General features: G+C 41.9%; 1 protein-coding gene across 1 annotated transcript; it reads right to left on the reverse strand.

Moving 5' to 3' along the window:
- Positions 1-2,253: 2,253 nt before the first annotated feature.
- Positions 2,254-46,044, reverse strand: LOC125166393 (phosphatase and actin regulator 1-like). The gene is made up of 3 exons (XM_047860330.1): positions 45,942-46,044; positions 10,642-10,788; positions 2,254-2,378 (listed from the first exon to the last, which is right to left on the reverse strand). Exons 1-3 carry the CDS (start codon positions 46,042-46,044, stop codon positions 2,254-2,256), a joined length of 375 nt encoding a protein of 124 aa, XP_047716286.1.
- Between the last annotated feature and the right edge of the window lie 26,045 nt (positions 46,045-72,089).

The raw sequence follows: 72,089 nt of genomic DNA on the forward strand, positions 1-72,089 counted from the left end.
AGGACTCCATCCCATCCTTGACGGTGAGATCATGACCTGAGCCGAAATAAGAGTCAGATGCTTAACCGACTGAGCCACCGAGGAGCCCCTAAGTTTTTCACCTTTCATAAAATGATCTGCTCTTCAAAAAAAAAACTCTCCAAGGTGGTCACCATTATTAATTCCATTTTATAGGTGAGAAACTTAAGAGGTTCAATGTCTTGCTCAAGGTCACACGGCTAGTAAATGACAGAGTGGGGATGTGAACCCAGGAAGTCTAGCTCCAGATATACTCACATAACCACTATCACTACCCTGGAAAAGAGAGGATTCTTCCCCACGGCTCTTCTTCCCACTCTGCAGGGCTGCATTATGACTTCCATGGGTCCCAGTCACTTCTGTCTTCGAAAGCCCCTTTCACCACAAAAAATATTAAAAACTATGTATCTATTATTATGTTGGTAGAGAGACAAATATAAACCAGGCTGGATTATACTCATTTTTTCTTCTGACCTTAAAAGAAATGAAAACATTTTCTTGTGAGCCTCAAAAGGTATTGTGAGCCTACTCTACCTAAGAGCGAAGTTGGCCTTGACTCTGGAGCTTTTCTCTTTCATCTTGATTCATGCATGTTGTGAAGAGAATGAATTTACCACATTCTTTGGGGGAATCAAAAAAGATGGGGATTTCCTTGCAAATATTTTTTCTGAGTTCAGAAATAGTGCCTAGAAAGCAATGAGTTAAGTAATGTTTTTAATTTTTTAACTTATTTTTTTTTAAGTTTACTTATTTATCTTGAGAGAGAGAGAGAGTGTGTGTGTGCATGCCTGTGAGTGGGGGAGGGGCAGAGACAGAAGGAGAGAGAATCTCAAGAAGGCTCCGCACTGTCAGCCCAGAGACTGACCTGGGGCTCAAACTCACAAACCACAAAATTATGGCCTGAGCCAAAACCAAGAGTCGGACGCTTAAGCGACTGAGCTGTCCAGATGCCCTGAATTAAGTAATGTTTTTTAAACTGTGGGTTGTAAAATCACTTAGATGGGTCATAACCAGCATTTTTATAATTAGACTATGTTCGAAGGGAATGGATGGGAAGGGAAGGAATAGGGTAATGTAGAAAACATCAGAGTTTATTTGCACATATTAAGGGCATTTTGAGGAATATTTTATTCCAATCATAAATATGCATGTGTCTATGTGACGTTAAAGTGCATTTCTTAATGAGTCCTAGCCAAATATATATATATATTTAATACTGGGCTAGGATCCATTCCTGATTCTCTCTTTTTTTCCCTTAGCCATGATAAGCTTAAAATGTGACTTTATAGCAAAGTTGACTGTATCAGCTTGCTCTCTTGTAAGAAATCGTGGCCATTTAGAATATGGATTTGAGTCATATAAAAGATGATCCAAATTCCATTTCTTCATCTTATTAGCTACATTACCACTGCTAAGTTATTTAACCCCTTTGTGACTTAGTTGCCACATGAATGAAATAAGGATAGTAATAATCACGTAAATCTCATAAGGTCATTATGAGAAATAGATAACCAAGAGTTTACAAAGCCCACGGTACAGTAGATGTTAGCAAACACCCTCTATATGCTGACAACTTAAATATACTTTTTAATGTTTTATTTTATTTTTGAGAGAGAGAGAGCCTGAGTGGAGGAGGGACAAAGAGAGAAGGGGGCAGACGATCTGAAGCAGGCTCCACACTGAGAGCAGCAAGCCCGATGTGGGGTTCAAACTCATGAACTGTGAGATCATGACCTGAGCTGACGTCAGATGCTCAACTCACAGAGCCACCCAGGTGCCCCTTCAACAAATATTTCTGCACCAGACCTCATTTTTAACCTTAGGCATATCTAACTGCTCATCTGATACCTCCACTGGGATGTCTAGTAGGCATCTCACGTTTGACATGTCTGCATTTGAATTTCTGACCACTCCCCCATGCCCCCCAAAGGCCCTTTTATCCTTGTGGTCGCTCAGGCCAAACCTTGGAGGGACTCCTTGCTCCTTTCCTTCTCTTAATAACTCACACTGAACCCATCATGAAAGCTTGTTGGCTATCCTTTCAAATACAAACAGAATCTGACCTCTTCTCACTGCCGCTTCTCTGCCTCGCTGCTTAGCCACCACCATTTTTCTGGGTTACTGAAATCTTCCAAATCAGCTTCCCTGCCTCCTCATGTCCCGCTACCGTCTGCTCATGCCCAGCAGCCCCAGCAATCCTCTTAAAATCTATCTCAGATCGGGTTATTCCTATGCTTAAATCCCTGCATCGTCCCACACTCCACTAAGAGTGTCAAAGTCCACAGTAGCCCCCAGATCCTGTATACTCTGGTCCCTATTCCCTACAAGTTTCTCCAGCCACACTAGGCTCCTCTCCAGGTCTTGAACACACGAGGAACACTCCAGTTAAAGGGCCTTTGCCCTTGCTGTCCTCCACCCATATTGGTAGTGCTCATTCTCTAACCTACTTTGGAGAACATTGTTCACATCCCCTCTTCTCAATGTTGCCTATCCTGCAGCCCATCCCTTTCTTTGCCTCTACATGTCTTGTACGCTTAGCTTGCTTCATTTTTGCCTTAACGTCTAAAATATTCTACGGTGTGTATAAATATTAGCTTGTTTATTGTCCATAACCCACTTTACGAAGTTAAAATTCACAAGGGTTAGATGGGGTTTTTTTTGTTGTGTTTTTGTTTTTGTTTTTTAAGTAGGCTCCACGACGCAGGGCTTGAACTCACGGCCCTGAGATCAAGACCTGAGCTAAGATCAAGAGTCAAATGCTTCACCAACTGAACCAACTGAGTTTGTTTTGATTACTAATATTTCCCAAGTGTCTAAAACATGGCCTAATACATATTTAAGTTCCCAATTAACATTTGTTGAATGAATAAATATTATGACTTCTTACCTTCTTCTACCTCCCCCCTCCCAAAACACAGGGCCCAGATGGAATAAGGAAAATCAAGCATAACACAGCTCTTTCTACACTCTTGATTAAACCATGATTGAGTATTAAACCAACTTGTTATTTGTGTGGTAGAGATCCAGAAATAATGGGCTGTCTATGTCTATAAATGGCAAATAATCACATTGATAAAGTTCAGTATAGTTTCAAAACCAAGATATACATTGAATCCTCATGACTACAATTACAGCCCAAGTATTTACTATTCAAAGATTCTGCTCCTGAATTGTTAGTTTAGGGTACACAAATGAGGCAGAAAGGATCAATAGGAAAACTACAAGCTTTTATACAACACTTGCTTTTATAAATGTTAAATAACTAGTAGTGTGATTATTTCTGTTGTCTTTCGATAGCCTGCGTAGGAAGTCATGCCAATCCATCATCCTTCAATAAGGTCATAAAATTGATTTTGTCTTTTATTTAACTATCCTACGTTATATAAAAGACTTGTAAATTAAAGCAATTAAGATGTCAACATGGCCCACTTTTTTCCCTCCTGAAATCACATCCACTCTATTACCTACTACCAAAGAGGGTGGGGACAGGGATGAAACAAAGGGGGAAAATGCTACAATTCTTCTTGTATCATACGATGAGGAACATGTTGTATCTATTAATAGTTCTTTCAGGGCCTCTTCTGGGTTTTTTTTGACATGATACACTGACTATATGTCTCATTTTTCAACTTATCAAGTCAAGGAGAAAACTAGCTCTATATATTATCTTCAGTTTTCAGTTGTGTTCTAACTCTTGCTTGTACAATAAACAATCATGAATTGAAGTTGCATACGTCAAGGAGTAACTCCATATGTGGTATGAAAATATTTTTGCTTCGCATTAAAATACATGATGGGGTGCCTGGGTGGTTCAGTCAGTTAAGTGCCCAACTTCAGCTCAGGTCATGATCTCGTGGTTTGTGAGTTCAAGCTCCACGACGGGCTCTGTGCTGACAGCTCAGAGCCTGGAGCCTGCTTCGGATTCTGTGTCTCTCTCTTTCTCTACCCCTCCCCCTTCTCAAAAATAAATAAACATTGGGGCGCCTGGGTGGTTCAGTCGGTTAAGCATCCGACTTCAGCTCAGGTCATGATCTCTTGGTCCGTGAGTTCAAGCCCCGTGTCAGGCTCTGTGCTGACTGCTCAGAGCCTGAAGCCTGTTTCAGATTCTGTGTCTCCCGCTCTCTGACCCTCCCCCATTCATGCTCTGTCTCAAAAATAAATAAACATTAAAAAAAATGTTTTAAATAAATAAACATTAAACAAATTAAAAATAAAATAAAAGAACTGTATAAAAATATATTGTTTTGCACCTATTTTAACCAACAGTTTATTTGTTCCTATCAGCACATATGCCTCTGAAGAAGGAAAAAAGTTCTCTGTAGGCCATGGCCAGGTTTTACAGTTAGAACCTAGAAGATAGGATTATTCTATCTGTGAATTCCAAAGGCATGTATTTACCTTCTCCGGTAATTTAAAAGGATAAAGGGAAAATATAGATCTTATAACCTATTCATTTTAATTACAAAAGAGAACAGGAAACACTTAAAATGCCAATTAGAAGACTAGATTAATATTTAGTTTTCTCACTTTCCATTTATTGCTCAGATTTCGCCAATACCTTTTTCAATCATACAACAAACATTTACAAAGCATCAACTGTGTTAAAGACTCTAATCTCTGAATATTCAAATTTAAAACATTCTAATAAAGACGGTGTATGTAAATGTACCTCCTAGCACATTATTAACTATTAAGAAGTAATTATTATGATTAATATTAATTCTTTTACTTAAGCTTATTTTCATAACTTTGCTGTGATCAAATATTTAAATCACTGCTATAATTACGTTATTCTACTATATGTTTTATACCATAAATAAGACTGCATATAAAAATCGGTGAATACCCAGTAGTACAGCTAGAGTTGGAAGAACCAGTTATTCACAGGTTTTTAGATTAATGACTTCCTTTTATTTTTTTAATTTTTAAATATTTTATTTTTTCTTTCTTTCTTTATTTTTTTAAAAACGTTTATTTATTTTGGGGACAGAGAGAGACAGAGCATGAACGGGGGAGGGGCAGAGAGAGAGGGAGACACAGAATCGGAAACAGGCTCCAGGCTCTGAGCCATCAGCCCAGAGCCTGACGCCGGGCTCAAACTCACGGACCGCGAGATCGTGACCTGAGCTGAAGTCGGACGCTTAACCGACTGCGCCACCAGGCGCCCCGATTTTTTCTTTATTTTTAATGTTTATTTGTTTATTTTGAGAGAGAGAGATTGAGAGAGAGAGAGAGAGAGAGAGAGAGAATGCACATGTGAGTGGGGAAGGGGCAGAGAGAAAGAGAGAATCCTAAGCTGGCTCTACACTGTCAGCACAGAGCCCAACGTAGGGCTGAAACCCACAAACCCTGAGATCACGACCTGAGCTGAGATCAAGAGTTGGACACTTAACTGACTGAGCCACGCAGGCACCCTGAGACTTCCTAGATTTTAAAATCGAAATCCGTCATCTAAGGGCCGAGTGAACGAAGCCTAGAAAAATTAAATGTCTTGTGCCTGGTCTTAGAGGCAGAGATGCATTAAAATCAAGTTTTTCTGATATTTTTCATATAAAACACACTTTCATGGTCTTCCATGAAATCTCTCTCTCTTTCTCTAAATACATATACATGTATGTGTATATATATATATATATATATATATATATATAATTACAGACAAACTAAATAAGTAACATATCAGTTAGTGATAAGAGAATAGTAATGTAATCCTTAGATGTTAAAAAGAATTTAATAATGTCCAGACCAGAGATCCCAAGAAAATTTAACCATGTAACACAGATTTAGTGTTCAAGGTGTCTCAGAAACGTATGGATTGTTGTTGAAACAAAAATATTGTAAGCAGTCAAGTTAAATATTAACACCAAAGGGCTTCCTACTTCTTCATATTGTTAATTATTTACTTTCCCTTACTTTGTTTATATTATTTATATTATTTGGAGTGGTCTTCATCGGTACCATCTGAATGCATTACATAATGAGATTACCAGGTTGGTTAGCTTTAAGAACAGCAAAGGAGGAGGGCAGACCCTCAGAGGGCCCCGTAATAGAGGCTTCTGGTCAACTACACGGCCTTCCAGTTGGATTGTGGCTACTGAATGTGAGAAGCCATCAGTACTTTCAAGGAGATTTGGGGCTTATAAAATAAAAGCCAGACCCATGTGATCTACGTTCACTTTGAAATCAGTAACAAAAAAACATTGTGAGGGAGACACTGGCATTCTTCAGGGAAAGAGTGAAGGAAGATGCTTACCAAGACCTTCGCATTGGTTGAACAATCTCGGTTCAGTGTGACAGTATTCCCGATTTTGCCTAGGGACAGTTCTCATTGCTAAGTGATGATCTCGCATTCTGGGCAGTCACTTCTCAGTATCATAGATTTTCATACTGTAACTAAGAGATAAAGATCTTCCTCCTCAAGAAAGTTAAGAAAGAGATCCCCTGAGACCAAGGTTATACCCTAATCTGGCTGACCCATCCATTCTTACAGGTGGCCAAAACAAGCCAATTGTGACTGCCATTACCCTCTGTGCCTGGAAGAGTGGAGAAGACCAACGGAAATCAGAAATAGCTCTCCTTGGTTTACATCAGAAACAAAAACTAATCTTGAAGTCCCAAGGACGACGGGCATTCTGAAGCTGACCATGCCATTAGCTTAAAATCTACTCCATGCCAAAAACAATTCCGAAATGTCAACAAAGGTTAAATGTCCTTATGATTAGAGAAGTACTTATTTTTTCTCAAGAGTGGCCCAATACTGGTTTTGGGATTTAAACAATCCTAAATCATCAGCGTGACTAGCTTTCCCGCTTTTGACACGCCTTTAAGAAATTTTAGATGGGCTTAACTTTTTATTTACCACAACATTTCCATTCATTTCAGCGTGTAACTGCCGAGAACTTTTCAGTTTCAGCACCCTCTAGGTAGCAAATACCCTTCTACATACTGTCAATATAAAGATAAATAAAACACACTAGCCTATAGGAAAACATCCTCCAGACAGGCTGCAACTCTTCAGGGCACCCACTTCAATGCAGTGAATGCATGACCTCATAAGGCAGGGTAAGTTCTCACAAGCTAAATGTCAATGATGTTCATTACTAAGTGAGAACACAATTAGAAACACTTGCTACTAATAGTGTGAACATACTCTTCTGTTACACGATGTCCTTATAACACATTTTAATTTCTCAGGGAAAAAAAAAAAACCTCTTTCAATGTTTTAAATGAGGTCTGATGTGTCTGTGTAAGTTTCAGCAAATACATTGGCTTAATTTTCTCTACCGTCAGCAAATAACCATTATCACAGTTAGCATAATATACTAAGTGCTGAATAGAAGTTAAAAACCAACAAAAGGGTCTCTTTGAGAAGAATGGAAGTCACGGTTCGGAAAATCCCGATTCTATACTCCGTCAGTTTATGCTGAAACTTGGAGTTTGCATCTTCATAAAGTGATGAAAGACCCACATTTTGGTGCTATTCTTTGACTGACTTGGGACTGGTAGGTGAAGGAGTATAGCCTTCACTCAAGCTGTGGAGTTATTTCTGAAATGATATTATTAAGTGCCCTCAGGGACAGGATATAGTTGAAAGGATGCATAAGTATTTAATTAGTATTCAAAATGCCCAGTACACGTTATTTGGCAACTATACAGGTTAGCTGAAGGGAGTTGGTGCCCAAAATGATTTCGTGATATCCAAATAAAATGAACATATGTATATTTATTCCATGAAGCATTACTAAACCTCTAAAATATTAAACATGTACTTCTATATAATGAGTGGGTGTGAGAAAGCAAATATTAAACATAAATGGTTTAAACCAAGAAAGGATTTCTCTGGAAAGAATAAACACTAAGTGACTGGGGGGTAGAAGAAGAGTGGGAATAAAGGGCAAACGAAATCTTCCTTGCTTAATTGTTTATAAATTGTTACGAGACAAAGTTCTCTCTATGCCCAAATTATGTAATTTACCCGAAGTGTGCAGGCTCCTCTGTTCAGCAACGCTGATAACGACACTAATAGTTTAATTACAACTTGCTGCTCAAGGAGATAAACAAGGCTGTTTGCTTTTTAAACCAGGGGTTACAATTACTTTTAAACGCGGGGGAAAGGCACATCTGTGAGTAGATCTTACTATGTCAGGAAAGCAACCAGAAACCAGCTGGAAAATAAACAAAGCGCCAGGAGTGAACAGCCTGTGCAAAATTAGAGCAGAACTGCCTGATTTGAGCAGTGGAGCAGTAGGCGTGAGGCGTAGTAAACAGGCGGCAAATGTAGGTGGGCAGGGATAGAAAAGTTTTTGGTGACTAGATCTCCTGAGTTTTCCCTGGGATTCCATCACTGGGAGGGACTGGGCACCCCTCCCTCCCCTGTCTTGTTTATAGTCACATCTCTGTCACACAGTCCTTCGTTTCAGCACCACCGAGGAAGGACAGCTCCCCTATCTGCAGAACACCGTCCACTGCCACTGCTCTCCCTTCTCTACCAACATCCTCTGGATACACTTTCTCTTTCTTGCTGGTGTCTCTCTTGATTTTGCTTTTAGGGAGATGCTAAGGGGCATATAGAAGAGACTGGGACCTTGTTGGGCTTGTTTATTTCCAGAGAAAAGACAGACAAGTCTTGTCTGAAAAGTCCAATCTTTTAACTGGCCTCCAGAGAAATTTAACCAGAATAAAAGACGGCAAGTCACTGGGTTTAATCTGGTGGCGAAATGGCTCAACTCTCTCAGTAGTAGCTGAAACTTGAAGCCTTCTTTTAGTGTTTTATTTTATCGTTTGGTTGTTAAAAGTAAAACAAGGTAAATAACCTTTACTAACTGCCGCTCTAGCCCTTTCCTCTCCTGTGCTGAGACAAAGACACTCAGGGAATGTACCAGAGTTTGGTAGCAAAGGGGTCAGTGGTACAATTTCTGAAATCACTCAGCAAGAAAACAATCTCAGTCATAAAAGAAACTCTTCTCTGTCCTTCTGAAGACCCCTCACAACCATATCCTGAATCCTGAATCAAGGATTAACAGTTCCAAAGTGAGACCACAGGCTACACAGCATGCCACAAAAATTGCCAAAGCTTCTCCCAATAAAGTCCTCATTTCCCCAGCACTAAATCCAGAGGAAAACATTTTAGGAGTGACAAGAAAACATATGATTAAAAACCCAAATCACCAAGACAGGAAAATGTAACACTCCAACCAAGTTGGCTGCTCTGATCCTTTCAGTTACCCTTCTAGTCATGACGATATGGTTCCTTAGCCAACACATCTTGTTTCTCTATTCAGAGTTTTTTCTCTTTTGTCCAAACTTCTCAATAGTGTATAAAATACTCATCATGTGAAGGTTCTCTTTGCTCCAACACATGCACACAACATACTTTCATTCAGTTCCATTTTCAAGGAGTTAGTTTCCTAAAGAAAAAGGTATTATCTGGTTTTTAAACTTATTTCGAGGGATAGTGTTCAGGAAAATTCCCTCACTCTTTTTGCAACGGATTTGCTAGAACACTGAGGGACTCTAAAAACGAAGAGACACAGCTGGGGTGGTGGCTTAGGAGTCATTCAGAAAAGGCAGCACTATGAAGTTATTGTTGAACAACTTCTTCTTCCCGATGATGGTGACCATCTGCTACTAACAGGGGTGATGTCTGCCTATGAATCCGGAGAAGCAGCAGCAGTGGGGACAGCTGACACTGGGCGCTTCTCATCAAGTAAGCCTGAGAGGTCTCTCAACTGAAGCATGTTGACTCTCTGGATCCCTCAGTCCTCTCTATTGCCCCTTCCTTTCTTCTTCCCTCCCTCCCTTCCTCTCCCTCTTTCTTCTTTTCCCCCTCCCTCCCATGACCCCTTCCTCCCTCCCTGTTTACCCTCCTCCCTCCCTCCTCTCTCCCTCCTTTACCTCAGTTGCCCTTTTCACTTAATTCCATCTGGGCCACTTTGAGCACCAGTACCAGTGACAGAATCAGATCACCTAACATGTATCCAACAGACAATGTTATTATTATTATTATTATCATCCTTCGGGTTGCTCTCCAACTGCTAGGTGGGAAGATAAGGTCCCGGTTGGTAGCTGTCAACCCCACACCCTCTCACCCCTCCAACACCGCAGCAGTGGCATCAGCCCAGCAAAATCACCAGCCCGAATGTCACCAACAAGTTCCACCCTGTAGGAGCCCTGCCAGCACACCTCCCTGGCAGAGCCTTGCCAGACCCTCCGCCCACAGCCAGTGCACTCGCAGCCCGATCCAGCTCTGGGTTATTCCTATGATCATTGTTATCACTGACAACACTTTCTTCTCCTTATGGAAAGGGGAAGCCCGCGTGTGACTCCAGGGCGGATGTAGAGCTCCACGCACTACCCTCCCCCACCTCTGCAACACACGCGCGCGCGCGCACACACACACACACACACACACACACACACACACACACCCCTCCGCACACCGGCGACACAAAGAGCGAGTGAGCGAGCCCGGCGTCCGGCTGGGTAGGGAGGGGAGCGGGAGGGAGGACCCCGCCGGGAGGGGGACACCCCAGGAGGGGCAGGGGGCTGAGCCAGCCGGCGTGGAGGGAAGGGAGGCGAGGAAGCGGGGTGGGGGAGAGAGCGAGGCGAGAGGGTCGTCCCTACCTGCCCCTAGGTTGAAGGAGATCCTGGCTTCGGCGAGGTACGGCGTGTCGCTCTTGGAGCGGACTCTTCTGATGGGCCGCCGGTCTATATCATCCTCCGAAGATGCCGCCATTAATGTGGGAGGCAGGAGCAGGGTCGCCCGGCGAGCTGAGAGGGAGAAGGAGACGGAGAGAGAGAGGGAGAGAGAGGCGGAAAAGGGGAGGAGGGGAAAGGAAGAGGCTCACGCACGGGGAGGGGGAGGGGAGAGGGGGAGGGGAGAGGAAGGGAACGGGACGGGGAGGGAGGGGGGAAAGAGGGGAAAGAGGAAAAAAAAAGAGGGAGAGAGAAAGAAAGAGAGCAAAGGAGAGAAAAGGGTGAAGGGAGACAAAGAAAATCCGTTAAGGATTCGTGGACTGGAGCAGAGATCAGGCTGTCTATCCCTGGCTTGCGCCCAGGGCTCCCCTAACTCCTCTTGCAGCCACAGGGCCAATGGGTCAGTGTTCCCGGACTGACACCCCGCCTCTGCCCGCAGCCCCGGTTCTCAGCTGTTGGCACAGATAGGCCAATGCGAAAGGGAAGGCTCCAAAGCAAAGATGCCCAGTCAGCACTGTGCCCTCTCCCGCCAAACGCACTTACTCTGCTCTTCAAGTGCACGCTAGGGTCTCCTTAACCCACAGCGTTCTCTAGACTGAGGATGCCTGGCCAGACACACCAACTTCGGCTTTCCTTGTGTGGATGGAATTACTACCGTTGGGGTGCAAGCCTGGGGGGGGGGGTCATGGAGGAGGGCACTGCCCCCAGGGCACCCCTCTGCTCCCCTTTCCCAACCCAGAGCTCAAATAAAGATGCAACCTGGTCTGCAATCCTCAGAAGCTTTCTCACCAGCCCCATTGAACCCTAGATGTGGAGGGAAACGAAAAGTCTGTACAAGTTTGGGAGCACTTTGGCAGTAAAGTTTCCAGAGTTGGGACTTTGAATGTAGACCAGGCATACCCACCCAGAATTGAGGGACCCTCTTTGACAGCCACTAACTTCTAGGACGTGCTTGTGTCCACGTAAGTACCTATTCATTTTAACCTTCAACACTCTCTTCATGTGGTGACTTAGAGGACAAAGAGTCACAGTCTCTGTAACCCAGTGCCATTGTTTTTGAAGGAGAGGTAAAGATCAAGGACAGGCTACATTTCTTTGAAAGTTTGCACTGCAAACTTCCCACGTTACCCAGCACGGAAGGAAGTAGAAAGGTTTCTGGAGTGTGACTGAAAATGGTCTGATGCTCCTGCTGAATCTATTGATGGGCTATACCCTTTGATGTCTGCCTTTCTACAGCCTCGGTCACTTGGTCTTTTTTGTGGCCCGATGTTGCCACTCATCTTTCTAGCAAGAGCTCACCTGGAGTACACAGATAAATGCTGCCTTGATTCTCTCCTGGCTACAAAGGAAATCTCAATGTCAAGTCATACCCTTCAATCTCAGAGGAGGAAACGCTGCCCCATCTCTGCAAGACTTCCCTCTGCACTTCAGGGGTCAGTGGGAACTCTCATGAACTCTCATCTCCTGCTCTTACGCTCTAGAATCTTCAGTCTCTCCGCACGGGTTTTTGACTTCCCACATGGAGAATAACTCTTCACCTTGGGAAAAATACATCTGCCCTTGGCCTCACTGCTTCCTGAATCCCCACCACACTATTTCCTTCCCCTTCTGCTTCACCCTCCCACTGAACTTTTGCCCCACAGCAAAAGCCCCACAGGCTCCATTTCTTCACCCTCAACCCCCTCTGTCATCCCCACTGCTGGTTCCTATCCCCCCTCCCACACAAGCAATGCTATTTTAAAGGTCATCGTGTCCTTCTAACAGTTAAATCCATTTCTGTCTTGCCTTCTCTGAAGCGTGTAGTAAACTATTCTTTTGAACCAGTCTCCTCCATTGGCTTTCAGTACCAGGCTTCCTCCTGAATCGCTCAATTTCTGATTGTTCGCCAAGTATCTGCAGTGTTAATTTGAAATTGCTTATCCCGGCATTCAAGGCCGTTCACAACCTGACTCTAATATGTTTTTCCAAACTTGTCTCCCATTGTTCATTCCAGTCTGCCCAGATTTCTCCCAGCGAGTCTGGCTCATTTCTGCATTTGTGTCTTGGCTTGGGCCACACACCACAAATTTCTTCCCTGTAAACTTCGCATGTTCTCCCTCAGGAATGTCAGATAACTGGCCCACTAGCCTTTGGCATAGGACATAGTAAATGCTAAATAGATTTTTTTTTAATAAAAGAAAGGAGGAGAGGAAGAAAGGGAGAGAGGAAGGAGAGAAGAGAAACAAGGAGTCGTTACATGAGTGATGAGTAGCTGAATTTGGGAATCAAATCCTTGTCTGTCCGATTTTTAAATCCTGTGCCCTTAACCAGTATATCGATTTGCTAAGTACATACATTTGGTTGACTGGCCACATTTAAAATTCACTTTTCTATGACATTTGCCTAATTATTATGGCCCGCTTATCTCTGTTAAACATAGATTCAAAATGGATACTTCCTCTCTCAGGAGACACAACCAGGGTATTTGGCTCATCAGATGAACCATGAAGGTGAGTGCTTTTCAATGGCTAGACAGGCTGCAAACCAATATTATGATTGTGACATTTAGGTTCAGGCTCTTAAGGAAGTGGAAACATAAGGAAATAAATGCCAACAATTCTGAACACTGTGTAAACTCTACCTCTCTTGAATGAAGGCAGTGCCACTAATTGTTCAAAATATTTGGGATTCTCCATCCCCTTATATTTTCATTCATCAGCCGTGTCTTTGAAAAAAAAAAAAAACCTGGGGTGCCTGGGTGGCTTAGTCGGTTGAGCGTTGGACTCTTGATTTCGGCTCAAGTCATGATCTCATGGTCGTGAGATCACGCCCTGTGTCGGACTTCATGCCTGGGTATGGAGCCTGCTTGGGATTCTCTCTCTTCCTCTCTCTCTCTCTCTCTCTCTCTCTCTCTCTCACTCTCTCTCTCTGCCCTTTCCCTGCTCTCTCTCTCTCTCTCAAAATAAATAAATAAACATTAAAAAATTATGGGGCGCCTGGGTGGCTCAGTCAGTTGAGCGTCCGACTTCAGCTCAGGTCACGATCTCGCGGTCTGTGAGTTCGAGCCCCGCGCCGGGCTCTGGGCTGATGGCTCAGAGCCTGGAGCCTGCTTCTGATTCTGTGTCTCCCTCTCTCTCTGCCCCTCCCCTGTTCATGCTTTGTCTCTCTCTGTCTCAAAAATAATAAACATTAACAAATTTTTAAAAAATATTAAAAAAAAAACAATAAAGCCATTTGCAGAAATACCTAGCCTTAGCTTTCCCTGTGTTTCTTTGATTTTACATTTAATGTTTCTTAATATAGAAAGTACATCTTTGGATTACTATATCTTCTTCTTTTGACATTTTAGGAGATTAAGAGCTTAACATTGCTACTACTTGAGGTATCCCTTTCTTTAAAGGAGTCTAAGTGTACTTTCATAAGATTTTATTATGGTCATTTTATGATTGAAATAATTCTCGCTAGACCTACTTTTGATAAAAATGACATAAAAATACTACGTCTACCTACCTGTTCTTGAATTATTTTATCATATTTTTAAATTTTTTTAATGTTTATTTATTTTTGAGAGGCAGTGAGAGACAGAGTGTGAGTGGGGGAGGGGCAGAGAGAGGAGACACAGCATCTGAAGCAGGCTCCAGGCTCCCTGCTGTCAGCACAGAGCCCCAGGTGGTCTCACAGAGCCCACAAACAGCGTGATCATGACCTGAGCCAAAGTCAGGCCCTTAACCGACCGAGCCACCCAGACATCCCTTTTAGCATAGTTTTATCTTCCAGTTTTGGACTTCCCCAGTGTACTGTCCCCTCTCTCTCGCCTAGGTTTTCCCATTCTCTGTTCACGTCGCCTCTTTTCGCACCTCTTTCGTGCAATTCGCTTACAAAATCAATTCCATTTCACGGATCTCCCTCTTATCCGGTCTGAGGACTCACTTTCGTGGGTTTGTCCCTTCTTGCTTCTCTGGGATTCCTTTCATAGACATGATCTCTTCTCATAAACTACCTGAGTGACATAAGGGAGGAAGCACTGTGGTGGGGATCCGGGATGCTGGGTTCTGTGCATCTCACCAGACAACACTGGACATCGCTCACTCTACCAAAATGGATCTCAGTCACTTCAGCTTGAAAAATACCAGAGTCAGATAACGTGATCTTAAGGCCCTGCCTGGCTCTAATACTCTAGGATATTTGCAGCTATTTTTGTATCTCCTTTCCATAAATATCCATGGCATATTTTACCTCTGGATCTCAGAAAATACATTGTCCCTTTGATTTGCAACTAATCATATTTAGGAAACCACATGGTATCCATGTTTGTCTCAAGTGATTTCATATGATTCAAGTCTATTTTCTACACCTGTGCATCCTTTAGAATCTGGGTTTTTTCCTCATAGTGTTTCCATCATGTGGCAACACCCATATGACTGATTGCGTGTGCACATGTGGGGGTTTGGGTGTGTATTCAGAAAGAACTGAATTCAACTGTGATCTCAAGAACTTTTGAATATATATATTTTTTTAATTTTTTTTAACGTTTATTTATTTTTGAGACAGAGAGAGACAGAGCATGAACGGGGGAGGGTCAGAGAGAGGGAGACACAGAATCCAAAACAGGCTCCAGGCTCTGAGCTGTCAGCACAGGGCCCGACGCGGGGCTCGAACTCACGGACCGCGAGATCATGACCTGAGCCGAAGTCGGCCACCCAACCGACTGAGCCACCCAGGCACCCCAAGAACTTTTGAATATATTTTTAAAAAGCTTGCTTCTTTTCGAGTAGACTCCTGACCCAGGATGAGGGTCTTTTTCTTTTCTAAAACCAGCCAACATTTTAACACTGAAGACCCTTCCGTGCGTGTGGTATCCACCGTGAGAAACAGAAAAAGAGAAACAATTTGGTGGTCAGAAAAGTAGTATTTTGTGTATCCTTCACTGGCATGGAAGAGGATAAAAGTGGGAAGAGAAGGGAGAACGAAAGAGCAATATTCCATCCTAATCAAGAAAACTCTTTAGGTGAGTGAAGCTTTAAAAATATTACTCAAAGTGTGTTTCTAGGACACCCCTACATCGATATCACCTAGAATACTTGTTACAGTGTAGATTTTCCAGGCCCCCAACCTGGACCTACTGAATTTTGAGGGGATGAGAACTCGTTCCTTAGATTTTCAAAAGGCTCCTAAGTCCATTCTTACCACTTGTATTCACAATAATACCGGAGGTCTTGGTCAATGCAGTGAGTGAAGTCAAAGGAAAGAAATTAAAAAGATATAATGATTGGAAAACAAGAATAAACTGGTGATTAGTTGAATATGTTGGGATTGTGTACACATAGAAACCATAAGAATCCAGGCTCTTAGAAATAATGCCTGCATTTGACAACATTAGTGATACGATGGCAGTATAAAACACCAATTTTGTTTCAACATACTGGCAAAATCAGAAAATGGAATTTAAAAAGAACTATTTACAATAGTGTCAAAACCATCAAATGCTTATGAATAAATCTCACAAAAGATGAGCAGCATCTCTACACGAAAAACTACAAAACATTCCTGGAAGAAATTAATCAGACCCAAATAAATGAGGAATGGTATGACTAAACCATTCTCATGCTCATGAATTACAAGACACGCTATGTAAAAGCATTGGTCTCTTCAAACCGATCTATAGATTCAATGACATTCCAGTTCAAATCCATTTTTTTTTCATTGACAAGCTGATTCTAAAATTTATATGAAAATGCAAAGGGATGAGACTAGTCTTATCATGACAAAGAAAATAGCTGTGGAGGATTTGCCGTAGAAGATATCAAGACTTATTATAAAGATATAGAATTCAAAAACAAAATAAGATAATTAGACAAATGGAAGAGAACAGAGAATTTTAAAATGGACCCAGAGATAAACAGTTGCCTGATTATGACAAGAGCCCCACTGCAGTATTATAGGGTAAAGATGGATTTTTCAATACATAGTGCTTGAACACTTGGATATTCACATGGTGGAAGAAAACAAACTTTGATCCCTATCTCACACCATACAAATTCAATTTCAAGTGGATCATGGACCTAAATGTGAAAGGTAAACAACACAGTTTCTAGAAGAAAATTTTTTCATAGAATATTTTATGACTTCATCAAAGATTTTTAAATAGGACATGAAAAGCACTAACCATAAAAGAACAAACAGGCATGTTGACGCTATTAAAACTAAGAAATTTTGGGGGCGCCTGGGTGGCTCAGTCGGTTAAGCATCCGACTTCAGCTCAGGTCACGATCTCAGGGACCGTGAGTTCGAGCCCCACGTAGGGCTCTGGGCTGATGGCTCAGAGCCTGGAGCCTGCTTCCGGTTCTGTGTCTCCCTCTCTCTCTGCCCCTCCCCCGTTCATGCTCTGTCTCTCTCTGTCTCAAAAATAAATAAACGTTACAAAAAATTTTTAAAAAAATTAAGAAATTTTGTTCATCACAAGATACAATTAAGAATACAGTATACCAAAAGATGTGGGATATGCAGCGAAAACAGTGCTGATGGGGGAATTTAGAGCACTAAATATTTACATTAGAGAAGAGGAAAAGTCTCAAGTCAATAATCCTACCTTAAGAACTTAGAAAAAGAAGAGGAAAGTAAATCTAAAGTGAGTAGAAGAGCTAATAAAGATAAGAGCATAAGTCACTGAAATTGAAAACATGAAAACAACAAAAAAGTAAATGAAACAAAAAGCTAATTCTTCAAAAAAAATTGATTAACTTCTAGCAAGCCTAGCGGTGATAAAAATAGAGAAGATACAAATTACTATTATCAGAAATCAAACTGGGGTAATCATTATAGATCCTATATCTATTAAAAGGATAATAAGAGAATACTACAAACACGTGTATGCACACATATTCAATAGCTTAGCACAAATAAACTACATGCATTCTTCTTAATTAAAGAAAAGACAGAGGTGCCTGGCTGACTCACTCGGTGGAGCATGCAACTCTTGACTTTGGGGTTGTGAGTTCAAACCCTACATTGAGTGTGGAGATTTACCTGAAAAATAAAATCTTTAAAAAAATAAAGAAAAGACATCAGTAGGAGAGTGGAAAGGCAAGCCACAGACTGGGAGAAGATATTTTCAGTTTTATATACAACAAAGGACTAGTAACCAGAATATATAAAGAACTTCTAAAACAAGAATGAAAAGACAGACAATTCAATATCTTTTAAAAAAAATGGACAAGAGACTTGAATAGACCCTTCACCCACAAGAAAATCCAAATGGCCAGTAAGCATAAGAAAAAATGCTCAGAATCATTACTTAGAGGTAAATTCAAATAGAAACCTCAATGAGATATCATTACACATCCACCAATTTGGGTAAAACTTAAAAGTCATCCAATGCCAACTTGGTGAGGATGTGGAAGAATTAGAGCTCTCATGAAAGCTGGTGGGAATGTGAACTTGTAAAACCACTCTGGAAAGCTGTTTACACACACAGTATACATAAACATATACTCAAATATGCACACAAATACTCTATGACCCAAACAAGCAGGTCCATAACAGATGTATTCATAATGGCCCGAAACTGAAAACACCCAAATGGCCATCAACAGAAAAATGTACAAAACTGTGTGGAGTATCTTCATTACAATGTCATACATTATGGAAATGAAGAAAGAACAAACTATCACTAGAAGCAACAAGATAGATGAATCTCATAGGCATAATGTTGAACAAAAGAAGCCAGACCTAAAAAAGTATATGTTGTATGAATACGTATGTATTCCATTTATGTGAAGTTTGAAAAAAAAAAAAAGAAAGAAAGCGAATATACAGTAATAGGAGGTTAATTAAAAAGATAATTCTTGGAGGGGGCACAAAGGAACATTTTGGGATGTAGGCAAGAGTCTATATCTTGATTTGAGTGGTGATTATATCTTTTAGAAAAGGTAATTACTTTTGTAAAAGTTCATCAAATTATACATTTCATATTTGTGCATATCACTATATATATTATATACCAGTAAAAATAAATCTTTGAAAGCTTTCAGCTTACAAAATTATGCTTGCTTTAGTAAAAATTTACTATACGTTTAGAAATAAAACTTACACATTATTATATAAACAAATATATCCTGGAGAATATGATAGAATGTGGAGTAGTGTAGTTATTTGGCACCAACTATTATCAATTTAAAAATAAATGCACAAGCTCTTTTTGAAAGTTAAAATGCTTCCAGCTTATTAATACGCACAAATAAATGTGATAATCCTTGCCTTTGAGTACCAAATATTTACAAAACCACACTATTATGACAATTAATTTTGATCTGATTAATTAAAATAGGTTCCTAATGACTTGGGCCATCTTTGTGAAGATCAACATTCCACTACCCCCCAATTCCGTAGGGTGGTTTTTTTTTTTTCCTGTCTCAGTCTTAGTTTTGGGATATCATCATATCTATCTTTTACAACCATGATCTCTTTAAGTATTCTGTCCCCAGCCTTCTGTGCTGCATTAAACACAACAACAAATAGCTAGATTGAAAATGCAGATGAGGAACAATGAAAGAATGATGAAAGTAGGCTTCTTGTTATGCCGGAAACAAGGCAGCATTCCCCCAAATTAAGGGGTATGTCATAAGAACACAGAAGCCAGCCTGAAAGGAGTTGCCCTGGTCAAATCTGGAATGACTGGAGCACAAAAAATACTTAAGTCTACTAATGAATGATACATTGTTAATAACGGGTATTCATGAATCCTACTAATAAATATGTAAGTGGATAAAACTGATACGAATTGGGTAAATAACCAAACAAGTTAATTCAGGAAAGGGGAGGGCTCTTGCTTCCAGTAGAATGCAGAGAGCTAATGCATCAATGTGGAAAAAGTGGAAAAGTTACAAAATCATCATTTTGCAGCCATTGTAATAAAGATCAAGCAAGGACCGGTAACGCTAAGTCTCGGTGGAAATTTTGACGATGAGCAGGATATTTTCATGATCTGAAAGTTTCTCCCCACAGACTTACTAGTTCCTAGGGAGAAATGGGAAACCACCCTGACTGGGCAATCAAAGTTACCATCACCAATGGGAGACAGATAGACACTGAGTAGAGAACATACAATTACCCTTGGAGTGTTCTGCCTAGAATGCATCACGTGAGTAGAAGAATGAGGAAGTATCAGAAACCTCAAAAGTAGGAAGCGTTTATTAAAACGTGGACAGGGGAACTGTATTTTTTTAAAAATACTGATATTCTAAAAGGCAAATTAAGGCTTTGAAAATTTCCAGATAAAAGAAGGTGAAAGATATCTGACCCTAGACTGGAATCTGTACTGGAGTTAGATCTTAGACTGAACTGACTCTAGACTATACTTGTCTTGCAGAGGAGAAGTGCTGTAAAGGACATTCTGGGATCAACTGAGAAAATTGAAATTCAAAGAGCAGATTAAAGTATCAATGGTAAAGAGGTCAAAGACCTGTATTCTGAAAACTGTAAAACACTGATAAAAGAAATTGAAGATGACACAAACAAATGGAAAGACATTCTATGCTCATTGATCGGAAGAACAAATATCGTTAAAATGTCTATACTACCCAAAGCGATCTCTGCATTCAGTGTAATCCCTATCAAAATACCAACAGCATTTTTCACAGAGCCAGAACAATCCTAAAATTTGTATGGAACTGTAAAATACCCCAAATAGCCAAAGCAACCTTGAACAAGAAAAGCAAAGCCAGCGGCATCACAATTCTAGACTTCAAGTTATATTACAAAGCTGTAGTGATCAAAACAGTATGGTACTGGCACACAAATAGACGCACAGATCAATAGAACAGAATAGAAAACCCAGAAGAGAACCCACAAGTATATGGTCAATTAATCTTTGACAAAGCTGGAATGGCTATCCAATGGGGAAAAGATAGTCTCTTCAACAAAAGGTGTTGGGAAAACTGGACAGCCACATGCCAAAGAATGAAACTGGATCACTTTCTTACAGTCTACACAAAAGTAAATTCAAAATGGATTAAAGATCTGAATGTGAAGAAGAAAAAAAAGATCGAAATGTGAGACCTGTATCCATCAAAATCCTAGAGGAGAACACAAGCAGTAGTAACCTCTTGACATTGGCCATAGCAGCTTCTTTCTAGATTTGTCTCTTGAGGCAAGGGAAACAAAAGCAAAACCCAACTACTGGGACTTCATCAAAATAAAAATCTTTTGCACAGTGAAGGAAACAATTGACAAAACGAAAAGGCAACCTACAGGCTGGGAGAAGATATTTGCAAATGACATGTCTGATAAAGGTTAGTATCCAAAATATATAAACAATTTATGAAACTCACCACCCAAAAAGTGAATAATCCAATTAAAACATGAAGAAATATTTTTCCAAGAAGACACACACATGGCCAACAGACACATGAAAAGATGCTCAACATCACCGATCATCAGGGCAATACAAATCAAAACAACGAGATATTGCCTCGACCTCACACCTGTCAAAATGCTAAGTCTAAAGGGGGATATTTTGTTGTCTAAAACCAACAACACAAGAAACAACAGGGGCGGACAAGGATGCAGAGAAAAGGGAACCCTCGCGCACTGGTGGTGAAAACGCAAACTGGTGCAGCCACTCCGGAAAACAGTATGGAGGTTCCTAAAAAGCTAAAAATATGCTACCCTATGATCCAGCAATTGCACTACTAGGTATTTACCCAAAGAATGCAAAAATACGAATTCAAAGGAACACATGTATCCCAATGTTTATAGCAGCATTATCTACAATAGCCAAATTATGGAAACAGCCCAAGTGTCCATCGACTAATGAGTGGATAAGGAAGATGTGGTGTATATACATAGACACTGAGTGGAGAACATACAATTACCCTTGGAGTGTTCCCGCCTAGAAGGCATCACCCGAGTAGAACAACAAGGATGTATCAGAAACCTCAAAAGTAGGAAGCGTTTACTAAAAAGGGGACGGGGAAACTGCATTTTTTAAAAATACTGCTGTTCTAAAAGGCAAATTAAGGCTTTGAAAACTTCCAGATAAAAGGAGGTGAAAGATATCTGACCCTAGACTGGAATCTGTACAATATACAACAGAATGTTCTTCAGCCATAAAAAGGAATGAAATCTTGCCATTTGCAATGACATGGGTGGGGCTAGAGTGTATAACGCTAAGTGGAGTAAGTCAGCCAGAGAAAGACAAATACCATATGATTTCACTTACATGTAGATTTAAGAAACAAAACAAATGACCAAAGGGGGAGGGCAAGAAAGAAAGGCAAACCAAGAAAGAGACTCTTAGCTATAGAGAACAAACTGATGGTTACCAGAGGGGAGATGGGTGAGGGGATGGGTTAAAAAGTAGGTGGCGGGGATTAAAGCGTGTATTTGCCGAGGGGCGCCTGGGTGGCTCAGTCAGTTAAGCGTCTGCTTTTGGCTCAGGTCATGGTCTTGTGGTTTGCGGGTTCGAGACCAGCATGGGGCTCTCTGCTGTCAGTGCAGAGCCTGCTTCGAATCCTCTGTCTCCTTCTCTCTTTGTCCCTCCCCCACTTGCTGTCTCCCTCCCTCCCTCTCTCTCTCTCTCTCTCAAAAAACAAATAGACATTAAAGAGTGTACTTGCTGAGATGAGCACCAGGTACTGTATGGAAGTGTTGAATCACTATATTATACACCTGAAACTAATATTACATTGTATGTTAACTAACTGGAATTTGAATAAAAACTTTAGAAAATATATATTTAGTATAAATGTTCAATTGATTCCAGTTGACAGCTATGCCGTGGTTATGGAACAGGCTATCCTATTCTTATTCTCAGGAAATGAACAGTTAAGTATTAGGAATAAAGGGCTAGGATGGTTTAGAAAAAAATATTTTTGCATATATATATACACACACAAAATCAAATGCACACACACACACTTGCATGTATATATTCTCTTTCCCTTCCTCTCTTGTCTCTGTCTCTATTCCTCTTTCTAAATACACACTTTTACATTCCTCTTTGGATAGAACAATCAATCATGCTAGTAAAAGCATGTTTATTTCTTATTATTTAAGAGAGTTTCCAAGGACTAGAGATGATGCCCCATCCTTACTTCCAACCTTTCTGAAAAATTGTCATTGTCAGTTGTTCTCACAGGCTGTGGATAAATACGGTATTGATCTTAAGGGTAATCTGTCCTATATTTAAGCTAGAGGTCTTTGAATTTTTGTTCAAAAATTTAAAATTGGGGGGCCTGGGTGGCTCAGTCGGTTAAGCGTCTGACTCTTGATGTCGACTCAGGTCACGATCTCACAGTTTGTGAGATCGAGACCCGCGACCGGCTCTGTGCTGACAGTGCCTGCTGGGGGATTCTCCCTCTCCCTCTCTCTCTGCCCCTGCCCCCCCCCCCAACAATAAATAAATAAACATTCAAAAAATAAGAAAAAATTGATTGCTAGAGGAGTCAAGCAGATTAAGAATCTGGGCTGTAGAGATGAGGTATATATGTCACTATTTTGCGTATTTAATATGAGTTAAAAATATAAGAACTTTCACACCTCACAATTAAAATGCGCATGATATCACCCACCGATTGCAGTGATGTTATTCAAAATCACTCATGTGGAAAATACGAAATGTAACTGATGAGGATCAAAGCAACTAACTGAAATATCAAACCCCCAAGGTTGCATTGGTTAACATAGACCTTAAATAGGGTTTGACAAAAATACACCGAAAAGACTTTGGGGCTTTTTATTATAACTAGATTTAGTAAGTAGCTGCTGAAACATTTGTTCTTTTCTATAAATATGCATACTTTGCTAGAAAACCAAGAGTCTGTGGAACTGTTATCGATACATCTTAGCTCTCTCTGCTTCACTCTGCCATTACATCAGCCATCCGCTCCACAAAGTTCCGATATGAAGCCTCTTTTTTCTTTCTGGCTAATTTTGTGGGGCCAGAAAGGTGAGGGCATGGCCGCCTTGTTTTTATAATCGCTGCCCAGCTTTCTAGCCCCATAATGTTTTCTGGCCCGAATTCAGTTCTATCAGGCAGCACGACTTTGGAGATACACCACTCCCCTCCTAGTGTATGTGACTAGAACTGTAGAATCTTCCGCAGCTTGTGCCGTCAGGCTCCAAAGGTGGTGACTTCGAAAGAAATGGTTCCATGCCTGGGCATTCAGGCCAGCACTGGTTCCTATAATGATATGGGTCTAACATGGACTTTGTCCTGACTTTTCTTTTAGAGCTTTATGATCTAAGATGGACGTAAGGTGATTTAATAGCTACCTTAACTGGCACAGTGGCTGCTTCTCCAGAGGGACCACGTTTTGGCTTTTGCAAAATTGTAGCTAATTTTACAACCACTTGAGGCTTTGAGAGGTATTAGCAAAATCTGTCCAAGTATAGGAGCCATGTTTTTGACTTCTCTTGACATTTTTCTCCTCCCACAAAAAGTTGTGCGTGTTGTGGTAGCCAGCCTCCAAGATGGCCCACCGGGATGCCCAACTTCTGGTATTCATACCCAGAGGTCGTTCCCTGCCATATTCAATCAGGTTTGGTCTCTGTGACCACTAGAATATGCTAGAAGCGATGGTGAATCGCTTCCAAAGCCAGGTCTGAAGATACATTGTGGCTTCTACCTTGCTTTATTTGGGGGTCTCTTGCTCTGAAAGAAGCCAGCTGCAATGTCATGTAGGGTCTCAAGAAGCCCCGGGACAGGGTCGTGTGGCGAGGACTGAGGCTTCTGTGTGAGTCACCTTGGAAGCCCTGGTCAAGCCTTGGATGGCTGGGGGATCTTTGCTTGTCTAAACTCTGCCCGGCCTCTGTGGCTGGAATCGTTTATTCCCATCCCCGATTACACCACTATGAGAATGTAATATCTCCTTTCTTTACCACGGTCCACCTATAATATTCTGTCGTGTTCTCTTTATTATAAACACAATAATGTGGATATTCACTTCCTTGCAGACAATATGAAGTAAATAAATATGAACTATGAAATTAACAGCACAGGGTTTGAGGTTAACCTTCCTAAGTTTGTGCTCAAGAGCTGTCTGATTTCATGCAAATCACTTACCCCTTGTGCATCTATAAGATGGACTTTATGTATACCTGGGTCTTAGGATTGCTATGAGGATTCAAATATGCCATGTGTATAGTCTTTGGCAAAGAAAATTCCCAATAAACATTTATTATTTCAGAACTATTATTATTGGACAGCTCCAAGTAAGCCTGTCACTGTGCAATTAAACGTTGGCATCATTCCCAAGCTTAATGCTTATTAGATCTTTGAAAAAAGTTAGTGAGCTCTCCAAGCTTCAGTTTCCTTGTATGTAAACTAGAGATAAAATAAACTCTCTCACTGGGCCTTGGGAGGATAAAACATTATATAATAAATGTAAAACACCTAACACGCAGCCTGACAAATGGGAGGCGGGCAACAAATGTTCATTGCTTCCTTTCTTCTCAGCTTCTTAAAGTAGATACTGTGCAGAGCGGCTGGGGGCTGGGTGCTAAATCATGCTAGATGCAGAAAAGGAAAATGTGTTTCAGGCTTTGTATGTTGAACTGAGTTGGGCATAAACCGAAATAGCTTTCTATTACTTAAATGTTGAACACGCCTGGTTCAGCTACACAAGTCACTTTTCCAATCTTGCTTGAGAGCACAGGTAATGTTATGCCTTATTTATTTTAATTTTGTATTTGCTACGTGGTCAGTTTTCAAACAGTGGCTGTGATTAATGACATAATTCGAAATCTGAAGGTTCTAATATTTCGAATTCATGTTCAATGTACAAAAGGGTCACATTTACTTGGATACATCTTTGTGTGAAAAACAGCTGGGCTTGGTCACTTGCAAAGTGACCTTAGAGGCAAATACCATGGGCTTTAATCCCATTTGGTCCCTGCATACAATAACGAGATGTAGGGATAAGGACATCGGTCTAGACAGTAGGGGACTAGGTTCTAGTTTCTGCACTTGTACCAGCTAGATGTCTGATTTTAAATAAGTCACCTCTTTCCAGAAAGGCAGGATGTCGTAGGGGAAAGCTGAGTTAGAAAGATTCATGTTGGGATCAAGGCTTTACCTCTTCCTAGTTGTGTAAGCCCCTAAACTTTAATTTCCTGTAAACTGGGGGCAATCATATCTAACTCATAAGCTTATGATTTTGAATAAAATAAAAATGCATAGCTTCTGGTATTTATCGGGTATTTACTGAACACATTTTGCTTCTCCGTTTTTCCCTGATCCTCAGTTTTATCACCTGTAAAATGAGCCAGTTGAATTAAAACCTTTCTAGTTCTAATGTTCTATTATCGTAGGAATTATACTGTTAAGCGAAACCTTAGATCTGTGCACTTGCTCTTGGTATGTAATGCAGTGCCCCATCTGGTTGTAATAAAAATAAAAACACATTGTGGTGGTAGGGGGGGGGGGAACACAAAAATTCTTAAACGTATGTGTTTAAGAGAAAGGCCTGCCCAATATAGATTCAGCAGATATTTTATTTGTGTTCTGTTGTGTCCCCAGATGGCCTGATGACAGTGATCAGATCACAGGGTATTAGTCAGAGACTCTGTCTAGTAAATAATGGCAGAACAGAGCCAGGACCATCGACCAGCTGGCAAAGTCACTCTTTCGGCAACAACGAAGCATGGTTGACCTCTGTCTCTTAGCCCAAGTTGTGTCTGATTATTTCTTACATTTGTTAGAATCAACCACTCCAAGATATGAAGAATTTGCTTATTTTTTTGAAAGGTTTATTTACTTATTTTGAGAGAGAGAGAGAGAGAGAGAGAGAGAATGCACAAGTCAGGGAGAGGCAGATAGAGAGAGGGAGACAGAATCCCAAGCAGGCTCCGGTGCAGAGCCCAATGCGGGACTCGAACCCATGAACCATAAGATCGTGACCCGAGCCGAAGCCAGACACTTAACCAACTGAGCCACCCAGGAGCCCCTATTTTTTATTTGAGAGAGAGAGAGAGAGAGCACGTGAGCAAGGGAGAGGGCCAGAGGGAGAGAGAGAGAATCCCAAGCTCCACACTTAGTAAGGAACCCAACACGAGGCTCTATCCCAAGCCCCTGGGATCATGACCTGAGCAGAAATTAAGAGTCATATGCTCAACCAACTGAGCTGCCCAGGCGCCTCTCTGGCTCCATTCTTAACAGGAGTATGAGCTTGGGAAGTTAACCTGATTCTTGGAAACATGGATTGCTTCATCTGTGAAATGAGAATAACAAGTACTTCTCAAAAGTCCCTTTTTCTGGTACTAAACAAGGCAATAAATACTAAGCCCCTGACACATCAAATGCAAGGCTTCTTCCCCCTTCTCATTTCATTTTGCAATTTCTGTGTGCACGCCTACATTATTGAGCTGGCACAGGATAGGGGGCTAATGTAAAAATAAGTCTTGGGGTATGATGTCTTAGAGTGTGGTCTTGCTTTCCAGAGACAAGAACTGAATTGGGTGAAGTCAATTAGTTGTTTTTTTCTTTTTTTCCCTCTGCCTGTCACTTATCAAGATTAGTCACCAAGCAGTACATAATTAACAAAATGTAACAAAAGATCTTACTGGCTCCCTTCAAAAGAAAAGTAAGGTCTATTTTTAACCAGCTATAGCTGAAATCTCCATCCCCCCCCCAACTTCTTTTGCAACATTCTGTCAGAACCTACAGTTCTGTAAAGAGACTGGGCTGCATTGAGATTAAGAAAAAAAAAATGTTTTCCATAGATGATCTCGTGTTAACTCAAAATTTTGCTTCCAATGAAAACACAAGCTAGAATTTGAAAGAATAACTGGTAACTTCAAGCATCTGGTTTATGTAAATATTTCAAATGGCCTATAAATTTTAAGTACTAGCGTTAGGGAGAAAATACTATACTCAGAGCAAAAAGTTTTAATTTACAAAACAAATGTTTGCTTTATACAATCTCCCAGTCCTCAAAAGAATTATGAAAGGAAAACTAAAGGCCCAGTGGAACCATGTATTTAGAGACAGATGTAAGATAGTTAGTGATGTTATTTTAGGAATTACATAGGCATATAGAATATTTTGGATGGCTTTCTAAGATCTCTACAGCAAGTGTACCTGTAGAACTTATTCTTTACTGGTAATCTATGCTTGGATATTCTGTAGAGTTTCCAAATTCTAACATATTCTAAATTGAACTTATCTTTTTCTCCCCTCCATCTTGATTCTCTTCTTATATCCTCTCTCTGAGTGAACAGCTTCATCATCTACCCAATGGGTCTGTGTAACACATTGGGAGATCATTGGAAGTACCCCTCTCTGACTTTCTGTCTACTCCCCCTACCATCACATAATCTGGGAAAGAACTTTCATAATTTCCAAGATCCCTCTCCCTTGCTGAAACTCTGTCAGTTTCCTTTTCACGTGGTCTTTACTTCTTGCTGGGATCTCTGCAGTAGCCTCTCTTTCTTTGCCTCTATTCTCACTCTCTCCAACCTGTCCTCCATATTTGTGGTCTTGATAAAAGCAGATCTCACAACAGATCTCCTCTGGGTTAGATTCTTTTAGTTCATTCCATATCAGGTTTGGAATTCCTTAGTTAAGCATATAAAGTCTTCATGCCATGGCTACTGCCTGTTATTCTAGTCTCTTCTCTTGCCATTCCCTATATTTCCAGTACATCTCTCATTCTTTAATGTGTACAGTTCTCTGAACATATCGTACTTCTAATGTGTCCATGCCTTATCACAAGCCATTTCACACTGCCCAGAATGTTCTCTTTTCTCCTATTTAAATCTAACTCAAAGACAGATGAACTATCATCTCATCTGGGACACCAACGTGGAAACACATCTACCCTTTCTCCCCAAAACACACGCATGTATCTCTGTGGGACGTGGATGGCGTCCTCTGTGCTTCCGAAACTCACAGTGTTTATATATGTTCTTTTGGGCCTGAAATCATTAATGTATTTATCTGCCCCTATATTAGGAATTTCTCTATTTTGAGTTTGAATCCCTAGCACATGGTTAGTGGTCAACAAATAGTGAATTTAAACGAATATAAGCTTGGATTGTTATTCCACTTAATTCATTTACCTCTCTGGGCTCTATTTTCCTCATCTATAAAAGTAAGGAATTAGACTAGTCAATGGGTCTCAAATTCTAGACTTCATACTATTTACATCAAAGCATCCAGGAGCTGCAAAAGTAAAACAAAACAACCCCTTAAAAAGAGAAAAAAAAACCCAGATTGCCACACCCAACTCCCCATAATTCTGATCAGCGCATCTGAGCACGGGTTGTAAAATGTATGTTTCTGTGATCTAACAAGACTTGGCTTACCTAGCAAGATCAACAGGCCTAGAAACTGTTCCAGCTTGAAAAATCCTTTCAGTGCCCTGTGTTTCCTACAGATTCCAAACTTCTTAAACCGGTATTCAAGGTCTCTTTCCTTGAACCCTGCTTTTTTCTCCAATCCCAAATATATTTCACCTTCACCTTCTTGTACTATTTGATCTAGTCATACCGAATCGTTTCTGGAAAGAGCTATACATACTAGCTTTTTCTTTAAGGAATGCCCCACTATTGTGCTAATTCTATGATGAAATTCAGGCATCAACTCCTTCAGGAAAAATTCTCTGAATTCTTTCTTTTCCTCTTTCCGATCCTGTTTTTGCTTCTATTAGGATATTTTGTATTATATTATTTTATTATATTATATAACATATTATAATCTTATATTATATTTTATAATACATATTATATTAATTATATTATATTAATCATATTATATTATATTATATTATATTATATTATATTAATTATATTATATTATATTAAATTATATATTATATTATATTATCTTTGAGCATCTTGAAGATACAGAACAGTTACTCAGCAAATGTTCTTGTCTTTCCTTATTGTGGCAATTTATCATTCCTTAAACAAATATTCATTGAGCATCTACTCTCCAAATTGAGAATCTACTCATCTAAATTGATTACTTTATGTCCTTTCATCCTCTAAATAATATCGCAAGCATTGTAACTATTTCGCAAACGAGGAAACAAAGGCTTGTCGAGTTTCAGCTGTTTGTATAGCTCCTCACATGGTTATTTAATGGCTGGGTTAGAATTAGCAGCCGGTGTTTCTGATGTCATTTTCTTCACGTCGCCATGCTTTCTTACTTACAATTTTGACCAGAAGAAACGGATGGAAAGACCTATGATTGCAAGCGCCTCACTCCTCGGTAAATGCTGACTCACGTCACTCACCACCTGAAAGTCACAACCTGATAAACTGGAGTTTGCCACAAATTCAGAGGGAATCAGTACAGCGTAGCTAATGTTTTGAGAGAGTCAGGAGGACAAAATTTCCTCGCAGGCCAACCGTAAAGAAAATTCTTCGGGGATTTTGAGCAACTTGATTAAAAAAAAAAATCGAAGTTTTGTTGCCTCACATTTTCAAAGGGCTTAGAAATTTGAATGAGGCTTAAGATGATGGCAGAGAAGACCTGAGATCAGACATGGCGGGAGGTCTCTCCTGGAGAACCAGAGACCCTGCCATTTTCCATGGAGCTTTGACAAAACTAAAGCATAATTAACACAGGCGCCAGCACTTACTAAATGCACATTAGGTGCTTGATACTTTGCTTAGTGTTTGACGTTTATTTGCTCAGTGTTTCCAAACGTTAGTCACTTCTGTGTCACTTTCATGGATTTTTGTTCCATTAGAGTGTCACCTAACTACTATTTACTTAGTGCTTTTCCTTAAATGAACTTCAGGTAGCCTACCTTTCCCCCTTGGTCTAAGCAGTAGTCCCTAAAGTCTAATTATATAGTTTAATATCTTAATGGAATCGGTTGAATTTACATTTTTTCTAACACATAATGAAAACAGATACATGATTATTATAAACGAGTTCGTCAGTATAGCCTGCAAACCATATATTGGCCCATGGTTTGTGAAATGCATTTTGTTTCATTTAATCCTGGAACTTTCTGGGTTAAGAACTCTTCATTTGCATTCAAAAGGGAAGATTAAACGACTTGCTTAAAGTCATTCCTACCTGTCATTTCTGCAGCCTAGCCCTAAAACATAATATTCTTCAGCCAGTCCTGGGGCACCCGGGTGACTGCGTTGGTTGAGCCGCGGGCTTCAGCTCAGGCCACGATCTCGCGGTTTGTGAGTTCAAGCCCCACATGCGGCTGTCAGGGCGGAGCCTGCTTCAGATCCTCTGTCCCTCTTTCTCTCTGCCCCTCCCCCCGCTTGCCCTCTCAAAGACTAAATAAAACATTAAAAAAAAAAAAGATTTCATCCCTAACCCCAATTTTGTATATGTCACAAATGCAACGTGGTAAAAATGCGAATGGGGATGAGAGTGACCAAAAGTTAAGCGTAAAAAATTAAAATACGGTTGGGCCTTGATTTCTCCCTGGGTCAACTTACACATGGATTTTTTTGAACAACTGCAGTACAGTACTGTTGTAAATGCATTTTCTCTTCCTTAGGACTTTCTTCACGTTTTCTTTTCTCTAGCTTACTTTATTGTAAGAATACAGCAGGTAACACACGTCACATACACAACATGTATTACAACCAGATGTGTTATCGGTAAGGGTTCTGGTCAACAAAGGCTATTAGTAGTTTCGTTTTGGGGGCGTCAAAGTTATTTGCAGATTTCCAACGGTGGGGGTTGGGACCTATAACCCCTACTTTGTTCAAGGGTCAATTGCACTTCACTTCATCCCTTTATCCAGAAGCCTGCTTTCCTGCTCAGCCTTACTCCGACTCATCTCCCAAAACCAGTGTGCATGCGCCTAAAATATGCTTTCCAGGCTCTACATTTCTGTGTAGCACCTAGGTCCTATTTTATTTTGAAAAACCTAAGTCTTCTGTGGAACATTCCCCCCTTTGGAGGGAGAAATGCAAGGCGCGCCCACGCCCACGTGGTTTAAATTGGCACTCTGCTTTTATTGTAATCTGAAAGCACATTAACTTCAGGGTTTCATTTAAGGTAGCCTGGGGTGGATCTTGGTCTTTTCTCCACAGGAGGAAAAGAAAAACAAAAGCCCCTTGCCACAAAGTGGCAACAGGTGCACCAGGATTGCAAATGTAGCAACATAACCCCATGAAACAGGGCATTTGGGAATAAAAGTTATATTCAGATGATAATCAATATTAATATGATCACCGTGAGCTCCACTCATCGTTCTGGAAACAGCTTGTGGAAAATAGGAATCTAGGAATTCGTCATTTTTTTTTTCTCATCTTCCCACCTTACAACGGCGTTAGTGGCAACAAAGCTTGCAGAACCTGAGTATGTGGGCTATGAGCAGTTGATGGCACAAGGAGGTTTTCAACCCCTGAAACATGTAACATCCAATTTGAAAAGTACATTTCACCTTGCCTTAGGGCAAACAGGCAGGATGGGAATGTGGCAGGCAACAGATGTTGTTGCCTTTCTGGTCTTTTTCTAGAGTTAAAGGTAATTAAACAATAGAACTGCCCAACACTCAAAACAGGAATGGAAACCCAGCTTTTCAATTCTCTTTATTACTGGGCAGCAGAACATTTCAGTGCTCAATAGAAATGCAAATGCTGAAAAGCTGAATTACATATTGGCAAAATGGCTGACCCATGGAGGACAAATATTTCAAAGTAGCCATTTCTCAGTTTCCTTTTTTGAGATTGATCGCTGTTTTAAATTAAAAAAAAAAAATCACTGATAAATGTCTCCGCATTACAAATCCACATGCCCTCCAGGGTATTTTCATGGAATGAGAACCTCCCAAATGTTGGTATGCCTAAAAATTGCCAGGAGCTTGATAAAAATGAGTATTGCCAGAAGTTTTGATTTAACAGGTCTGGGGAAAGCATTTTAAACAATGACATCACTGATGCTGCTGTGAACGGGCCCAGATCCCGCTTGGAGAATTGCGTTAGTGGCCAGACAAGCCTTGTGGGTTCTATGTTTTCTTGCTTTATAATGTCCTTCTCCTTGTCCTCTCTCCTATTTAAATCCTGTCTAGGGGGCGCCTGGGTGGCTCAGTCAGTTAAGCGGCTGACTTCAGCTCAGGTCATGATCTCGTGGTTCGTGAGTTCAAGCCCCGAGTCAGGCTCTGTGCTGATGGCTCAGAGCCTGGAGCCTGTTTCGGATTCTGTGTCTCCCTCTCTCTCTGACCCTCCCCCGTTCATGGTCTGTCTCTCTCTGTCTCAAAAATAAATAAACGTTAAAAAAATTAAAAAAAAATAGTAAATAAATAAATCCTGTCTAGCCTTCGAGTCGAAGTTCAAACCACTGAGAAGACCCTGACCTATTGCCGTCAGAGATGCTCTCTCTGACCTTCCGGGGCAGATGGAGATGTCTCCAAACCTGGACCCAGCAGCCTGCCAGCGGAAGCTTACTGAGCCGGCCTGCGTTCCCCAAGAATGTTCTTCTTAATCTGCGGACCCATATTGTATCGCATGAATATTTTATATACGCTATAAAATATGCACAAAAGAGAGAGTTAACAGATGACTTAAAGGAGATAAATAAGACAAGTGATTTTTTTTGTTTGTTTGACTAAAAGTTTGGAATATCATACATTAGGGATGTATTACGATACAACATAAACTTTTCAGTGAAGCCATGGAACTCAGTGTGCTTCAACATGTAACAACATCTTGACTGATCATTTTAGGGTATTGTAATTCAGAGGGTTAGATCTCAGCTCAGTGTATTTTAGCACTGGGTTTAATAGCCGTTATAAGCAAAAACCTATGCGACTTGATGGTTTTTGTTTTTGTTTGTTTTTTAATTTGAGAGAGAGAGAGAGAGAGCATGAGCGGGAAAGGGGCAGAGGGAGGAAGAGAGAGAGAGAATCTTTTTTTTTTTAATTTTTTTAATGTTTATTTATTTTTGAGAGAGAGGAAGAGACAGACCATGAGCAGGGGAGGGGCAGAGAGAGAGGGAGACACAGAATCCCAAGCAGGCTCCAGGCTCTGAGCTGTCAGCCCAGAGCCCGACGCGGGACTCGAACTCACGAACCGCGAGATCATGACCTGAGCCAAAGTTGGAAGCTCAGCCGACTGAGCCACCCAGGTACCCGAGAGAGAGAGAGAGAGAGAGAGAGAGAGAGAGAGAGAATCTTAAGCAGGCTCCATGCTGACTGTGAAGTCACACACAGGGTTCCATCCTATGACCCTGGGGTCATGACCTGAGCCGAAGTCAAGAGTCAGTCACTCAACTGACTGAGCCCCCAGCGCCCCAACTTCATAGAGTTTAAGGGAAGAATATCATTGAGGGTACTTACTAACTTACAGTGTCAGTTTTGCAATCCCATCCACCCGTTTTCATAATGAGTTTTGCTGGAATTCAGGAAAATTATACCTTCCCGGACGCGAACTAATTCTCACCAGCTAAGCTGCGTTGTTGAAAATTGTATTTTTAAATAGGTAATTTCATACGGTACAATATTCACAAGTGAAAAAATGAAGAGTCTTCCTCCAGCCTGTTTCTAGTCACTGGTTCGACTCCCACAGAGGAAACGAATTCTATTCCTATATGAGCATAGAAAGCATGCATTTATTATTTTCTGACCTATTTTACACTCACTACCACACAGGATGAAGAAGGACATAGTTTTCCTACAGCATTCCCCCCCCCCCCCCCACACACACACACATTCTTCAGCCTTGTTTGATCAGAATTCCAATAGTAATCGCTTGATATTATAATTATGCAAATTTGGTTCATGGGCCAAAGTGTCCTCAAAATTACTCCTACTTTCTTATGTAACTTTTTTTTAGGTTCCTAACTGCTAAGGATGCATTTACTTTTTTTTTTTAAGTTTATTTATTTTGAGAGAGAGAGAGTGGGGGACGGGAGAGAGAGAATGAGAGAGAAAATCCCAAGCAGGCTCCGTGCCTCAGCGCAGAGCCAGGCGCGGGGCTCGATTTCATGACCGTGAGATCATGACCTGAGCCCAAATCAAGAGTTGGATGCTTAACTGACTGAGCCACCCAAGTGCCTCGGGGTTGCATTGAATTTTGTGTTGGCCTCAGTAGTTACCAAAAATCTCATCTTAGGTGCTGGCCCTGCCCTCTGGGAGGCTGCATAGCTGACTGTCTCTTTCAGTTTCACCTTTTTTTGGCAAGCCTGAAATTGTACCGCTCAAGGGTAATGGTTCTATTCTCAGATAAGCATCATACCTATTCGGACGGACAGTCTTCAGTCTTCACAAGGCAAGTATGTTTGTTATGGCAATGCTAATTTAGCAAATAAACCTTACATTGTGGTGCCTTAACACAGTAAGGTGTATTATTTTGTTCTCATTGGAGTCTGAATTACTGGTTTGTAGACCCCCTTCCTGCCCGAAGTGAGCCGGTCATAGGCTCTTTCCCTCCCCATCCCCCAGGGCTTTGTAGTCATTTGTATCCTGCCAGAGAAAGGCAAACAAAAGCACAGAGAAGGTATACCCACTTTTAAAATACCTTGGCTTGGAAGGGACACATTAATTCTGTTGTCATTCCATTGACAAGAACTGATTATAGGCACTACCAAAGGTATAAAGGGGTCTGGGAAATATCATTCCTGCTTGGGCAGCAATATCTCAGAAGAACTCTACACCACGAAAGGGACGGGGGGGTGGCACGATTTGATTGACATATAATTATCTACTGCAAAGTATTCAGACAGACTGTTAATATCTGAACAGTCCATTTTATTTTATTTTTTAAATTTCGTAACGTTTATTTATTTGAGAGAGAGAGGGAGAGAGAGGAAGAGAGGCAGAAAGAGAGGGAAAGAGAGAATCCCAAGCAGGCTCCCTGCTGTCAGCAAAGGACCCGATGCGGGGCTCGAACTCATGAACTGTGAGATCGTGACCTGAGCTGATATCAAGAATCATCCGCTTAGCTGACTGAGCTGCCCAGGTGCCCCTTGAATATTCAATTTTAAATAAAGGCACACATTTGGGATATAAATTGACGTGAAAAATCTCACTAAAACGTAGGCTCCATGAAGGCAGGTTTTCGTCTGTTTTGTTGACTGCTGAGGCTCCAGTACTCAGAACAGTAGTGAGCACTCTATAGGTGCTCGATAAATATTTGTTGAATGACCAACTGAATGAATGTGTTTTGTGTGTTGAAATTCTATTAATCAGCCAAAACGTTAATGCAGATGTGTCACAAAAGTAAAGAGCTGCGAATAAATTGACTGCGAAAGCTATGAATTTTATGGGCAGAAATGGATATTGAGAACTTTCTGGTAGTTGAATAATGGAGAAATCAATGGATAACAGGGATATTAGACTGGGTAATATCTAGAAGAATACCTTAAGAGCATAAAAACTTCTTAAGTAACACAGTGGCAGAATAATAGATTCAATTATTTCTGATGCCAATAGTTATGGAATCGGTATACCAACATTCACAAGTGTAAACAAAGAACTGTATTAGATTTTTGGATATATAATGCCACTTAGATAATTAATTTTCACGAAAAAGTCCAGTCTGGGAACTCTTCAGTCTTTTGAGGGTAACTTAAAAACAGAATGGTAACTTCCCTAACTCCCGTTTCATGGAAACCACCAACTCCAAAGATATATAAATGACATCTGTGATAAGTCACTTTTGATCGGGGTAACATAAAGACTGTAAAGGGTATGGAGGAAAGGAGAAAGCACAAGAGACAAAAGAAATAACTAAAATATCCAGGTCTCAGCGATCACATTTCAAAATGTCAGTTGTAATAAGAATACTTTCATAAAGACAATTCCTCCTCTACCCCGTATCAAATGGAATATTCATTTAAGGTGGATCGTAGGCTTAAATGCGAAAGCTAAAACTATAAGGCTTTGAAAAAAACCAGCACAGAAAAAAAATCTTCATAACATGCAGGATGGCAAAGATTTGTTAAAGGACTAACCATAAAAGAAAAAAAATGAACTGGATTTCATCAAAATTAAAAATGTCTGCTTATTAAAATATACCACTAAGAAAGTAAAAAAAGAAAGAAGGCAGAGACCGGCAGAAGATATTCATAATACGTATGCAGAGTTGACCCTTGAACAAGGCGGGTTCCACTTATCTGTGAATTTTTTTTTTAAATACAATACAGTAGTATAAATGTATTTTCTCTTCCTTATGGTTGTTTTAATAACATTTTCTTTTCTCCAGCTTACTTTGTTGTAAGAATACAGTACATAATATGCATATAACACACAAAATATGTGTTAATCGACTGTTTACCAATGGGAAAGCTTCCAGTCAACAGTACGCCCTTAGTAGTTTAAGTTTTGGGGGAGTCAAAGGTCACAGGCTGGTTTTTGACTGCAGGGTGAGCAGGTGTCCCAGATTGTTCAAGGTCAATGGTGGCTATGTAGGGCTGAGTTCCCTTTCCATTTTTTGGCCAGATACTTTAATATTACCCTTGTTTTGCTTTTATGATTGAGAAAAGATACATAAATCTCCAACATAACCTCCCTGTTCAGTCCTAGCATTTCAGGAGTACTATTTAACATCAATATTCATTCTGTGGTTTTGCATGGGTGTGTGGGTCTAATTGCTGAACTATTCTTTAAAATATTGAAAAAATGGTATTAGCCATGAACGATTTTAATTTTTTTTAGTGTTTACTTATTTGTGAGAGAGAGAGTGAGAGAGAGAGAGAGAGAGAGAGAGAGAGAGAGAGAGAACTCAAGTGGGGGAGGGGCAGAGAGAGAGATACACACACACAGAATCCGAAGCAGGCTGTCAGCACAGAGCCCGATGGGGGGTCAAACTCCTGAACCGTGAGATCATGACCTGAGCTGAAGTCACGCTTAACAGACTGAGCCACTCAGGCGCCCCACCATGCACTGATTTTAATGTGCTAGGCATCCCATCCTTGCCTCTGCCAGCTCAGTCCCAGAGGCTGCTACTGAAAGTTTGCAGGAAAACAGATTTAGCTTGGGAAAATGGAAAGAATTCTTTCCCAAGCACCTGTGAATTGTTTACGCTAATCGGGTCCTGGCTGATGTTGGCTGTGTGTGAGCCTGTGTGGAATCTATAATCTACCCTCTCATATACCTTACGTGAAGGTGGGAGTTATTAATTGGGATGATCCCATTGTGTTTTCATATCATTTTTTCCCCCTTTCTGTTTCTGAGCCCCTCGCCGTTTTTCTCTTCCTCTTGTCCTCATATCTTACTGTATCTTGGAGCCCTGAATCACAATACACGGCAAAGCTGAGGCTGGCTGGGGGCAAAGGCACAGGGAGCTTTGGAAGACCGTGTGCAGGTCGCTCGTTGGTACCCAGAACGTTACTTTGCGCACAGAGAATTGCCTTGACCCAATGGCACACTCCAGGAATGGAAGGTTACGTTTTATGGCCATCTCCCTATGGGTGAACTTGGCAGGCTGGCCATCTCCACGATATTTTTTCTTTTCGCTTGCCTTCACCCTCTCCTTCACACAGAATGTTCCTTGTGTTAAACACAGGTTTGGAGAGCCTGCGTGTGAGCAATTAGAGGTCTAAAATGGAGCGTGTGGGAGGTTAGGAGGGAAGGCTTGGTAGTTAGCTTGTCATCCGTGAGTGACGCTCAGGGTGCTGCTTCCCCGATAGAGGTTTAAAGGCGGGGGGGGGGGGGGGGTTGGCGGGTAGAACAAGCCAAAAAGCAAGTGTTTATTGACGGTGAGGACTTGAGCGCCATTAAAGTAAGGCTAGAGACAACGTATGTAAAGTGTATTCCGAAGCACTTCTCAGAGACAAGGTTCTGGAAATTATACCTATACTGCTTGTTTGGGACATACTGCTTGTGTTGGGGCTCTGAGGGACAAATGGGCGAATGCCAGAATGGTGACCGGAAAAGGTTAGAGCCCAGTTGGCAGTCATGCTTCTCGTGGGGATCAGGTTGCTTTTCAGTCACTGTTTCTACCTCCTTATGGAGCAAATTTGACCCGTCAGTGCCGATATGAGCTACATCAAAGACCATGACATGAAGGTCTCAGGGGGATAGACCGGGAGAAGGAAGAAAACCTGGTATTCACTCGGCAAGACTCCTAGAAACACCATGGTCAGGCTTTCAGTGAGTGGTTCTCAAAGTAGGTGTCTCCAGCGTGGGGCTTGGGGCATGGGCAGAAGAAGCAACCACCTTCTGCTGAGTCTGGACGGAAGCAGGAGTGTGAACGGAAGCTGGTTTGAGGTTAGTCAACCAAAGAGCCTACGGACTGGACTAGGCAGTAAAGAAGGAAGGGGAAAGGTGTCTTAACTGAGATTTATAGCTCAGAGCTAGTTTCAGAGCGGCTTTTGAATTGATGTCAATGAAGTTCAGCAGAGTAAAGCTTGACTGGTCTCCTATCCCACAATTCTATGTTTTGGCGGAATAAAAACTCAACCATCACAGACTATTGAGTATTAAAGAGCTCTTCTAAGAACTGTACTCTCAGGGGCCTTGTAAATCTGTTTCAAAGGTTAATTCTCCTCACTAGGACATCAAATCCCTCCTGCTGTGTTTTCTTTGGGCCTTTGTTTTTTAAATTTCTTCTATTTTATGGGAGGTATAGCCAGGTTGATAACGCTTGCCTTTTCCAGCACCTGTATGTGTTTGAGAATTGTTTTTGACCTGCCCCTCCTTTTCGCCTTCAGCAGCCTCTATTTTCACCTGAAGATTTGAATGCTTTAAAGGTCCTAGCAGGTTCTGTTTTCCAAATCTTCAGTTGTCAAAAGTTCTTTCCCTGAACCCCGAGCATCTCCTTGTAATGGAGATTTAAGTATTTTCATGTCTTGAGCTCAGTAGAGACATTTACTAAGTCCAAATGCTCCTACTGTATACCAAGGATGATACTAGGCACCGAGAAAATGGTATTTAAGGAGATCACCACCATTTGGGTAGGCAAGAGACACCTGGGTGATAATAAAACGATCATGACAAATCAACAATAAAGAACGTACTGAACACTTTATAAGCACACCTCCGTTAATTCTCAAAAATACCTATGATTTTGGAGTTGGGGTTCTATCCATTTTGATGAGGACTCTCGGGCTTAGAGACGTGAAGCCACTCATGTGAGCTCATGCAGCTAGTACATGGTGAAAAGAGAATACAACGTGACAAAGCTACGGTGTAGGCCTGAACGGAACGCTGTGAGAGAGAGTTCTGGAAACGTCAGGTAAGGCTTCACACAGGAGGTTACACTGGGGCTGGGTCCTGCATGGAGTACAGGAGAGGAAACTGCGGGAGCACATTTTGTGCCGATGACTGTCGCCAATGACTTGCAACTAGTTGAGGGCTGTCACAGGTCTTTGTCTCTTGGAGTAAGAAGTCAAGAAGACCCAGGGGTTTAGAGTTTAGATTTAGAGTACATTCAACTCATGGCCAAAGATTGACAAGCCAGCTATTCTGATGATGTCACAGGGTGAGCAAAAGGTGGAGGAAACATTTGAGAGAGAAACGTTTAAACGAACTCCTCTCCATTTCCAAATGCGACTTGAAGAGACTCTTAGCTGTGAACTGTGGTGCTCATCAGTTGCCAAAGCCGGCATTTCCCTCGGTTGGACAAGACAGAGAAGATGCACTGGGACGAAATGAATATAGCACGTGGCTCCAATGCCAATGGTTGTTTAAAATGATAAAAGGGGGAAATTGTGAGCAGGAGTCATAAATTCGATTGCTTAGTGACTCTAGTCAATTGGCTGCCTTTTGATGTATTTCCCATTTTGAAGGAAATTTAATTGTCCAAGGATATTGATGCTCTTGGAGAAGAGAAATGTAGGGCAGCAGAGAGGGCATAGGTGTGTGTGGTAAGAGGCAGCCTGGTTCCAGTCTCCACTTTCTGCTGTGAGCTGTGTGATCTGGGCATGTGGTAGAACCACTCTGAGCTTTGACCATTTCCAGATGTGTGATTTGGTCACAAATGTCTCCTTTACTACCTGTGAGGTTGTTGGGGTCAGAAGTACTCGAATTCAAATCCTGGCCCTGCTACTTTCTGAATGCGTCGTCTTTTCTAATCTGTGAAATACGCACCATAATCCCTCTTTCCCAAAGTTTCTTTGAGAATTAATGGATACAATGAACATGCAGAGGGTACACCCATGTGTAGCCCAGTCCTGTTTTTCAAAAGTCCATTTGCACCTTTCCAGTGGTTTGGATTTATTTAAGGGAAAGACCTAGACAGGAAAAATAGCTGCACGGTGTGCTAAAACCTGTTTTACTATAAAACGGGAGGTCAGTGGTGCTTAGTCTTGTTTGCACATTTGACTCACCAGGGACAATTAAAATGATTCCCAAGTACAAGGCTAACCACGAAAAATTCTGATTTAATTGGTCTGCCAGGGGCTCCGGTCTTGAGTTCATAAAAGCTTACCAGGTGTTTCTAACATGCCCTGGATTCCATCATTTCTTCTCAAACTAACATAAATTACCGGGAAATCTTGTTGCCACGCAGGCTCTGATTTTCTAGGGCCGGGATGCCTGAGATTCTGTATTTCCAACCAGCCCCAAGCTGACGCTGGTGCTGTTAGTTCAGAACCACACTCTGAATAGCACGTGATTAACGATCCAGAGCAGTGGCTTTCAACCTTCAGTATTCATCAGACCAGCCCGGTGGGTGGTTGTAAATGCAGCACTGGGACCCGGGACTTTCCCTCCCAAGTTCCATTTCACCTGGTTTTCGAAGGGACCAAGAGAATCGCCCATGTGTGGTGTCCATTTCGACCTGAAAATCCCATGATGCTAATTTTGCGATCTTAGAACATGATCTCTCTCCCAATGCAGTCGTTCAGTAAGAAAAAATGGCAGAGTCTGAAGCTGAGTGTGTGAGTTGTCATTGTCAGCAACCTGGAAGATGGGTGAGCTCAAGTTGTGTGATGTCGGGACGTGGCGGATGTCTATGCCACACGTGTTCTTCAACCTCAAGAGTTCTCTTTTCAAGTTAATGGCAACCTTTGCAGACCTCTCTCTAGGTAAGCAGGTTTTACTGTTGACAAAGCGCTCACAGATGAATTGGGAGAAGATCCTTCACTGACGGATGATGAACAGGGTGACCCTAGTTTTTTTTCCTCTTCTGCAGCACATCACGCTCTCAGGCAGACTCCCCAGAGAGGTGGGCTCATCTTCCCTACCTTGGAGCCAAACCAAGGAAAAATGAAGGGCCACAGAGCAACCTGCTTTATTCCACAGAGCAGATGACTGACTTTTGAAAACCTCTGGGGCTTTCAAAAGAATCTGTCCCGTGGTAGACTGCCTTGTTTTCCCTCTTCTTTTTTCACCCTCTGGGATTTCTCTGACTTTTACCAGCTAAAAACATCTTCTACTTCGGGGTTGGCTTTTTGCCACTTTCCAAAAAGAATTGAAAAATAACTACGATGGGGTCAGAAACATTATAATTCTGGGATCATGGCCTCAGATAACCATTCTGCATGCAGTCAATAGAGAAGAGGGTGGTTTCTAAGAAGGTTGTGAATTTGTAAATAAAATCGATACGAGGATGGTAATGTGGAAAATAAAACTCAGATTTCCTTCCTTTCCTGTTTACAAGTATTTATACCTACACGAACACTTGACCAGTCTGTAGAAATATCAACATGACTTGGAGAGTGGACAACAAGGCAATCGTCACACACAAGTTCAGTGGATCAAATCCTAGGTCACCCAACTTCCAGGTGCTCAGCTAAATACTGTGCTCCCGACTGGACTTTTTTTTTTTTTTAATGTTTTATTTATTGTTGAAAGACAGAGGGTCAGCGGGAGAGGGGCAGAGAGAGAGGGAGACACAGAATCCAAAACAGGCTCCAGGCTCTGAGCTGTCAGGACAGAGCCCATCCCCGGGCTCCCACGAACAGCGAAATCCTGACCTGAGCCAAAATCGGACGCTCAACCAACTGAGCCACCCAAGTGCCCCCCCCCCCCCCCAGTTGGAACTTCTTTGAGAAGAGGGCATCAAATCAGGGCTACTTGACCTATCATGCCCCTGTCCCCAGGCTGGGCTGGCCAGGTAGGGAGCTGCTGTGCTTTATAGCAGCATAAACCTTAGTTGCCTCAAATGCCTTTCCGAGAGCCAGCTCCCATACTGTCCCCTTTCCACTGGTGCTCGGAGCGTGGCCACTGGTGAGATGCTGGCCGTGGCCATCCATCCAAACACAAGCATCTGGTTCTGAAAGGGAGGGATGCAAACCGTGGTCCTCAGGCCTCTGCCCACTCACCCAGAGCCCTTTACCAGGCTGAGGGGCTGGTTGTCCAGGAAAGACTGGGGAAAGGAAAGGGGGTTCACCGGTCCTGGATGGAGGGGCTCTAGGGAAGGTGTGGGGAGGAGGGGGGGGTGGTTCACCTTTCATGTGAAATGGAGGACTGGGCAGATAGGGACTACCAAGACAAACTTTCACTAGTTTTCTGTTTTGCCCTGAGTGGGGTTTTGATGTGACAAGAAAATAATCACTGTTTTAGAATTTATGGAAAATTTGGGGCGCCTGGGTGGCGCAGTCGGTTAAGCGTCCGACTTCAGCCAGGTCACGATCTCGCGGTCCGGGAGTTCGAGCCCCGCGTCGGGCTCTGGGCTGATGGCTCGGAGCCTGGAGCCTGTTTCCGATTCTGTGTCTCCTTCTCTCTCTGCCCCTCCCCCGTTCATGCTCTGTCTCTCTCTGTCCCAAAAATAAATAAACGTTGAAAAAAAAAAAAAAAAGAATTTATGGAAAATTTAATTTCCTGCCTTATTTCCTTCCCTTTCCTTCCTTCCCTCCCTCCTTTTTTCTTCTTCCTTCCTTCCTTCTTTCCTTCCTTTTTCTTTCTTTCTTTCTTTCTTTCTTTCTTTCTTTCTTTCTTTCTTTTTTCCTTCCTTCCTCCCTTCCTCCCTCGCTCCCTTTCTCTTTCTTTCTTTCTTTCTTTCTTTCTTTCTTTCTTTTCCTTCCTTCCTTCCTTTTTTATTTTTTTTGCTAAAAATAGGAGGTAAAACTCCTATCAGGCCACATTCTTATTTGCCAGGCAGTGGCTGCCTTATGAAATCTCAAACAGAGGAAGGGAGAGCCTTTTGCCAGGGAGACTTATTTCATCGATTTGCTGACACATAGCATTTCTTATGCGGCAGACAGTATTAAGACTCTTAGCAACTTAGGAATTGGGCGCTATTATTGTCTCCATTTTCTTTTCTTTTTTTGCAGAGGAGAGAACTGAAGATCAAAGACGGGCACTTGTCCTGCTTCACTGGGGCAGACTTAGGATTTGAACCTGGTTAGACAAGGTCCCGGGGTCTGTAACCATGCATCACCCTGCTTCTATTGGTGATGAAAGTGTTCCTGTTCCAGGGATGAAGGAAAGAAATTGGACTGGGCAGACTGGTTTTTCATTGCGGGCCCCCAGACCGAGGTGCTGGTAATCATCATCGGAGCTCTTGCTTACGATGCAGACTCCTCGGCTTTGCACCTGCCCTTCGGCTCCAGGAAGGTTGAGGTTTTGAGAAGTCAGCCTAGGTGATGTCTCGGGACCCCTCAACCTCGCTACAAATCCGAGATTCTTTGCCTGGAACATCCTTCCGATGACCTTAAAACGAAGGTGCTATCGGGAGAACCAGAGGCTTATGCTACCACCTACCCTGCATTTTCTAGTCATCCCAGCTCTGCTGTCTAAACCGCAGTCACGGATGGTGACAATTCTGACCACTCCACCCCCAAATCCATCTGCTGACAACCACCAGGCGGCTCTGAGTCCTCTGAGCCTCCCACACCCTGCCTGCCTGCCTTCCGTGAAAGCCCGGAGCCCACGGGCTTCTTGAAAGCTTAAACCGTCCCTACTCAAGAGGCAAGGTGGGCATCTTGAATACCGATCGTGAAGGGCGCCCCCCTTCTCTGCTCTGCCGAAGGGTATGCAGCTCATGTAGATGACCCCACCACGGGACATTACTGTCCCGCTCAGATCCGGACACGGGAATGTTTAAACACGGGACTGGTGACAGGCTTGAGCCTCGGCCCCATTTCCTCCATTTACTTCCAGCGTCTTCTTACTTGCAGACCCAGGAGAGGCTGGAGGTTCTGGCCAGACTCTCACCCTTCTCCTACTTCAGCATACATGTTCTCTTTAGGTGGCTGAAGGTAGCATTTGCTGACGCTTACGACCAGGGGCACGAGGACAATGAGCTATCCTATCACTTGGGCTAATTTATCAAGCACCCTGACCCGAGCAAATCAACCGGATAATTTCTAGCTCCTCTCCACTTGAGGAAGCCTGGATCGTGCCCAGGAAAACGGACGCAGAGAAGAAAGAGGCTTGCAAGCCCTCGAGGTTGCCATGGGAAATTGGCTTGGCCGTGAGATGAAACCAATGCAGAGGAGACCTCTGGGGAAAGCCAGATGCCATCAGAGCCCCGTGTGAAGTGCCCACCAGCACCTAACAGCGAGGGACGCCAGGACGGTCCACACGGCATTCCCTCTCAGGGCTGCCGTTTGGCTTCCAAGAATCTGACTACTTCTCTGTTCGAGAACACGTATGAACTCTGCCTTTCTCCTCAGTGCATCACTTCTGACATGCGGGGGAGGCCCATCCCATCATCAGATTGCCCTGACTGGATACTCTAAATGTTGCATGGAAAAAAAAAAAGAAAACAGTGCTTTGAAAAAATCTCCTGCCCATCAGGATATTCCATAAAACACTCTGGCTTCTTTCTAACGTGCTGGCAAAACATTCTGAATGCACCATGGAAGGGGAAGCACACTGGAGCCTAACTGACCTTCCTGAAATGTGTAATAAAAACGCACAGAGCAGCCCCACTTTAGAACAGGCGTGTTCCTCACTGCTCCCCGAGTGCACGGTTAATTCCTCGAGCAGTAGCTGAATTCATCTAAAATAGATAAGGCAGCTCTAGAGGCACAAAGCTTATCTCGGGGAGCCCCGCATCCAGCCAGAGTTCGGTCAGATAGGTCAGTGTGTCCTAGATCTCCTCTAGCGTGGTGGCTGCAAACTTAACCTTTTCCGGGGGAGGGGGGGCAGCGGGGAAAGCATTCCTGACACCTTTCAAACCCGTGCCTTGGGCGCAAGGAGGTGGGGAGGAATCATTTCCTAACAGAGCTTTCCAAGGGACGTTTGTACCGCAAGTTGAGTAGGATGGTTTCTTTCTTTCTTTCTTTCATCTCTCTTTCCTTCTTCCTCTCTTTCCCACATCCCAAAAGTTTGCACTTATCCATTCTATTACATGCCTGCCTCCATTTCAGCCACAGTTTGGCAAAGATTCGTGATCAATTTAGGAATCCCAATGATTGGACGCCTGTGGTAGATACTGTCAATAGAAAACCAACATGCAAAAGAGAGGAGTTTCCTCTCTTCCTCGCCTTTTATTACCTTGAGCTCCTTGACTGTAGAAGAATCTATGAGCAGACTCGACGTCCAGGAGTCTGTGAGCCGACTCGACATCCAGAAAATAATCCATTTTGGGATAATCCATCCTTGAGGTTCCAAAAGCAGAGTTTCAAGACAAAATAGTCAGTTGTATACCTATGAAAAAGGAAAAAAAAATCCACAATATTTTGGACTGACAAATAGATTTTTAAAAACATATATGTATATATATACACACACACATACAATTAATAATATATCATGTATTTAAATATATGTATTTAAATAGATATGTAGATGCAATATATTATATTTGTTATATAAGGATATATTTATACCCACACATATATATTAAACATCTTGGAATAAGAAATGTCCCATTATAATATTCCCTCCTTTGACTGACATTTCAATGCTAAAACCACCCCTCAACATACCTTTCCTACTGTGTTGAGAAAATGCAACATTTAATCATCATTCATGAAAAGAAATATATTGCATTAAGAAAAAAAAAACAACAACACATGATTCAAGCTAAAGAGGAATAACATACCAGTCTTTCCTTGTTGTGTGTTAACTGGAAAATATGCCGTTAGATTCATATGCTCTCCGTTTTCAAAAGGTCCATCTGACGAATGGCATCAGCCGTTCTGAAATGATCCTCAGTTGGTCCCGGGAGCTCTGATTCCCCTAGAACAGTGAGAATCGCCTGGGAATCCGAGCCTCCACTTATAGGTGCCTTGCGTTTATGACACATGCTGACATGTTTGCTGTAAAAATGCCTTGAATTCCTTCCTTCTTGGTGATTCCCTGCAGCACGTTTTACAAGGTGCGACAGGATCATCACCTGCCTGCCCCTGACCTAGGCTGCTTTTGAGAAAGAATTCTGGTTTGTAGAGCAGTAACAATTATTTCAGAATTGCAATGATTCCCCTAATATTATCATGCACTAGCCTGTCAGGAAGCTGATGCACTTCATTAAAAAACATTCAGTCTGTTGGCTTCTTTTTAGCATATGTAGCCTTTCCCTGATACTTGCACAAATGAAGTATCTCTATTTCTGCAGGATGTTTTAGGAAAGAAATTACAAGATAATGTCATTAAAATCAAGCTCGGAGGGCTAATCCAATTCGTTTCTTTTTCTAACAGTGCGTATTTTAATTTAAGAAACCATATCTGGTAAGAGGAAACTTTAAGAAATACCCAAAGGTACCCCAACAGCAAATCATACTTACAGAAAAAAAAAAAAAAAAAAACAACCACCAAGGACTAACTGCCGACAGTAAAAGCAAGAACAGTTTCAGCCAGAGTGGCTTTGATCTCACTAAATTCCCGATGAAAGTAAACAATTTTGATTGTTTGATTAGAACAGCGATGAATAATGTATACAGTCCACTGGACCTCCTTTACCAGATAAAATGGCCAGAACATGTTACCTTAGCAACGGAAGGTGACGCCAGCCTCAGCCTCTTTGTATCCTCCACTGTGAAGGAAGAAAATGACCAGTTTCCCATATAAAACTTTGGCACAAAATCATCACCGTCGAAATCGACATGTAACCATCATGTGGTCCATTCCCCATCACCCCTTCCCTCTCGTATACAGAGAAGTGTCATAGTCCTTTAAAAATGGGTTTTGGCTGGATAATTTATGTTGATAGCCCCCAGTCCCAGTTTGATTGGCAATCACAACAGCATTACATGATTAACCAGTTAATATGATAGAAAAGTTGTCCAGAAATTGGGGGCGCTCAGTTCTTACCCTAATGCTGGCTACGGGTTGCAGGGAAAGGCCATTTTAGCTAGCATATGTTAAACGCTCCCCTGTTATAATTAATACATAGATCAGTCACCAGCATCTAGGCTGAAAATAACTCTCTTTCCTTCTGCGACTCAGTCACTGGAAGAAGCCTAAAAAGCTGCCTGAAATCTCCCAGCTTTGAAAAAATGTGTTAGAACATAGATCTTTGGGGAGGCCCCCTCCCCCACGCGTAAAAGCCAGAAAAGATCAATGAAAGGAAGAGGGAGAGTCTTGAAGTTAGCAGGTACTCACCAGCACTTGTTGGCCCCTTTCAGCAGGACACCGCGGAGCATGAAACGAAACCGTGCGACGCTGCTGAGCTCGAAGCCCAAATGAGCGGCTTCTAATTTTCCCTTCAATCTCAGTTCAAGAGCGCTGAGCGGAGGGAAGTGATGGATTTGCCCCCTTTATATTGTGATGAAAAGCAAGCCCTAAGAAGGGATCTGAGTGCAACTGCTCTTTAGCACACGCTAGACTGCTAATTTAAGACAATTGAAAGGTTTTGTTTTCCTGTCTTTTATGTGTTCTCTCGGCTACCCCCTCAATTTAATTTGCATTTAAAATTATGCTCATGTCTCCTCAGTTCTCCAAGGTGTGGAGTACTTTCTAATCACGACGGCTGCTTGGGTAGGGTTTGGTGCAACGCCACTTGTATTCTGAGCTGCAAAACAAGGTGGGGAATTATAATTGTGAGCTGTTTTCTGGAGTGCGATCCAGAGTGAACATCTGGTTTCACCCCCCACCCCACCCCCCACCCCCCACCTCCCACCTCTTCCCTGGCCTTTCTTCCTTTCCCTGCCTCTGCTTGCTTGGTCAAATCTCCAGTCCCAATCATGCCAATCTGTCTAAATGCATTCTTCTCTGTCTGAATGTAACAAAATCATCCCAGCAGCAAACGAAGACACTTCGGTTAGATACCTGAGCTTATTTTGATGGGGTATCTTCTCTACCAAACCTCCGGAGGACTTTTGGACACAGAACCTGAAGATGTGTTCATGAGAGGCATAATGATGACCAAATGCCAGCCCTATATTGGGTTTACCACCCTTTGTTGACCAAGAAGAATTGGTAGCAAGCGTGGCACGATGTGTGGTGTGTTGGACGTTAGAAAAGAGAAGCTACGTTTGAGAAGTCTTGGCCGGAAGACCACCACACTCGCCCCTCCCATAGACGCAGTCCTGCTGCTCTGGAGACAGATCTGAAAAATCTCCCGTCTGTCTTGTCCCACCCAATCAGAACACATCAGATACAAAGCTGGTGCTGCAGAGTTCAGCCTGATGAAAGAAGAAGCTGAAAGTACCAATCATATATTCTGGTGGGGAAAGTCCACTTTGGAGCAGAATATTCAAAGCTTTGCCCAGACCCAAGGACTTACTTTTCTAAGCTGTACATATCTATTCCCCCTCTGACGGAGACATGCTGAACACTTGACATTTACAAGAGGAGAAAGCTGTCTTCTGGTTTCTTTAGCTTACAGTGAGGTGTGGGCGACAGGTTCTGAACTCTCTATTGTGAATCTACTGAAATTGTAATGACTCATAGGTGAGAGAGAGAGAGAGAGGGAGAGAGAGACAGAGAAAGAGGGAGGGAAAGAGAATGCGCAATCTACTGCTCCTGGCAAACACCAAACATTTCTGTGAGCACAGATGAATGTGTGATTGAAGACGGAGATGTTAAGTTGGAAATTTGAAAAACAGACTTGATTCCCAGCGGTCGGGGGATGGGTTTGGAAGTCAATCATTTCTGGAGAGCTGACCAAGAAAGGTACATTTGAAGGTCTTACAAAGTGCACATGTAATATAAAAGGGCCATGATTTAAGAAAGCTCAGAGGAAGTTTTCAACTTAGAGAAATAAATATATTCGGGAAGGGAATGCTTATTCACATGCAAAATGAAGACTTCCTTTTGCTAGATAATTAACAACTGTTGTTGTTTTTTTTAACATAATATGACCAGCTTCTGAAATCGATGTTCAAAATATTCTTTTACTCTCTGAGAGCACTGATGTGGATTACATATAGGAATATCTGTGTGAGGAATTACTTTTAAAGGTGGGAAGCATTGTCATGTGCAAAACCCAATGTCACCATCTGATCAGCTCAGCTCTGTTTTATAACTTTAATCTGCACAAAAGCACCATTTATAATGGCCCATTGTTCTGAGGTATAATAGAACCAGACAGAGAAGAAAGCAAGGTGAGAACAAGGATTCAGGCTAACACTTAATGCAGCACTGAACAATTCAGCCCAAATCATCTTCCAGACATCAGCCCTGAAAGTTAATTCAGACAGGGTTGACGTATCTCAGCGAGCAAGAAATAAACAATTATTTTAAAAGAGGCCAAAGTGAAGTTTTATCTTTTATATCGGTGGTACTAGAATATGGGAGTTTGGACCTGTAAGGCTGAAACAAATAACCCAGGATTGTTACAAACACATGACGTGGCAGAGATGTGTATATTCGATTCAGGTTGGTGACACGGGGATAGGTGTGTGAGTGCTCTATACACAAAGGGAAACAGTATGTGATTAATTCAAAATGGACACATATTTCAAGATAGAACCCGGAGACCAGTAAAGACATCAGCTTGTGCTAATTGGTTTTGGGGGTATACTTATTTATCCTTTTGGATGGCACAAGACCCAAACATTTTGGGAAAGGAGGTCACATGATTTCTAAGTAGACAGCTTGCTTTTTTGTTCTTTTTGCAGTATCCTGTTGACTTCCATCGGAGTCCCTTTGGTTGTTTGCTAAGAGATAGAGACGTCATCGACAATTTTATCACTAATTTTACTTGTTCGATTGCCTTACTATATTCCAGAGCTCTCTAGAAACCCATGTTTTATGTTCGTGTGGAACTACACGAGGTCTGCCTTCTCCATGCATGAAATCTTGGGGATGTTTCTCTTTTCCCCACAAACCCAACTCACTTTAATCTTAACATTAGAAGCTCTCTTGCTGTGCGGTAGCGTTTTGGATTCCTTGATGGGGTACCCAGGTGGAAGGTCTACGGTTAAGTGTCAGCTTGCTAAACGAGTATGGAAAGCAATATATTCATTTATTTTTGCGATCAGTGGACCTCAGAATATGGTGCAATAGCAATGGTTTCTCTCTGCTTGCCAATTTACTCTCTTATGTCTCAGCCCATCCCCTAAAAGAAGTGTCTCCTTCCCTGTTCACTAAAGATTGTTATTAAATGGTAGGATACGGCAAATGTTTCAGCTGAGGTTTTATCCATATTGAATTCTCCTTTGAAGGGGAACCACTATAAGCCGTCATCCGTTGATGATGTTGCTTCCACTTGAAAGTAAATGAATTTCCAAACATTTCTTGTGAGAAGGTTTTGATGATGGACAGCTAAAGAAGGCTGTGTGGGTTGGGAGGGTAGGTTGAGAAAAACAAAGTCTCACAGGGAGAAGGAGCCTAATTTTATTCCAGGTAAGCCTGTAGTCATGTTTTGAGGGCTCACTTATGTATAAGATGCTGCATAGGGGCATACCTTGGAGGTACTGAAGGTTCAGTTCCAGACCATTGCAATAAAGTGAATATCACAATAAATCTAGTAAATGAATTTTTTTTTTTGGTTTTCCAGTGCATATGAAACTCTTTAAACTATAGTTTATTAAGTGCATAGTAGCATTATGTCTAAAAAAGCAATGTACACATCTGATATTAAAGATACTTCGGGTGTATGGGTGGCTCAGTCGGTTGAGCGTCCGACGTCAGCTCAGGTCATGATCTCATAGCTCGCGAGCTCAAGCCCCGCATTGGGCTCTGCGTGGACAGCTCAGAGCCTGGAGCCTGCTTGAGATTCTGTGTCTCCCTCTCTCTCTGCCCCTTCCCAGCTCATGTGCTCTCTTTCTCTCTCTCTCTCTCTCTCTCTCTGTCAAAAATAAATAAAACATTAAAAAAATATCCAGGCTCTGAGCTGTCAGCACAGAGCCCGAGGCGGGGCTTGAACTCAGGAACCGTGAGATCATGACCTGAGCTGAAGTCAGACACATAACGGACTAAGCCACCCAGGTGCCCCTAAAGATACTTTAATGCTAAAAAATGCTAACCATTATCTGAGCTTTCCAAGACTTGCAATCTTTTTGCTAATGGAGCATCTTGCCTTGACATTGATGGCTGCTGACTGCTCAGGGTGGTGGCTGCTGAAGGAGAGGGGTGGCTGTGGCAAATTCTTAAAATAAGACAAAAATGAAGTTTGCTGGCCGCCCTGATTGATTCTTCCTTTCATGAATGATTTCTCTGTAGCTTGTGATGCTGTTCAATAAGCATTTTATCCACAGGAGGACTTCTTTCAACATTGGAGCCGATCCACGTGGTCAAACCCTGCCGTTGCTTTCTCAGCCACGTTTATGTAAGATTCTAAATCCTTTGTTGTCATTTCAACAATCTTCACCACATCGTCACCAGGAGAAGCTTCCACCTCAGGAAACTACTGCCTTTGCTCATCCCTAAGAAGCATCTCCTCGCTCCTTCAAGTTTGATCATGAGATGGCAACGATTCAGCCCCATCTTCAGGCTCTCCCTCTAACTCGAGTTCTCTTGCCTTTTCTACCACATCTGTAGTTCCTTCCTCCACTGAAGTCTGGGACCCCTCCAAGTCAGCCATGGGGGTTGGAATCAACCTCTTCCAAACTCCTGTTCATATTGATGAGTCTTCTGAAGATGAAGATCCTTCATTCAGTCTCCCTTGAATCTTCTGAAGGCATCTAGAGGGGTGAATCCTTTCCAAAGGTTTTCAATTTACTTTGCCCAGATACCTCAGAGAAATCCCTACTTAGTGGCGGCCATAGCCTTATGAAATGTATTTCTTAAATAAGACTCGAAAGTCAAAGTGATTTCTTGATCCATGGGCTGCAGAATGGATGTTGTGTCAGCAGCGCGAAAACGACATTAATCTCGTTGTCCTTCTCCACCAGTTCTTGGTTGACCCGGCGCATTGTCAGCGAGCAGCAATTTTTTGAAAGGAATCTTTTTTTCCTGTGCAGTAGGTCTCAACAGCGGGCTTAAAATATTCAGCAAACCGTGTGGTAAACAGATTTGCTGGCATCTTCTTCTAATAGAAGGCTGCTTCGTCTGCATTGAAAACCAGTTGTTTAGGGGCACTTGGGTGGTGCAGTCAGTTAAGTGTCCGACTCTTGATCTCAGCTCATGATCTCACAGTTCATGGGTTCGAGCCCTGCATCAGGCTCTGTGCTGACAGTGTGGAGCCTGCTTGGGATTCTGTGTCTCCTTCTCTCTGCCCCTCCCCTGCTCGTGCTTGCTCTCTCTTTCTCTCTCACGCTTTCAAAATAAATAAATAAATAAATAAATAAATGAAAATCAGTTGTTTAGCATAACCATCTTCTTTAGCTATCTTAGCTAGACCTTCTGGATAACTTGTGCCAGCTTATAAATTTCCGTTATGGAGATCGTTTCTTTTCTTAATCCTCATGAACCAACCTCTGCTAGTTTCAGACTTTCCTTCTGCCACTTCCTTACCTCTCTCAGCCTTCACAGACCTCAGGAGAGTTAGGGCTTTGTTCTGGATTAGGCTCTGGCTTAAGGAAGGCTGTGGCTGGTTTGATCTTTGATCCAGACCACTAGAACTTTCTCCATGGCAGCAATAAGGCTGTTCCCCTTTCTTACCATTCATGTGTCCTTGGAGTAACACTTCTCATTTCCTTCAAGAACTTTCTCTTTGCATTCACAACTTGGCTAATTGCTTGGTGCAAGAGGCCTCGCTTTTAGCCTCCCCTGGCTTTTGACATGCCTTTCTCAGTAAGGGTAATCATTTCTAGCCTTTGATTTCAAATGAGAGAGGTGTGACTTTTTTTTTTTCACTTGAACACTTCGAGGCCATTGTAAACCTATTAATTGGCCTCATTTCAGTACTGCTGTATCTCAGGGAATAAGGAGACCCAAGGACAAGAAGAGATGGGGGAACAACCAGTTGGTGGAAAAGTCAAAACACACGCATTTATTGGTTTGGCACCTTGTCTTACAGGGTCGCAGTTTGCGATGTGCCATAACAATTACAATAGCAGCATCCAAATCACTGATCACCAGTCACCCTAACAAACATCATCATCATCAAGTTTGAAAGATTGTGAAGCTTACTAACATGTAACCCCTCTGGGGTTACTTCTGTCAGCTAGAAGTTTCATAGCTAGAGAGGAGAAGTCAACGCCTGACCTCAAAGCTTCAAAGGGCCGGCTGACTCTCCTGTTAGGATCTGACGCGGTAGGTGACTTTAGGCTGAAGCCACTGCTTACTCCCCATAGCAAAGGTCCTAGGGCCCAGAAGAAGAATGCTGCGTCGACTCCTCCCGTGCTTTGTAAGTGGCACAACAAAGCCTGGATGCCAGCAAATCTATTTACCACACGGTTTGCTGAATATTTTAAGCCCACTGTTGAGACCCACTGCTCAGGAGAAGAAGATTCCTTTCAAAGAATTGCTGCTCATCAACAACGTGCCAGGTCAACCAAGAACTGGTGGAGAGGGATAACGAGATTAATGTTGTTTTCATGCTGCTGACACAACATGAAGTGAGTGAACAAATACTGTTGGAAAATGGAGCCAATACACTTGCTCAATGTAGGTTGCCAGAAACCTTCAACTTGTAAAAAACACAGTATCCGTGAAGTGCAATAAAGAAAAGGACCCCCACTGCCCCCAAAGGACCATAGGCAGACTTCTAAGTCCTATTGAAGGACATTATGTCAAGTTTGTTTCCCCTGGGCTCATTCTCAGTTAGCAGGAACATTCTTCAAAACAAGCGAATACATCCCATTGTTCTTGACCACATTGGAGAAAGCCACATTAGCAGAGAGGTGACCTTGGCCAATATGGTGGAGGCCGAGGGCAAGATGAAGGAAGACTTTGACTCTACTTGCTTCCCACTTCTGAAAATATTTTGTCCCCTCTTTTAATACTTGTAGAAGGGCTGGTTCACAGAGTAAAAAAGAAGAGTTGAAAAAGACATCATAGGCTTCTGCCAACTGGACTCTAGTAAGTTGATCTTTCTTACAGTACAGAAATCTCTTTGCTTGGCAGAAAGAATACTCATAAATTATATTTCTACCGGGGCGCCTGGGTGGCACAGTCGGTTAAGCGTCCGACTTCAGCCAGGTCACGATCTCGCGGTCCGTGAGTTCGAGCCCCGCGTCAGGCTCTGGGCTGATGGCTCAGAGCCTGGAGCCTGTTTCCGATTCTGTGTCTCCCTCTCTCTCTGCCCCTCCCCGTTCATGCTCTGTCTCTCTCTCTGTCCCAAAAATAAATAAACGTTGAAAAAAAAATTATATTTCTACCTTAGTGTTTATATAATTGATCTGGAAATAAGGAAATGAAGAAATAAATGTTGGGTAGGGAAATGAGGAATCCTCAAGCAACTCTCTACTTACTATAACTCTGAAATCCCTGACTATGAAGACATGAAAATGACCAATTACTGATGGAGAAATGCATTGACAGTTGTCGCTTTTTTAAACATGAATTTGAGGATGAATTATAACGATATTTGACTTCGTTCCCCCCCTGGCAAGAAAATCACATCACCCTCAATTCTTTACGTGTAGGGTGTGTGTAATTTGTTTTCAACTCTCTTGGCGGGGAGGAAATTAATCACAAGTTCAATTGCATTTTCCTAGTCCTCCTAAAAATCTAGGTAAGCAACCTGAAAATATCCCAAGATGTGTTGAAGAAAAATAATGATCTCTGAAGGTCATAAGTCTTATAGACCCTACAGAGAAGATGTCGCTCCTGAACTTTCAAAGCATATTAGGAAAGTACGATTGGATATAGCAGTGAGAGCCAACAGGGAATGAGTTTGAATTGTATCAAAACAGTATAGGTCATTTTAAGGTCACTTCAAGGTCATTTTTACAATCCCACTCTACTATGAAAACCGAGGATTACTGAGAGATAAATTAGATAGGTAGATGATAAATTAGATAGATAGATAGAAAGATAGATGTACAGGTACAAGCAGAAATTAGAAAGAGACAGAGAGGCAGACAGAGACAGAGATAGAAGAATATGATCAAAATGAATCTAGACACAGTGATAACCTTGAATTACCTTTTTTTTCTTTTTATCAAATGCCATGGTCAAAAAACAAACAAAACTGAATAAATCAAAAGAACTTTGGTAACTGTTTCATCCCTTTTAGGTTTTTAATATACTGACACGTTCTACCGCAAGGTCTATGTGCTTAAATACTAATACTGAATGTTTTCCTTATGCATATCTGCAAGGGTATTTGCATAACAAATATTAATATTCATGGCACACTTCCTGGTTTGATTTCAGAGATAAATGTCTTTGGGATCTATCACCCGAAGGCATTGAGGAGCATCATATCACAGATATCAGGTTTCCAAATCAGCATTCTCTGCTCCTTGTGGATTGAAGAGAACAGAAGGCACATCCCTACCATTATGCTCATAAAGGGGGGTGATGGTAGGTGGGCACTTGCTTCTGAAATGAAGAGAAACTTATTGGTATTCACTGAGTTTTAGCTTCTCACAAGCATTGAAAAACCTGGAAAAAAACCCAAACATTTCTCATATTTAGCCTCAAACACTCATTGCTATATAATAAACAATGAGGAAATGTTATCCAATCTTTCAGGACACAATACAGTAAAGCAATGAAACATACTGACTTGGGAATCCGGGTTATGCTGCGTATTCACTGAGCAATCTCACCTCTCTAGGCTTCATCTCCCATCTCTGTAGAATAAAAATAAGACTCAAATGAGGTAATCTATGTAGACAACACAGAACTTGACACACAGGAAGCATTTAGGTTAGGCATTAGTTTAAAATATTTCTTCAGGGACACATGGGTGATGCAGTCGGTTAAGCATCCGACTTCGGCTCAGGTCATGATCTCACAGTCCATGAGTTCAAGCCCCGCGTCAGGCTCTGTGCTGACAGCTCGGAGCCTGGAGCCTGCTCCAGATTCTGTGTCTCCTTTCTCTGCCTCTCCCCTACTCATGTTCTCTCTCTCTCTCCCTCTCTCTTTCTCTCTCTCTCAAAAATAAATGAACATTAAACAATAAAATACAATACTTTTTCAACAGTTTACAAGTGTAAGGAGCTATGAGAGTAAGACTTCCCATCCCATGCACCCCAGCTACATCTCTCATGTATTCGTTGAAATATTACTTCTAGATGCATCTAGAATGGTACCTGCCCATAGGAAGTGTCCTGGGGTGTCTATTATGATAATGATCTTCCTCCACAGGAGCTGGTGGTCTCAATGAGCTCTTCCATGTGTGTTCCTTTTCTGGAAAGCCATGCAAAGGAGGGGAGCATCAAGAATCCCAACCAGTATATTCTCACCAAAAGGGCCACTGTTATTCTTTCTACCATTCTGTTTTCCTTTTCCTGCAACAGAGAGTTACAAACTATAGCAGAATCTTGGCTACTCTTTTTCCATAAACTCATCCCTTTCCTCAGCCACATTAAACAGTATAATACATGTAGATGCTTACAGCAGAGTGGGCACTGTATCCATTGGGTAATAAATGGCTCAACAACAGGAGTTTCTATGTTTCCCGGGGTTGGTCCAGACACATTGTCTAGTCTAAATGTTCAGGCACTCTTCATTTATTCATAATGATTTAATTGGTGGATAATTGTTTATCATGCACTATGTTTCAGGCAATGTAAGAATTGTTGGGAATACGTTAATAAGCTAGACCAATTTCTTTTCTCAAGGAGGCTACAAAGTTAGCCAAACTTAGATTCTCCCAACTTTTTTCATGTTAAGGCATACATTGAAAATGATTCTATTTGTAAATGAGTAGATGTATTCAGGAGAGGTCAGCTTTGTGGGTTTAGCCATCCAGGGTTGAGGGGGCAACATCCTGGCATGCCAGGTGGGAAGATTTATATAAGATGCTCAACTTTTAAGTTCTTTGATTTCTCCATAGCTTTTCAAATTAGATGAAAAATACAGCGTCTAGTGGGTGGTGGGAGATGCAAGGAGTAGATACTAATCAAACTTGGCGTGGTGTTTAACCCTGAAATTGCAGGTTGGTTTTCCAGGTCAGAACTTTGAATTAGCAATGAAAATGCTTAGAGAGCCAACTGATGGACGAGACAAATTCAGAGGGAGGTGCCACCATGTTTTAACCAACAGTTTTAAAAATGATTTCAAGAACTATTGGTTTAAGACCAAGGGTTTAGTTTTTAAATATTCTCCCATGACAATTACATGACAATTGCCTTGGGGGAATTACCCCCATTTATAGGCTCTTTTGTGTATTTCACAAATCCCTTGCAGAAGAAAACTAACAGGACCACATTGTCACTAGCTTGGAAATACGGCATCCAAGGTAGTTGGAAGAAGTTCGTGTTCTTTAGCTGATAGGGCCTTGGGAATGACATTTTTTGAGGTTAGTGTAACCTCCTTTGGCAGGGTAAACATTTGGGCTGCATCATTTTAAGAGCTCCTGATTTAAAAAGCTCATAGCTGTAAACAGCAAGAATCCACAGTCACATTTTTAACATAGCTCCAGAGGAACTATGATTTAAAATCAAAAGTCTTCTCATTCCTATGGCAACCAACAGAAGTATTCAACTCATGCTACATGCTGTTTACATTAAGCTGTGCATTGTGTCCCTCCCCCCCTCCCCCCCACTACCCCCTTCCTTATGGATTCAACCTGAACTTCACTACATTGTATACCTTGAAAAAGACTCTTTTCCAGACACGGAGTTGGTTTCCAACATGCAAGCATCAAACCCATGAATGTAAAAGGGAAGAGTCCTCCCAGAGGAAACCTTTACAAACCCAGAGGGAAAATGTACCCCAAAATAGAGATACCGTCTGCTTCCCTGATTTGACAGGTTTGAGAGCTCCTTGTTTTAAAGCCAGACATGAATCTGTGAAGAGATTCCCTTGAGTTACAATCCTTTTTGGGAGCAGCTACCATGAAGATAACATATGTGGTGAGACGGGGCCAAAAAAGCACCCACTGGGTTGCAGTGCAGCTCTGGGAACATTTATAACACGTTCTCAGGAAGCTGGAGTGGTTAGTCATGGGTGTGGAGAGAGTCCCCCTCTGTGTCGACTGTCTCATAGGCCCTAGGTGTTAGCTGTCACCATTCCTGTCTGTTCTTCAAGGAGGACCCCAGTGGTTCTGTTTTAAAGAGTAAGACCCTAACGCCTGAGATTCAAAGATCCGAAGGCCAGAGTCAGCCTGAATCCTGGCTGAGTGTGTTTTAAATTTCCAAGGAAAAATAATTCTCTGGACGGAAACGGTCTGGGATGTTTTGCGTAAGACTTACGTAGGTTCTGAGATATTGCCAAAATGTGGATTCGTCATTCACTTTTGTTCCTTTGGGAAGTGTCAGAGGAACATTGTGGATCTGAATGAACCGTGAGACTCCACTGGCTTCTCTCTAGGGGCCAACCACTGTCCCGTCTGTCTCTCAAACTTCCTCAAGTTGGATGTATGTCTACAGAAGTGTGGGGTGAAGACTCTGTCCTTTGTATTCCTGGAAAGTGTAAGGATTGGGAGCTGAGAGACCCAGATGTTGGTCCCCAGTCCGTTACTCTGTGATGTTAGGCAGGCACGGTGCTCATCATCTCCGGGCTTTTCTTTCCCCCACCTGTAAGATGGAGATATTAACTGACTGAGTCTGTAGGTCTAAGGAATCTTATGGGTCAAAAAGTCTAGAGTTTTCAGAACTGAAGTCAGTAGAACTGAGGCCTGATTAAACCTTTTGACTCTTTTATTTCTTTTGGTAAAGCGAAACCAGAATATTTAAAGGAGAATCACACCGTGAGTCCCGTGGTATAGAGTCTTGCTGCTCACAATGTGTCCACGAACGAGGAGCATCAGCATTACCCGGGCACTTGGGAACTGTAGAACCTTGGGCCCCACGCCAGACTTACGGTTTCAGAGTCTGCATTTTAAAAGCTTTTCAAGAACTTCGTATGCACATTAAAATTTGGGAGCCACTGCCATAGCGTATGGCCGGAGGTGACGTTCTGTTGAAAATCTGTTGGCAGCCAGGTAAGCTCTTTTAAGCGCTGTGATCTACCTTCCTCTCAACGCCTGAAGTAATTGTTGATTTTTAGAATCATTTAACAGATGAGAAAACCAAAGTGCAAAGAACTTGTCTATAGTTACACAAGAAATAGGTTCTTAAGGGGTGAAACCAATGCAGGTTGAAGCTGGCCTTCCCAATATGGCCGGTCAGCTAAGAAGGGGAAGGCGTGTCCACTAGGCCTTCTTCAAATTGCCCATCTTACCCCTCTCCTATTTATTAACAGATCGAGTCTCCTGGCAGAGAAGCTCTTGGTTGGACCTTACCCACCTTCCAACCTGACATGGATTTTTCAGTTTAAAAACCATCATTTGATTTTTGTGACAACATCACATGGAAATCAGGAGTGGGATTATGACTTCATTTTACAGAAGGGATGGACTTGAAGCCTAAGAACTGATTTGACTTGTGTGAGCTGGTCAGTTGCAGAGCCCAAGCAAAAGCAGAGTTCTGGGTGCCACGACTACTGTGTCTGATTCAGAATATTCCCTGTGCTCCCCGCTTGTGGCACTGTGTGCCTGTCCTGACTTCATGCAACAATACAATGGAGAATGCCTTTTGGAGATGCTTTTATAAATAAGAAAAAAAAAATTTACATTGTGCACTGTGCATAACATAAAATTTACCATCTTACCATTTTATTTTTTATCTTATTATTTTAAAAAAATGTGTTAATGTTTATTTGCGAGAGAGACAGAGCTCAAGTAGGGGAGGGGTAGAGAGAGAGGGAGACACAGAATCCGAAGCAGGCTCCAGGCTCCGAGCTGTCAGCACCAAGCCTAGGACTGGGCTTGAACCCACAAACCATGAGATCATAACCTGAGTCAAAGTCAGGCACTTAACCGACTGAGCCACCAGATGTCCTGCCAACTTGCCATTTTAAAGCGTAGAGTTCAGCGGGATTAAGTGCACTTACATTGTTGCGAAGCCATCGTCACCGGTTATCTTTAAAACTCTTCATTTAGTAGCATTGAAACCCTGTACCCACTAAACAATAACGTCCCATTCCCTGCTCTCCCCATGGGGCAACCATCCTTTTCTGCCAGTATGAATTCAACCACTCTAGGTACCTTATAAAAGTGGAATCGTGTTGTATCTGTGTTTTTGTGACTTTAATTTCACTCAGCAAAATGCCTTTCCAAGTTCATCCATGTTATAGGAACCATCAGAATTTTCTTCCTTTCTAAGGCTGAATAACATTCCACTTACAGATATATCACATTTTGTTTATCCATTCATGGACTAATGGCCAGCCACGGGTTGCTTCTACCTTCTGGCATTGTGGATAACGCTGTTAAGAATGTAGGTGTACAAATCACTCTTTAAGTTCTGCTTTGAACTGTTTAGGGCTGACGCCCAGAAGTGTAATTCCTGGATCATACAGTGTTCCATCTTTAATTTTCCTGAGGAACTGCCATATTGGTTTTCCATAGCGACCATAGCATTTTATATTCTCACCAACAGTGCAGAAGAAAAAAAAAGTTACTATCTTTTTTTTTTAATTGAAGGAAAAGTTGATTGATTTTAATGTCCATTTTTCTACCTTATTCCTTCCAGTTAATATTCTAGGAGACGACTTCTAAGGATTTAACCCAGCTCAGTGGCATTTTCATTGCTCCGAAAGGGGTTACACCATAGCTTTCTTACATGTAAACATGCAGAGCCCATTGTGAGGCTTCTACGTCAGACAAGCGGCAATTCTGGCTCTAATTATTTTTCATAACAGCGAGTCACTTTGAATACTAGTACTGGAGGAGAACTGGTTTTAAAAGAAGTAAACGTATCAAGGGAGGTATATTTTGATGTTAAGTTAAATTATAATGGCTTCAAGGCCAACATGCCATTTAAGTGAGATAGAAACATCCATACCGAAACGTAAAAATGGTCCTTTGGAATGTTTATGTGGTTATCTTGTTTCGCAGAATGAGCAGTTGTTGAAATATATTGTTCAGTGGTATAAAGGATTTCTCACATCATCAACTTGGGCAGTGCAATTAAGAGAAATATGGCTCGTTCCAATTTTTTTTGACTCTGGAATCCTTTAGCTTGTTGGTTGGTTTGAATTTCTCTGAAGTTGTCTTCAGAAGGAGGCATCTTCCCCAAAAGCTCGCTTAAACTTTCCAGAGTTATTTTTTCCATTTTGGTTTTTTTTGTCTGCTCTTAAGAAATGTTGAGAAAAACATATATAGAGTAATATATATATGGCACATAAACATGCACACACTGAATGAAAGACTGTTTCTAGAAACAAACATTCTTATATTCAAAGGATCTACAAAACTTTAATTCATTTATCAGAACACCATGAGGTACAGAAGTCTTTTTCGATCTCCATTAGGGCTCCATTATTTACCACAGTAACTGGGCAATTCCGCATACCATCAAGTCAACAGTTGACTAATTGACATTTCCTATAATTAAAAAAAAATTAATGTTTATTTATCATGGGGGGGGAGAGAGAGAGAGAGAGAGAGAGAGAGAGAGAGAGAGAATGAGTGGGGGAGGGGCGGAGAGCTAGGGAAACACAGAATCCAAAGCAGGCTCCGGGCTCTGAGCTGTCAGCACAGAGCCTGATATGGGGCTTGAACTCACGAGCCGTGAGATCATGACCTGAGCCAACGTTGAACGCTTAACCGACTGAGCCACCCAAGTGTCCCGACACTTCCTATCATTTCATAACCACAGTAAAATATGAAAGTCATAGAATAGATGCTGACTTTCCTTTTGAAAAGTCCAACACTGTTGGATGGAATATTAATGTGAAGCAATTGGCTGAGTATTCATTGATTAAATATTGAATGATTGTTAGATTACACAATATTAAATTGCTGGTATTGAATTACTTTTGGTTTGCAAAAACATCAAAAACTGCCGAGGTGCTAAACATTCAGAAAGGATTAAAAATAAAATCCGTGCATTCAAAGAATTCACAGTCTACTGAAGTAAATAGTTTCAAAATATAATAAACATGAATGTTCTATAATAAAGACATGTACATGGCACTTAGGGCACAAAGAGAATGGAGGGATTACCCTTGTTGTATCAAGAATTTTCCTGATTACCATTCACCAGTAGAAGCAAAATATTCTGATAGAATACTCTACCTATCCTTTTCAGGGCTCACAAAGTCATTTTATTTATTTATTTATTTATTTATTTATTTATTTATTTATTTTTTCAACGTTTATTTATTTTTGGGACAGAGAGAGACAGAGCATGAACAGGGGAGGGGCAGAGAGAGAGGGAGACACAGAATCGGAAACAGGCTCCAGGCTCTGAGCCATCAGCCCAGAGCCTGACGCGGGGCTCGAACTCACCACCCAGGCGCCCCTAAAGTCATTTTAAAGGTAATAACGTCAACAAACTCATGCAGAATCGTCTTTTTTTTGTGCGTGAAACTTTAAATTTATCTGTTCTTCTATCCTCTTAAAAAATTCATTACAGGGGTGCCTGGGTGCCTCAGTTGGTTAAGCATCTGACTTTGGCTCAGGTCATGATCTCACAGTGTGTGGTTCAAGCCCCACGTCGGGCTCTGTGCTGACAGCTCAGAGCCTGGAGTCTGCTTCAGATTCTGTGTCTCCCTCTCTCTCTGCCCCTCCCCTGCTCGCATTCTGTCTGTCTGTTTCTCTCTCTCAAATTAAATAAACATTAAAAAAGACCCTTCATTAAAAAGTCCTTTGGGGGCGCCTGGGTGGCACAGTCGGTTAAGCGTCCGACTTCAGCCAGGTCATGACCTCGTGGTCCGTGAGTTCGAGCCCCGCGTCAGGCTCTGGGCTGATGGCTCATAGCCTGGAGCCTGTTTCCGATTCTGTGTCTCCCTCTCTCTCTGCCCCTCCCCCATTCATGCTCTGTCTCTCTCTGTCCCAAAAATAAATAAATGTTGAAAAAAAAAAAAAGTCCTTTGGATATCAGCAAGGAGACTGTCATCAAATGGTTCATGTAGAAGCAAGTGGTGATGATGTTCCATGGCAGATACTCATGATCAGATCCAAGGAGCAGAGCCCTCTTCTAATTATTCGGGATTATTACAGTAATCCCCAAATTACATTTTTTGGGAGAGAGGGCTATAGTCTTTTTTGATGTCCTTTGTTTTTAGGCACATACACGAGTTTACATCTGTTGGTGCTAACATATCTTCTAATCCGTGTAAAGAACCTCTTTCTTGTTAAAAAAAAATTACATAAAGAAAAATAAGCCGAAAAGAACATTCTAAACATTTAAAAGTTTTACACACCTACTCACCTTAAAAAAAAAAAAAAAGCAATAGCACACCAAATCTGCTGATGTCACTTTTCATGGATGTTGACGCATTTAGGTTGTCAATTCTATTTCTGTTCACTTAACCATAGCCTCCGATTTCCACTTATAGAATTTAGCTTGGAAATTTGGCTTTCTTCAAACTGCAATGCCTGAAAAGCTATGTAAAGCATGCTACAATAAGAATACCCTTGAAACTGCCTTACCTTTTTTTGGAAGGATCTTGAGTTGCTTTCATGATGATGAACATGACACTTTTATCTGGGACTGACTGTGGAATGAAGGTATAGAGACAAGCGAGCGCATTACCTCATAAGAACCACCATTTATGCATTTGAATTCATCCTAGTACATGAGTATTTATTTTTTCTATTTGGCAACTCGACATCTCTTAACTCTGGGGCTCTCTAGGGCAGCTAAGCAATCAATTTGAGCTTAAACAAATAAAAAAATGTTTATTGAACGAAAGTCTAAAGCAAACAAAACCTGAACGCTTTTACAGAGTCAAAGAAGGCAACATTAGCGACAATTTAGTGTTACCCATTCATTGTGCAATTTTTTTAGTCGACTCAAAAGGACTTGTGCTTAAAAACAACAGCCACGAAGGAACAGCAGAGTTCCTTTTCCAGGGCAGAAGTGGTGAGGGGGCTGTAGCTTGGTAAAGGAAAGTGTTATGAAACAAATAATTGCAATCCAAAGGTTATAGTGTTTTAATACAGACATGGAGGAGAGGAATTGACCAACTCATCTCGGCCTATCGAGTGCTTAAGAGCAGGTTTGTTTGGCCTAAGTTAACAGCTGAGTAGCAGTTACACAGGAAGATAAAGTGGGCAGAATGTCTTAGGCAGAAGGGGAAGCCCAGGAAAGGCATGGAAGCTAGGAAAAGCCTCGCTTATTTCAAGAGGGATGAGTAGACGAAGGGGCTCCTCCAGAGGACAGGGTCAGATCCTGGCAGAGGAGGATAAAGAGGTAAGCAGGAACCACACATTGGAGGATCTCCTATTCTGGTTTAATTCTCCAGACGAGAGCCAGGGAATCTCGTGAAGAGGCAACGGACAAAATCCAGGCAAAATATGATGAGGACTTGACTTCACGCAGTGAAATTTAGTTGGAGTCACTTTGACTTCCCAGGGTCTCAAAAACACTCAACAGTGGACGTTGAAAAGGAAATAAGAAATTCGGGTCAAAAGGGAGAGGTCACACCAATAGATACGGATTCTCAACCAGCCTATTTGGAAGGCGAAATGGTAAGAACAGGCACGGTCACCTAAGCAATGAGGTGTTCCCCAGAGCACAGTGTGTACCTGGCAGCTGGTTAGAAATGCTGAGTCTCAGGTCCCGCCCCAGACCTACTGAGTCAGAATCTTCATTTTGCTTAGATTCACAGGTGACATCCAAGCACATTAAAGTATAATGCCTGCTTCATACGTGCGAGTTGACCAGGGTCTTGCCATTGCACGGATCGTGGGTCATCCCTAGAAGATAATTGGGCAGTGCTGGCCAAACTCAACTTAGGTACCCCCTGAATTGCTAAAACAGTAGTTTAAACCCTGGCCTCGCATTGGAAAAAAAAAGTCATAATTAAAAAAAATATATACCAAAGCTCAGACTTTACTTCTAGAGAGTCGGATTTATTTGTTCTGGGGTAAGGCCCAGGCATGAGTATTTTAAAAGCTCCCCAGGTGTTTCTAATGTATACCTAGGGAAAAGAATCATTGTACTAAGAAGTCTTTAAGAGGAAGCAGAAATCTAAATTCAATCAAATGTAATAGTTTTTACAATGAGAGCGTAATGCTAGGAATCTATCAATAGTAGAAGCCTTAGTTGCTGTGCAGAAAAATGGTGTGGCGGTAGTTGCTGGAAGGTATCATCCATGGCATAAAACATAGCATATTCTTTAGGAAACCTTTGAGTTTCTATTAAGCTCTTCACTTCCAAGAGTCCCAATTAACTTCGAAACCTTATACAGCAACCTTTTGAAGTTAGCAGAAATAGGATCAAAACTTTTCTTGCACTGAAGTAGTTGGGGGGAAGGGCGGGAGCAAGAAGTCAAGAGAAGGAGAGAGGGTTTTCTTTTAGCAGTAAAGAGCTGTATGCCTCCATTTGCGAAACCTTGGAACAGTGGCATTTTGTAAGACTGAAAGACTGTGTAGGTGTAAGTGGAATGTCAAGGATGAGTCAAAGATTAATACCTAAATTATAGAGTATGGTGGGAATTTTATGCCTCTGCCTTGGAAATCAAGTTGAGGAGAAGGAAGTATTGACTGAGTCTAAAGTACTACTTATGTTGGGTTATAATTTAATCAGAGGGATTATGCCTGACTCCGAGAAGGGAGAAAGACTTAAACCATGTATTTTTTAAATAGTTCTGCAAATTTCCTCAAGCATCTAGCTTATTCATTGGCAAGCTAGCTCCAGTGATGTAAAAGATCTCAAAAAGCTTAGGAGTTCCTAAGTATCACAGAACGTGTTATGCATGGATCATAATAAGACTTTTCAGAATGCCCAGAGACAGTAATAATGAAAGCATTGCCATAATCTTAAAAGTGACCAAACAGCAGAACGATTCTTACGCTTTATAGAATGTCTTGTGCTCAATCGCTGCTTGTTAAGATCTCCAAACTATCTTGGGTACCTACAGATGGTATGAGAGAATTGAAAGACAGTCTCTCCGTCCTTGGGAAGCTTAAACATTTGTTCAATGAAAACAATTAGAGTTGTGCATCTACAGAAAATATTTTATTTTGAAGATACGATAAAATTGCGCTTAAAGCCGAGAAAAATCCGTAAAGCCATGAAGCTCGGGGTTTTAAAAATGGAATGACAGCAAGAATACCCCCCCCCCATGATATAAGAAGCTAAAACAGCTGCGGGTGGCTTAGTATCTGATACGACATTAAAAAAAATTATTACGTCAGCTTAAGGACCCAAAATACTGGCCTGAGAAGTCGGAATCTCCTGTAATTCTCTTTAGCTTAGAACACAGGCATAATTAGCTGCTCACTCCAATTCTTGAAATAGGGTAGAACAAAAGCATTGTTGGTTTTCTCACTTGCGTACATTCATTTTCCAAAGAAGACGTCAAGGAAGTCCATTCTGCAATATGTCTCCCCTACCTCTGGCCTTGGCTGTTCACTGGCATTTTGTGAGGGTGGCTACTTTTATTTAAAAAAATTAAAAAAAAATTTTTTTGTGTTTTCATTTATTTTTGACACACAGAGAGAGAGACAGAGCATGAGCAGGGGAGGGGCAGAGAGAGAGGGAGACACAGAATCCGAAGCGGGCTCCAGGCTCTGAGCTGTCAGCACAGAGCCCAATGCAGGGCTTGAACTCATGGACCGTGAGATCATGCCCTTAGCCGAAGTCGGACGCTCAACCGCCTGAGCCACCCAGGCGCCCCAAGGGTGGCTACTTTTAGAAGTGAATAGGCTACAGCAAATTGAAGAGAGTTGAATGTATGATAGACTTGTGGTGCCTATTCACTTTCAGATAAACCCATTTCTTTTCATTCTCAGAGAAGTCCTTTTGGGTGGTATTATACAATTTTGACCGATTGGGAAAAAAAAAAAAAAAAAAAAGGAAGCTCACAGAGATAAAGTTACTTGCCTAAAATCACACAAAGGAGAATTTCGAACCAGGTTTTTGTTTTTGTTTTTTTAGCCTACATTCCCTCTGGGATATGCCCGTTTGTTCCCTGAATTGTAGAACACCACCACAGAGTTGAAAATGCACGAGAGTGAGTCTCCTGTCAAAGGAGCCCAGTGTGGCTCAGGGCTCTCCCTTCAGCAACGTTTGGGTCTTCAACCTCAAGGTTTAGGAATTAGGACTGTGGTTCCTGATTCAGATGCTGGCTCAGCCGTTCACTGGCTCTGTGACCTTGGGGAAGTCAACTAATGTCTCTTGTTGGCTCCCTTTTGCGAAACAAATTAATGATAGCTCCTATCTCACGTGGACGTTGCGAGAATTACACGGGTAACACCTATGCGATGCTTGGCACACCACCTAGCACGTGATAAACGCTCAATCAACGTTAGCTGTTATTGTCATTATCATGATTCTCGAACTGGGATCTCCAAAGCAACCAGCTCTTCTGAGCTGCAGACTCATATGTCCCCCTGGAGCTGCTGGTGAGGATGTTCCCCTGGACAGCATAGACCTCTCAAACTCATCATGCCCTTTGACATAACACAATGCAAAGAGTTTGGCATCGTGCATTGAATAAAGGTCAGCTGTTATCGTTTTGCATGCCCTAACCATTCCTTCTCCTGTATTCTTTTTTTTTTTTTTTTTTTTTTTTTTTTTTTTTTTGGAAATAGCACATCGTCATACAGGGAATCTCATCCAGAAAGCCAGTTGTCATCCTAAACCCCTGTATGTTCTCTATCCAGCGAGATCCGGCCAGTCACTAAGTCCTGTCAATTTTCCCTCTTCGTAAGTGCTTTTTACGCCCTTCATTCCCACTGCCAAACAAAACCACCTCCTGCTTGAACCTCGCCTCTCAGATGTATCAGAGGGAGCCGCATGGTCTCCTGAAGTTTTCTGCACACTCTTCATCCTGAGAGCCATTGCAGATGTTGTTTCTCGCACAAATTTCAAGTACTTTAAAAGCACCTGAATTTTACAAAATTTGGGGGGCGCCTGGGTGGCCCAGTCGGTTAAACGTCGGACTTCGGCGCAGGTCATGATCTCGCGGTTCGTGAGTTCGAGCCCCGCGTCGGGCTCTGTGCTGACAGCTGGGAGCCTGGAGCCTGCCTCGGATTCTGTGTCTCCCTCTTTCTGCCCCTCCCCCCTTGTGCTCTGTCTCTCTCTGTCTCTCAAAAAGGAATAAGGGTAAAAAGATTAAAAAATATATAAACACATTTTTTTTTTAATTAAAAAATTTCAAGTGTCTAAGTGGCCCCTGGGTGGCCCACTCGGTTAAGTGACCAACTCTTAATCTCAGCTCAGGTCTTGATCTCAGGGATGGGAGTTCAAGCCCCATGCTGGTCGAGGAACCTAGTTAAAAACATTTTCTTTTCAAGTATAGGAAATCAAATTCACTACAGTGACTCTTTGGGGGAGCTGAAGATTCAACAAGTGGGGGCACAGAATCCATATCAGAGAAGCTTTGCAAAGTTTTTACTACCAGCTTTTGAGTAGAAACTAGTATAGTCTTTTGGATGCTGAGAAAACTATAATCAGCCAGAGGCTCTTTCTCAGGGAATCATGAGCCTAAGATAAAACCAAACTTCAAACATTACTGGGGCCACCACCAAGGAGAGGCCAAGAGATTCATGTATAATTGAAACATGTCAGTTTCTCCTGATTCCCTAGGTGTCTCGCGGGACTTGATGTCAGTGTTTTACCGTGCTCGCTGGCATTGATTCGATCTATGTAAGTCTCTCTACACCACCCTTCTGGGAAATTATCCCCTGGTACCTGGAGAGAGACCAATTGAGTTTGATCCCGAAAGACACTGTTCAGAAACATGACAGTTAGTACGTCAACGGAAAAACAGAAAAACAAACAAACAAAAAGTTTAAAAATCCAGAAAGGGAGGGGTGCCTGGATGGCTCAGTCAGTTTAAATGTCCAGCTCTTGAAATTGGCCCAGGTCTTGAGCTCACAGTTCCTGTTTGAGCCCCATATTGGGGCCCGCCCTGATATTACAAGCCTGCTTGGGATTCTCTCTCTCTCTCTCTCTCTCTTTCTCTCCCTCTCTCTCTCTGCCTCTTCCCTGTTTGCTCACGCATGCGCACTCTCTCTCTCTCAAAATAAATAAACACGCTTTAAAAGAATAAAAAATAAAAAACCAGAAAGGGTGATCATACTAACAATTTTTTTAAATATTTTTTTTAATGTTTATTTATTTTTTATTTTTGAGACAGAGAGAGAGAGCATGAACAGGGGAGGGTCAGAGAGAGGGAGACACAGAATCTGAAACAGGCTCCGGGCTCTGAGCCGTCAGCACAGAGCCCGACACAGGGCTCGAACTCACGGACTCCGAGATCATGACCTGAGCCGAAGTCGGACGCTCAACCGACTGAGCCACCCAGGCGCCCCCATACTAACAATTTTAAGAAAGAGAAGAAGCCACGTTTGGAGTACTTCAGTAAGTGGTTGAGATAAATATTTTGCATGCTAACATTCCATAGCAGATTATCTTTGCTGGGTCAATCTGTCTTTTATACATTGCCTGTAACTGTAAACTTAGGTCATTTAAAATGTGCTTCCTCCAAGAATCTTCTACCTTAGTCTTAAGGTGAGAAGTCAGTCTAAAACCTTCAAAATGGGAAGAATTGGACTCTACCTAGCAATAGCGATCTTTGGAGATTCTTTCTTCAGGATTCTTACTAAGGAGTCCAGACTCTCTAGCGCAAGATATAGCGTCCCAGATTTTTGCTTTCGGCCACTGCCCTACATCACTGCATCTCTGCAAGCATTCTCCCCCCTAAGAAGATGAAAGTTCTGGTTTCTGAAGGCCTCTTTGCCCTTGTATACGCTCTTCCTTCTGTTCACCCACTCTCCTCTCCCCGTGTAAGTCTGTTTTGTCTTCCAGTACTCCTACGGCAGAAGATTGAGTTAACAGTCTGCTCATGTTTCCCTCTCTGATATTCCCGTAAATGCTAGGGCCATGTTTTTATTGTGTATATCCACTGCGACGAAATGGCGGCGACAACAACAATGAAGGTAACAAACACCTCATTCTAGGCTGTGAGCTTTTTGGGGTAAGGACTATTCCACTCTTTTCTTGATCCTCAGTTTCTAACACGGGATCTTGAACATAATACTGCCTACACAACGAAGGAGTAAAACGTCGCAGTATTTGCTAGACAATTGCCTTTTAGACGACTTCTAGAAAGAACGATCTATAAAACGTATGGTTGGCTCTTAGATGTGATCCAATTATAGGGTTGTACATCAAATGTACTCTCATAGCATATCTGACACATTAGCTTGTACCTGTTGTGTGCAATTTATGTTCGATTTTGGTGTTTGAGTAAATAGCATATCAATTTCCTTCCTTCAAGCCCATTCCCGGTGGTTACAGTGAACTGTACGTGAGACCCATCTCTCCACTTGCGTTGTACACAATAGATTAGAGCCTCTTCCTCGCGGTCTGGCACTGTACCATCTCTGGGGAGCCCAAGGTCCAGCTGTGTGGGGCCAGCTTCTTGTTTCTGGCAGTAGATCTCATTTGTCAAGCTTTCTGAGTAATCTTATCAGAGGATTGAAAATAAGAGGGACTCGTAGAAGAGAGATTCAGCCATTCCCTCGATTTGCCAACATCCAAAATTATACAAAAAGGTTTTTTGTTCATTCGAATGCGTAAACTTTCATTTATTAAAAAAAAAAAGAACTTTTCTAATGGCCTTATATTCTTCCATGTGTAAAGAACACTATATTTAAACTTTATACCTGAATAGTATTACCATTATAAGAGTAAGATGTCTCCGGAGGTCAAATTTTTATTTATTTTTAAGTCTTTATGGTGCATCTTTCAGTTGACCAACTCTTGGCTCTAACAAGCTGAAGAGAGACAATGGTGAACATTACGAGCCGTAAAAGGAAGAAAAACCCACTTTTTCAATGGAAGTGCATTGCATCTATCTTGACGATTGATCTCGTCGGGGCATTTTAACAGAAAACCATGAAAGTAATGCTGTTCTGTACTTACAGAGACGGGTTTATAACTTGACTATTTCACTATTTGTTGCAGGATTTCATCTTTCCACAAATAGCTTTTAAATTTGAGCGATGACTAAGGCAGACGCTTGTGTGAACAATTTACAGGTAGAACGCATTTTATGCCTTTGTTTAAAAATAGCCCAAAGGCTCGTCTTGTGAGAACTGGCTTAGGGGAAAATCATAAGCAGGACCAGGACCAGGCATCCTAGTTTGGGCAGTAGGGGAGAATAGGTGCCCGAAGGTGGGACCTTCCCCCATTATGTGTTCTCTGCCTGTCCTTCTCTCAGTCTCTCTCCCCTACTGTGCAAGACTGGGCTCGTGCTCTCACACAGTCAACCTAAAACCTTTCTTTGCAAACCCAAAGATTCACTAAC

This window comes from Prionailurus viverrinus, chromosome B2 (genome assembly GCF_022837055.1).
Source record: "Prionailurus viverrinus isolate Anna chromosome B2, UM_Priviv_1.0, whole genome shotgun sequence".
Classification (NCBI taxonomy): Eukaryota; Metazoa; Chordata; class Mammalia; order Carnivora; family Felidae; genus Prionailurus; species Prionailurus viverrinus.

Excerpts from the sequence above, each read along its gene's own strand:
- LOC125166393 (XM_047860330.1), bottom strand. The coding sequence starts at position 46,044 with ATGGATTATCCCAAAATGGATTATTTTCTGGATGTCGAGTCGGCTCAC. Across the intron at positions 10,789-45,941 it reads CTACAGTCAAGGAGCTCAAG|CTCGCCGGGCGACCCTGCTC; the intron begins GTAATAAAAGGC and ends TCTCCCTCTCAG. Across the intron at positions 2,379-10,641 it reads CTCCTTCAACCTAGGGGCAG|ACCTGGAGAGGAGCCTAGTG; the intron begins GTAGGGACGACC and ends CGTGTGTTCAAG.